The 66,598-nt window shown below is 39.2% G+C and overlaps 1 protein-coding gene and 1 long non-coding RNA gene across 39 annotated transcripts; both read right to left on the bottom strand.

The window, feature by feature from the left end:
- Positions 1-19,378: 19,378 nt before the first annotated feature.
- LOC18430414 (hypothetical protein) lies at positions 19,379-19,843 on the bottom strand. Its single transcript, XM_020664997.1, has one exon. The coding sequence runs from the start codon at positions 19,841-19,843 to the stop codon at positions 19,379-19,381; it is 465 nt and encodes a 154-aa protein (XP_020520656.1).
- Positions 19,844-24,667: 4,824 nt separating this feature from the next.
- On the bottom strand, positions 24,668-40,967 carry LOC105420343 (uncharacterized). Of its 38 annotated transcripts, none has more exons than XR_016040824.1 (10): positions 40,662-40,967; positions 39,122-39,170; positions 38,357-38,456; positions 37,845-37,929; positions 36,794-37,042; positions 35,640-35,680; positions 26,859-27,037; positions 25,557-25,687; positions 25,069-25,181; positions 24,668-24,957 (listed from the first exon to the last, which is right to left on the bottom strand). It is a non-coding gene; the product is annotated as an uncharacterized LOC105420343 (long non-coding RNA). The 38 variants fall into 38 exon arrangements; XR_016040817.1 differs by having other exon boundaries at positions 25,623-25,687; positions 26,720-27,037; XR_016040819.1 differs by having other exon boundaries at positions 26,720-27,037.
- Between the last annotated feature and the right edge of the window lie 25,631 nt (positions 40,968-66,598).

Genomic DNA, 66,598 nt, shown 5'->3' on the forward strand with positions numbered 1-66,598 from the left:
GGCACTGCATGCAACTTAATGGTGCACATGCCCTCATTGTACCTCGGTTCCCACCGTCCCCATGTCCCAGGGGGCATTAACCCTCATGTTTCTTCGGTTTCCCCAGCTATCTCCCCGCGATGATCGTCCACCTTCTCACGACCTTTCATCTCCTTAGCAACCCTTCGGGTTTAGTCGGGAACACTCCTCCGATAGCCAAAAATCCCATATGTTCTTTCCCCTTTTCTGACAGATAGGAATACCGCAAACACCACCGAAAATTCCCAGAAAGCCTCCCTGTGACCCCGCGGGTTTCCCCTCTCCCTGTTTTCCCACTTCAGCAATTCTCCATAACCTCACCAGAATTCTATTGAGTTCCCGGTGAACCCATTGTTGTTCCTCCTTCTTCTCTTCCAATGATTAGAGGACTGACTTAGCCACTTGAAGTCTTTGCAACCTCCCGTCAACCGTGGAATCATTGGAGAAACACTGAAGCCCCGGTAGAAGAACCACTGCAAAACCTGGCTAAGGCCTCAAGAAACTCTATTCCTTGCTCGAAGAGCCTCAGCACTCTCCAAAGATGTTCGGAAGCACGTCGCAAAGGCCCACAACCCACTGAAGCTCGCTAGAAAGAGCTCCCTCTCTACTGCAGATTTTGACCGGGAAGTTCTAGCCGGGAAATCTCTCGATGGAAACCCCTTGCTTTGGCTCTCTCTCTCTCTGAAAACTCTTCCACTATTTTACCCCTTTGGTAAAATAGTAAAGAGGGGTTTTCCTCCTTTTTTTAACCTAATAGTGCCGCAAACTGTGCTCGATAAATATGAAATGATGCTCCAATCCTCAGTTCTTGACGGCAATAAAACCAGGCCGGGACGGGTCAAAACCCGAGACCCGAAAGGGCCATCGCCGTGTGCCTTCGTCAAGAGCCATCGTCACGTTCCTTTGTCAAGGGCCATCACTGCACTCCTTCGTCAAGAGCCATCATCGCGCGCTACACCCAAAGGCCATCATCGCTTGCCTTCGTCAAGGGACCATCACCACGTGCTTCACCCAAATGCCATCGCCACGTGCCTTCGTCAAGGGCCATCACTGTGCGCCTTGTCAAGAGTCTTCATCGTGCACCTTTGCCCAGAGGTTATCGTCAAGCGCCCTTCATCGAGGATTTAACACCGCGCTCTTCAACAAGTATCAACTGTGCACATCATTTATGCCTAATGCTGCATGTGCCATCCAACGCTTAATGCCACGCGCATACCATTGTACTCCCATCTGGACCATTGTCCTACCGCGTCAGGAGGTTCATTCCCTGTGCAATAGTCTCACTCCTCAAGGAGGCTAGTCTCCGGTGACGGCTCTGTTCCCCATGGAGTCACATGACTTCACCACTACGGTCTGTGCTGCATGACCTTAAACTGCACCACTATGGTCCAAACTATATGACCTTTAATTGTAGTGAAGGTTTAGTTGCACGATTTTAAACTGCTTAGTCCTCATCGCATGACTCAAAACTATACGATCGGGGTCCAAACTATATGACCTTAAACTATAGCGACGGTCCATGCTGCATGACCTTAAACTGCATCACTACAGTCCAAAGTATATGACCTTAAAACTGTAACGAAGGTCTAGTTGCATGACCTTAAACTGCTTAGTCCTTGTCGCAAGACTCATAAATGTGTTTCAATGCATTTTTCAGCACCTTGGTCGTCGATGCGGAAGAAAGAGGAAGCAGGTCAAGATCTTCATCAACACTCTAAAATGCCACTTGCCAAGTTTCATCACAATCAGACATGTCTAAGGCATTGAACACAAAGAAACAATTTTGACAAAATCGGCCTCTAGCACCTTGAAATGGACTCCAAAACTAGAACTATATATTTTTGTGCATCAAACAATTGTGGGACAGCTGCCATTGAATCTGGAACGGTAGAAACCCTTATGGATCAAGTTTAGGCTTAATCGGTCACTCTAGGACAAAGTTAGGGGTAAAATACCAAAAGGGGTAGGCTGCACACTATTCCCGTATGGCCACCTTGCACCAAAAACACCATCAAAGGTAATTAGTTTTACAGTCACAGGTAGTAACTTTCGGGACCTATATCTCACTCATTCCAAGTCAGACCGCTCTCAAAGTTTGTGAGCATGTTCGTCTCATCAATACGAGCATTTAATTATGTGGTACGCCCCATGACGATGCTCGAGAAGGGAGAAAAATTAGAGATAAGTTGCTGGTCTGTGAAGAAAGTTGGGGAAAATTCAACAGCAGCGACAGCCAAATCACGATGCTCGCATATCTGATTGGCACGAAACCAATTGCATTATGTGCATGAGGTCTGTGGCTATCTCTATTCCGAACCTTGCACACGATGAACTATTGGATTTCACACACGGACGCGTCGAAGTTGCTGTAAATTTCGGCCGTCGGATTTCAAGATTCCACCAAAAACTCAAGACGGCGAAATCTCTATCCGGATACAAAATAGAGCTGAGTTTGTTGCAATGTGATCGTGACGACATGCTTAGTGTGATTCAGCCAAGAAATTGAAGAAAAACACACAATCGATCCAAAGTTTTCAAGATATAAGCAAATTTCAAGTTTCATGATTATGGATTAAACACATGATTCATGACTCGAAGTTGGTATCAAATTGATCACCATGCCGAGCCCCACAAGTAAACAATCATCTTTTGATCAAATGGGCATCAGAACAACCTTGGATCAGTCATGGAAGATCACCCATGTTCTCGAGCAGTAGCAGGAACTATTCTGGAATTTCACGCGTTATTAGGCAGGGGCAAAACAATCTTTTTGCATCCATATTTAGAATTTATTTTAATTCAATTAAATTGTAATTATCTTCAATTCTAGGTAGTTTTGGGAGTCCACCCATGTTTGGGCCCAATTCTATATAAGCATGTAAAGCCAAATTGTTAAATCCCCGGGGGGTTCATTCTTAAAGATTTAATAAAGACTTCATTTTTGCTCAAGCTCTTGGGTACGTCTTGGAGACAGAGACATGAGAGAGAAAAAAAGGGCTGGTACCCTTTGGTAAGGTAATTTTCTCTTTCCTCCTCTCTTTCTCTCTTCTCATCTCCATCTCTCTTTCTCTTTTCTTGTCATCTCTATCTCTCTTTCTTTCTCTTCTTCTCTTCTATATCTCTCTTTCTCTCTCTTCTTCTCATCTCTATCTCTCTTTCTCTCTCTTCTTATTGTCTCTATCTCTCTTTCTCTCTCTTCTTCTCATCCCTATCTCCTTTCTATTCTTCTTCTTAAAACACAGTCAATAATGCCTAGCGCCAACTTTGTCTTTCTCTCCCCACTCTTCTTAAAACATAGCTGACAGTCTAGTGTCGACTGTGTCTTTCTCTCTTCGCTCTTCTTAGAACACAGCCGGTAATGCCTAGCGTTGACTGTGTCTTTCTCTCTCTGCTCTTCTTAAAACACAACCGGTAATGTCTAGTGCAGACTGTCTGTCTCTCTCTACTCTTTTTAAAACACAACCAGCAATGTCTTGCACCGATTGTGTCTTTCTCGCTTTGCTCTTCTTAAAACATAGCCGGCAATGCCTAGCACTGACTATGTCTTTCTCTCTCCTCTCTTTTTAAAAAAACATAGCCGGCAATACTTAGTGCAGATTGTGTCCTTCTTGCCCCCTCTCTCTCTAACACAACCGATGATACTTAGCACCGATTGTGTCCTCTCTCTCTTCTTCTTCAAACACAGTCGGCGATGCCTAACGTCGACTGTGTCTTCTCTCTCTTCTTTTCTAACTCAGCTGGTGACACCTGACGCCCACTGTGTCCTTCTCCCTTCTCTCCTTCCTTCTCTCTTCTCTCACACTCTTCTCCTTCTTTCTTTCCCTTCCTCTCTTTCTTTCTATTCTCCTCTTATTCTCTTACTTCTTATTCTTTATGATTTTCATGCCTTCTATTATCCTTTCATTTGACTAAGAGGGGTTGAGATTAGCCTCTTATTGTGCCCTATCGTCTAGCCATAATGTTGTTATGCCAAAATTATTGTGCATGGTTTATTGCCACGACATACTAACCATCGCATCTAGATAGTCAGTATCGATATTGACATCTAGTAGTAACTCTGTTGAGCTTGTCTGAGTTACCAAGCCCGTTTTACTACCATGTCAGACCAATTACCTGTCAACTTAGTCACTGTGCTGATCTCCGTGCCTAGTCAAATTATTTTCTCCCCCACCTTTCTTCTCTCATCATTATTTTCTTCTTTTAATGTGTACGCCTACATGTATTCATCAAGAAGGTAAGGTGAGGTTTGTTGACCCACTTGTCTTATAACCTTTGCCATATGTGTGTGATTGCAGAAAACAACAGAATACAGGCCAAGGGAGGAGATTCCGAACTAGTTTTACAATTGTGGGGCTTTCTTTGTGATCTAAGAGGGTGCCCACGTGAGCCAGCCCGAGTAAGTCATAAACCCACCTTAAATTCCTCTCTCATCGGTTGGTAATACCTGCCATTTTCTCGAACGAAGTTCTCGAGAGAGCGATCTCAAAACATCCTGGGTCTCCTTTGAAACTCAAGACGCGTGCTGCCCAATCACCCAGATCCGAAGGGCGAGATTGAGGCACCTAACCAGCTTGGCGACTCCAATGGGGACTTACTATGCCTTAGTCGGATTGTACTTGTTTGGCTAGTTTCTCCTTTTTATTTTCTATATTCACACATTACTTATGGCTTGCAGGTTTTATAACCCATTCATCTGGATCGAGGATTTTCTCATCCTTGCATTCGCGAGTGTCCCTAGGGAACAAGTTCCTCCATTTTCTTTCCCAACCATCCTTTTGCGCAAAGACCCCTTGTCTAGTTCCCAAGTCTTAACCTGGAGCGGTGTGAGGAGGGACTTGAAGATCTCTCGCTCCCCATCTCCTCGCTCTGGTGGAACCTCCGCCAAGGCACCCTGCATTGGCAGCACATCTGTTTCCACATACAACATGCACCCAACCACCGACAAGTCACTTGTTGGTCGTACTGCACGGCAGAAGGATGCTCAGTCCCTCTCTACAGAAGGCAAGCAATTTGCCATTGCTTCTGTGGGTCGCCGCAAGGCTGCCCCCCACATTCCTACACCCCCACGAGTCCCTATTCCTAAAGGCTCGACACATAGAGGCAGAGGCCCTATGGCCTCCACCTCTCACACACACCATAAGGCTCGTGGGTGACCCATCGGAGCCACACCTCGAGGCAACTCTTATGTTACCTCGAGTCAATGTCCAAAATCAGACCTCCCAAGGCTAGGTCCTGCACACGCTGCTCATATGCATCCCACTACTCGGGGCAACGCCGTCATTGCGCCAACCTGAGTACATAGGAGACGACCTCCTCGTCCTCCTACTCAGCACAAACAAGCGCACTTGTAAGGGGAAGGTCTCCACCTATTCTCTTATAGACCTCCGCTCTTCTTAAAACACAGCCGGTAATGCCTCGCCCTCTACTCAGACCTCGTCATGAGTCAACCCTGCTCCTGTCTGCTCTTACTTCTTTGACCAAGCATCTTCAGCCTTGGTATTCGAAGACCTTCCCCAAGAGTACCATCTTGAACCAGCCCCATCATTTTGGTCGTGTCTCTAGAGCCCACAAGAGAGCTCGGGGCAATGACCTGATGGAAGATCGAGTTCTTCATCCTCCTCGGCCCAAGATGACCTTAGTCCCTGGCCCTCATCCTTTGCTGCACCTGATGGAGACAACTCTCTCTTGGCGCGAGGTCTATCAAAGCCTCAAAGCTTAGCATGATAGAGGTCTGCAAATTTTGACCAAGGAAGTGACCATGGCAGTTGGGGCAACCATTTCTGATAACCCTCTCCACCTGAATCCCTTCTACCCTCTTCAGATGACGAGGCTTGAAGAAGAAGTCCATGAGCCTTGCACTGTGGTTAGTGTCGTAGAAGATGACCAAGCCACTCAGCAGCCACGGTCCTAGCACCCTTGAGAACCGGTCCTCACACGATCAGCATAAAAGAGTCAAGTCCAGTCGGGGCACGCTGGCCCCTACTGGCCGATCTACCGTGCACGACCTGTCAAGTTCGCAAGCCCTTAGCTGCAACTGACACTGACCTCCATCGAGAAACAGTCAGCGTAATGGTTGGAAGTGAGCCTGACGATGCGCAGGAAGAGCGCATGAACAAATTCAAAGTTATGATGTGCACGATTATGGAAAAGATCGATGGTATAGATGCCACACACCAATCAGCTAACCATAAGGTCAATTCCCATCACTCAGATGGTGCACCTCCAAGGCAGCCCCCTCCCTCTGCCTCACAGGACAATTTTGTCCCTCACCCCATCTCTCAAGCAGACATTGATGCTATGGTGACCCATAGCCTAAAGAACAGACAAATCTCAGGGATACTGAGTGTGACACCTTATCAAAGGCCGTACCCTTCATACATCGACCAAGTCCAGTTTCCCTCAGATTACAATAAAGAGAAGTTTCCTCTATTCAACGGAACCACGTCCCCAACCAGCATATTGCCCACTTCTAGGCAGCACGTTGAGAAACAATGACTGACAAGAGACTTCTTCTCCGTCAGTTGGTTGAAACCCTTGATGGCTCAGCCTTTCCGTGGTATGCTCAACTTCCCCCGAACTCAGTACATACATGAGAAGAGATGGAGAAACTGTTCTATCAGTGCTTCTATGAGGTCAAGAGAGAGGTCTAAACTATTGAGCTTCTCACCTTGACTCAAGATCCCAGATGAGCCCGTGGACCAGTTCATATCAAGATGGAGAAATTTGGCTGCTCGCCATCCCAATCCTATGCCTAAGAAGGAAGCAGTCCAAACTTGTGTGCACAACAATCGACCTAAAATTGCTCTACACGTCGAGGCCTCAAATCCAAATTCCATGTCAGAGGTGATCTCTAAATCAGTCCGCATAAAAAGTTTATCACGCCACCACAGCGGGTCACGACAACAACCTGCAAGCTCTAGGAACAACCGGGGCAATGATAGCTCTCGGAACAACATACGGGGTAGCCAAAAAAATGGAGTAATCAGTGCAGCTGTCAAGGTCACTGATCCAAAGAAGGCCCACTCCCAAACTTTGGACCTCTCCAAAGGTGTGAGCAAAGCAAAGACAATGCCTCAGGCAGGCAAGCAACAATAGCCATACAATCGAGTACTCCCGTCAGCGAATCTTAATCGACATGAGTATTTCACCAGGCATAGGAGCAAAGTCTACCCCTTCGAGAAGAAATGGGTCCCTGCACTGTTCCGATTATTATTGGAACATAATATGATTCACCTTCCAGAAGCCAAGTTCCCTGAGCAAGCTGGCCTTGACACTCAAGCAAATTATTGTGCTTATCATAAAAGGATCAATCATCCCATAGATGACTGTTACATGCTAAAAGATATTATTGAGGCCCTGATCCAGAAGGGTCAAATAAAGCTTGAAGACTTAAAGAAGGCCTTCGGGGCAACAAAAGCCTCCCATGCAGCAACCATCCAGGAAGAAGACAAAGCCCTTGATATCCTTCACGAAGACATAATCACTCTGAAGCCCACAAGGCAACCCCAATGCCTTACTCAGGGGACTGAGGATCGTTGGTGCCCATATCACCAGTTAAGAGGTCATTACCTGTGGGAATGCACCAGTTTTCATGACTTATTCACAAAGAAAATGCGGGAATGTCACGAGTTTTATGACGTTCTAGTAAGTGATTCCCAAGCCATTGCTCCATCAATGCAAGAGGAGGACCTCGCAACACAAGACCTTCCTAACAATGATTCAGAATCTGCTGAACCCTTGACTTCCCATCCATGGATAGTCCACCATGGGCAAAGCAGACTCACGTCCTTGAGGCGAGGAGCAGTTCACTAGGCTAAGGCTATTCACAAGCCTAGTGAGACGAATCAAACACTGCCTCATAAAACCAGAAGGAGATGAGCATCAAGGGCTACTTGCCGGAGAAATAAGATGATTCAACCGCCAATTGAGCAGGAATTTCTAAGGACCCTTCCCCCACTGCCAACCTTACTGGATTTTATCCCTAGCATGATCCTCCTTCCTTCTCATCAAGAGGACATCCTTGTGCCATCTTCAACTTAGAGCATGTTCAATGAGGTTGATGACATTAAAAGAACTCCCCAATAGTCTAAGCAAGGGAATGACCTAAAAGATTCCCTGCACACATTCAACCTTGGTGATGATGTAAAAAGACACCTATATTGGTCCGATGAGGGGAACGACCTTGAAAGTCCCACACCTTCTGAACCATCTCCTTCTTCTTCTTCTGCTGCTCATCCTTCCTCTTCTATGTCCCCTGCAAGGTACAACCCTAATATGTCTCGACTTCGAGGCTCTTGATAGAGAATTTGAAGGAATCAACATAAGCAGGACGGAACAGAAGCGATTGAAAAAGACGTTGACCTAGAAAGCAGGATTCTTAACAGTTGCTGATGCCTTGGCAGCTCGAGCCAAAGCACAACCATCCTCCTCGAAGAAGCACAAAAAGTCAAAGACAAAGAAACCCCAGTGGCCCCCTGAGCCCAACTTTGAGCAGAGACAGGAAGAATCAAGGGGGCATAATTTTTATTCTCAGGAAGCTTACCACATGGTACAAGCCTATGAAACACCAGCCAGCACGGGCAAACACTGTAGGCACCCAAACAAATATCATCTGATTCATACAAAGACGCTTCTTGACCAACCACACTAAAGCTCAATTTCCCTCTAACTTTCAAGACAAGCTTCTGCAGCCTGATAGGTTTTTCATGTTTGAGGTTGACCTTTTCGCCCCTCTGTTCGAGAAAGGCACGGAAATCATGACCTACTTTGCGCCCCTATTGGAGGTAGAGATGTCAGGATCATGGGTCTTTGCACTTTAGGTTGATGAAAATACCCCTGAAAACAACGAGGAGGAGTTGCAAGAAGCCCTAAAAGAATGGGAAGAAGGCGGTCAAGCTACTGCTGACAAGCTTGAAGAAATAAATCTAGGAGATGAGGTCGACCTTAGGCCTACTTTTATCTCAACAATTATGAGAATAGAAAGAAGATTTCACCACTTTACAAGCAAATCGAGATGTCTTTGCTTGGCATTACCATGAGATGCCTAGTCTAGACCCTCAAATCGCCGTTCACTGTCTCGACATTGACCCGACTGCCAAACCTTAGCGTCGGCTGTGTCCACTAATGCTTAGCGCCGGTTGTGTGTGCTAACGCTTAGCACCGACTAGGTTTGCTAACGTTTAAGTGCCGGCTATGTCCACTAACGCTTAGTGCTGGTTGTGTCTGCTAACGCTTAGTGCCGACTAAGTTTGCCAAAGTTTAAGCGCCAGCTATGTCTACCAATGCTTAGCACCTGTTGTATCTGCTAAAGCTTAGCACCAACTATGTTTGCCAATGCCTAGCACCGGCTGTGTGTTCAAAGACTTCAGCATCCCCCGTGTTGATTGTGACTTCAGCGGCGGTTGTGTGCTAGAAGCCTCAACGCTGCCTGTGTCCTTAGGTACTCCAGCGCTAATTGCTTCCTCAGTAAAACCCAGTGTCGGCTACGTAGTCGAAGTGACCTAGCACCGGCTGTGTTTCAACAACCACAACATCAACTGTGTGCTTGGCAACTCAGCATCGGCTGTGTTCAAGAACGTGCTGTCCTCAGTGCGGCTCTGTTTTTAACAATCTAGCGTCGGCTGTGTTTTTAGCAATCTAGCGCCGACTGAGTGGTTAAGAAGCAGTGTTGGTCATCCTCAGAGCCTGTTATGTTTGCAAAGACTCATTGTCGACTGAGCACTCACAAGAAATAATGGTTGTTGCACCTGATGCTAATTGTATTTTAAGCAGCCTAAGCCAAAGCCGTGTGTGTCCTATCGCTATTCCCAGTAAGGTTGCACCTTGACTTTGACCTATTGAACCTAGATCGTTCAAAATCAAGCCATGACTTCTCATCCCCAGTAGGAGAGCTATACTCGGACTATAGCCTGTTATCCCTAGTGGTGACTCACACTTATTTATTCTATCCTCAAGGATATAAAAGACCGACATTTGTCTCCTAATCCCCAGTGAAGTTCGCTTCTGTTCACCATCCCTCGTTGGGCCACCTTCTCCATCTGAGCCCTTCCCTTGTGAATGGCCTTAATTATCCCCAGGGAATTGGATTGCCATCTACATACCTATTCCCCATGGAGCTCCACCTACATGGCGACCCACACAATGGTCTAGATGCATGACTCTAAACTGCATGGTCCAAGTTGAATGACTTCAAAACTGCATAACTTTGGTCTAGCAGTATGACCCTAAAACTATAGTACATGTCCTAGCTGCATGATGTTAAAAGGCTCAGCACCAGGTCTAAACTATATGACCTTAAACTGTAGCAGAGGTCTAGTTGCACAACAATAAACAGCATGGTCCTAGCTGCATGACTTTAAAACTGCATAGCTATGGTCTAGCTGTATGACCCTAAAACTATAGTACAATGGTTAGGTGCCTCGATCTCGCCCTCTAAATCTAGGTGATCAGACGACACGTGTCTCCGGTTTCTGGTGAACCCGAGATTTGAGATCGCTCTCTCGAAAATTTGCACAAGGGCAAGGGCAAGGGTAAGTATACCAACCAATAAAAGAGGAATTTTAGGTTGGTCCGGGACTTAATCGGGTAGGCTCGCGTCGGTGTCCTCTTAGATCACGAAGAATACCCCACAACTGCTTAAGCTGGTTCAAAATTGCCTCCCTTGACCTGTAGTCCTCTTATTGTTTCTGGACAATACTTCTATGGTTAATTTGTAAGACAAGTGGGTCGAAGGGACCCACCCTTATCTTAAGGAAATGCACGTTCACATGAGAAGGCGATGAAGTATAACGTTTAGTGAAAGATAGAAAAGAGAAGAGAGCTTGACGTGGGGGTGAGACTAGCATGACAACCAGAAATTACCGACTCGGAGTGGTAGCAAGAGGGGCATGGTTCTCAGGACCAGCACGACGACAATACTAATCGAAACTGAGATCGACAGGTCGGTTATAGGCTAGGTCTACCCTCAATCAAGTGAGAGGAGAAAGAGGTGAAGAGGACAGAACGAGATGGAAAAAAGAAGCGGAAGTTTGGCCATCAATAGGCATCGCGGTGGACAATGCAATGAGACGGTTCTAGCTCCTGACGAGGCACACGACGATAGCTTCTCCTGGATCACACGACGATAGGAGTGGGACATAGGGGGAACAACAACGAGCATCGGGCATGCAGAGGAGGATCACATACGTCGCTATGTGCTGTCAAAGCCTCTAGCGGGCGGCAATAAGTGTTTCAAAAGCCTCTAGCGGGCGACGATAGGTATCGTCGTCTTCGCTAGACGTGCAGTAGAGGTAGACCCTTGCAGGCGGCTACAAGCTTCACCGTCAGGGTTCTTCGTCGAGACGTCATAGCTACGTCTGTGGGCGGCGATAGGCAGCGTCGTCTATAAACTTCATTAGAAGAAATAGACAAACGAATAGAAGGGGAGGGGGACTCATGCATGGTGCTTCCATCGCCATGCACAACCTGTGGGACCAAGGGAGAGGAATGCATGACATTGCCACTACCATGCATGACCTTTGCAAGAAACGCAGATGAAGAAGAGGGAGAACAGAGGGGAGAAGAGAGAGAGAAGAAAAGAAAAGGAAGAGAGAGAAGGTTTACCTCAACCTTAGGTGTACCGATCAAAAGATTTCTCTCACCTCACTGTCTCTCTCAAACGTGACATCACAATGGTAAGAAAGAGAAACTTGTATTATGTGAAAACTCTCTCTTGTGTGCATATGCCTTTGCCTCTTCTTTTTTTACGTACAATGATGATACATATATATAGAAGTATGCCCCAAACATGGGTGGATGATCCAAATTAATAATTGCTGAAAATTAAGATTAAATTGAATTAAAAGAAATTTAGAAAATAGGTTGTAAAATGATAGATTTACCCCTTCCTAACAAGTCGTGGAACTTCAAAACAGTCCTTGTGTTGCTCTAAGACTTGCGTGATCTTGCATGGCTGATCTGGGGTTGATCTGATGCCAGGTTGATCATAAGATGATTGTTTTCTTGTAGGCCTTAGCACGACGATCGATTTGACACCAACTTCGAGCCACGGATCATGTTTTTGGTGCACGATCATATGGCTTGAAATTTGACTGGATCTTGAAACTTTGGATTGATAGTGTGTTTGTTCCTTGACGTTTTTCTATGTTTTCTTCGCTAAATCACACTTAGCATGCCACTATGATCATGGGGCACCAAACGTAGCTCGATTCCGTGGCCGAACGAAGATTTTGCGAGTTTGGAATTTTGGCCGGAATCAAGGATTTCGACGAAGGAATTTGCAGTCTGTTCATCAGCTTCGTGTGCAGAATCCGACTGTTAATCATGTACGGGGTTCGGGTCAAAGATGGCTCAAGACCTTACACCCGTAATAGAATTGGTCTCACGTCAATCGGGCTCTCGAGTGGCGTGATTTGGCCATTCGAGCGAGGCACAACGCTGTTGAATTTCTTGCACTTTTCTTCATGGATCAGTAACTTCTCTCTAGCTTTTCTTCGAACTCGGGTATCCTCAAGGGATGTGCCATATATTGAAACGCTCGTAACATTCTCACCAAATTTGAGCACAATCTGACTTAGGATAAGTGAGATATGAGCATCGAAAGTCACTAGTCGTAACTGTCCCTTCAATGGTGTAGTGTTGCAGGGTGGCCGCACGGGAATAGCCTGCGGCTTTGCATGTTTCACTCTTTCGCGTATAACTAATTCTTGGAATGTCAGTTTGAACTGAAACTTGACCCTTGAGGGTTTTCAACTGTATCAGATCCAATGGTGGTGGTCCCACAATAATTTGGGATTCTGAAGATGTAGCTCTAGTTATAGGGGTCCATTTTCAAGGTGCTAGAGGCCAATTCTGTCGGAACTGTTTGTCAGTCTACACTACTTAGACATGTCAAAATGTGACAAAATTTGACAGTAGACTCTTGAGATACCTCATGAAGATTTTGCCTAGTTTTGGGGCTGTATGAGACTATCCGAATTTTTACTACTTGCTAGACCTATATTGAGCAGGGCCCTATGTTGAAGAAAAATACCTTCCAATAGTATGCCCCACCGATTGTTATGCTTGGAGAGAATTAAGAAGTGTAATTATTTAGGAAGTTTGAGGGATCTTTGTAGAGTCCATACCATCAAGAGACTATTTGTGGTTCTGGAGCATGAGGCCTTTGTCAATACCTCCTCGTACAGAACCAGGCCCTTTTTGAAGGCTAAATGCTACAAAACTTTGATTGATGTTGTTTGTTGCTAAACTAGGTTTGCTTTTGATGCTCAAGGTATCTCTAGTAGGTCCCGTCTAGCGGGGTCCAGTTGGGGGCTTCTGACCCAACCCAAAAGTCTGGTCCCATGTAGGCTACTACCCTGAAGCCTGTGGCAGGTTAGACCCTGCCTTCGTCAGTTTCTTGCCTTCGTGATGGCTCTTAGCAAAGCCGGAGAGATCTTATGAGGTTCCAACTTCCTGATGAGCCATGAAACCTGGGAGATCTTATGAGGCTCTCACTCCCTGATGAGCCATGAAATTTGGGAGATCTTATGAGGCTCTCACTCTCTGATGAGCCATGAAACTAGGGAGATCTTATGAGGCTTTCATTCCTTGATGAGCAAAGAAATCGGGGATATCGTATGAGGCTCTCACTCTTTAATGAGCCATGAAACTGGGGAGATCTTATGTGGCTCTCACTCCCTGATGAGCCATGAATCTGAGGAGATCTTATGAGACTCTCACTGTCTGATGAGCCATGAAACTAGGGAGATCTTATGAGGCTTTCACTCCTTGATAAGCTATAAAACCAGGGAGATCTTATGAGGCTCTCAATCTGATGAGCCATGAAATCGAGGAGATCTTATGAGGCTCTCACTCCTTGATGAGCCATGAAATCGAGGAGATCTTATGAGACTCTCACTCCTTGATGAGCCATGAAATCGAGAAGATCTTATGAGGCTCTCACTCCCTGATGAGCTATGAAACTGTAGAGATCTAATGAGGTTCTCACTCCCTAATGAGCCATGAAACTAGGGAGATCTTACGAGGTTCTCACTCCTTGATGAGCCATGAAACCGGGAAGATCTTATGAGGCTCTCCCTCCTTGATGAGCCATGAAACCAGGGAGATCTTATGAGGCTCTCACTCCCTGGTGGCCCATGAAACTGGGGAGTCGGCTGAGGCTGTGGAAGTGCATTAACCTGCTTTGTTGTTCCAAGCGCCCTTTCACGTGTTTTCACTTTAACAGAAGAAGTGGTGTCGTGAAGACATTTTTCACCAACTTCTATTATTTTTGGGCTCTTTGACCCATGACCTGTGGCCATATCCACCCTTTTTATTCGTTTTTACTCACGGTGCCCTTTTGGGGTTTTTACCGTGCCTAGATTTTTCTTTCCATGGAACTCTTACTCATGGTTTCGTGATCACGCATGCCCGCCATTTTTACTCATGGTGTTCCCTTGTCCAGGTGTGTTTTAGGGTCGTGCCTTCGAGACCTGTGCAATGCCTTTTAACGTCATGTGGTCAGGATGCACACTAAAGTTTTGAGTCATACAACTGGACCGTAGCATTAAGGAATGAAAGTCTGTAAAGACCACAGAGTGAGTCTAGTGCTGACTTTGACTCACTTGGGAGGATGGCATGAAGTTGCATGTGGAGAGTTGATTGGATGGTAGGTGAAAGGTGGTGACCCACTAGCTGACGGTGAATATGGGTGCCAAGATGGCTTGCCATTTGGTGAGCATGGGTAAGACTCACTGGGGGATGATGAAAGATGATGAAGGTGGCCCATGCACATGAATGGTCCGGCTAGGGAAGACGTGCGTGGAGATGCACGTAAAGGATGTGTACGCCTAAGTAGGCTCGTTGGGGAGAAGAAGAGGGTATGCGCACACAAATGGGCCTGTTAGGGAAAGCGTGCATGAAAATACACGTGAAAGGGGTGTGCGGTTAACGGGGGCATGTTTTAAGGTCACGCCTCCTAGACCTGAGCAAAGCAGTTTAACGTCATGTGTCCCGGATGCGCACCGTGGTTTAAGGTCATAAAGCTTGGACCGTCGTTATGCAGTTTTAGGTCATGCAACCAAGACCGTGCAGTTTAGGTCGTGCAACTAGACCTCCGCTATCGTTCAAGGTCATATAGTTTGGACCATGGCTATGCAGTTTAGGGTCATGCAACATGGATCGAGTACGAATCACTATGTCAGTAGGGCTGCATGGGGGATAGGTATGTGGATAGCAATTTGACTCCCTGGTGATAAAGATAGTAAAGGCTATACACATGCGAAGAGATGTAGATGAAGGTGGTGGCCCTACAAGGAGTAGTAAATGGGAGAGGCTCCACTAGGAATTAGGAGGGCCAGTGTGACTCCACGGGATAATGAATATCGATGTGCATGGAACTCTGACAGGCCAGAGCATAGATGAACCTCACCGTGGGTTGAAGGGGTAAGAATGGCCTCAACTCTTTGAAGATGACGAGGTGAGTGCCACCCTTGCATACGTCTAACTCCACTAGGGGTCTAGTTGGAGTTATGCGTATGGACTACGGCACGTTACAGTTTTAGGGTATTGTAGCTCGAACCATGACTATGCAGTTTAAAGTCATACAACTAGAACCATATAGTTTGTGGTCGTGCAACTAAACCTCCGCTACAGTTTATGGTTAGTTTGGACCATGAATGTTAAGCCTTTCAACATCAAGCGGTCAAGACATGCACATTAGTTTAAGGTCACACATTTGGACCATGGTCATAAGTTTAAAGTCATGTGACAAGGACTTTGTAGTTTGAGGTCGTGCAACTCGACCTCTGCTGTAGTTTAAGGTCTTATAGTTTGGACCATCGTCGTACAATTTTGAGTCATGTGACAAGGACTATGGCTGTACAGTTTAGGGTCATGCAGCATGGACCGTGGTCATAAGTTTAAAGTCATGTGACATGATTTACTATAGAATATATAAAAGGGGAGTCAAACTCCATGCCTGACTTTTTGACCCGTGAGTTTTTACAAGGATACTCGAAGAAAGATAGAAGCCAATGCCTCTAGTAATAGCAGCTTTAATAGACCTTCTCCTAAAAATAAGGAGGTAAATGAAAAAACTGAAAGTTCTAAAAATAGAACACCCTATATTGAAAAAGCATTATTACCAATAATCGTTATTGAAAAAGAATATGCTCTAAACGAGCCAAATCAAGTGGCAGAAGCTTATCTTATAGATAACATGCACCCTGAAACAGGGTACAAAACTCGAGAGTATTATGAAAAATATTGACTGAAACAGAGTCAATAAGAATTTTGCATTACAATTAGAATAGTCAAATTATTGGATATTCAAATTTTCAAATCTTAACGATCATTACATTCAAATAATGGGGTCTTGATTCCCTGGGGCATAAATACCTATCAAGAGCCTTAAAAGTCAAGGCTTATAATTACTATGACCACAGAAAAGCATAGGATGCAGTCCTATTATTCCAAAATTCTATGAGGACACATAGTTAGTTTATACAATTTAGATTAAATACTAAAATAAGTGTATTTTCCCAATGGTTTAAAAGGTGGATATTGATGTGGGGTCCTACTCCAGATATCTACCCAGAAGACTTAATAGAATCATATGAGCTCTTCCAGGCCTCTAATAGAGGAATAAATGATGTGGACTTATGCATGCATTTTACAGCAATCTATGAGATCCCCTGGATCCTAAGATGGGAATATTTCATAACCCATAATAATAATGAATTGAACTATCTTCCTTATTTGGAAAGGAGAATTATGATAAAATGGTGGGATTCTTTCAATGATAATTATCTCTAACCACATAATATAACAATAGAAAAGCTTAAACAAGCTAATAGGGAAATCCCACATCCTAAGAAGATTGAAGACTACCTTAAGCTCTTAAAAGAACATAATCCAGAATTATCCAATAAGGAAATCAAAAGACAAATATTATTAGCTCTAAACGATGAAGAGCTAGACGATATGTCCATATCCTCCTCAAAAGACAAGGAGGAAGACCATACTGAAGACCATGCTGAAGACAATGGAGATGACTCATATGGAGTACTCACTCCCATCAGAAATCCTTAATGGGCTGACCCGACTCCAAAAAATCCAGGACACGAAGGCCCAATAAAATGACATACGCATGACGATACTCTCCACCGACAAGGGAAAAACTGTAGCAATTTATGTAGAAGACATGACAAGACCACTGTAGCAAGTACAATAATTAAAAGCACTAAAGTGTTGGCAAGGTTACTATAGTAAGGACAATAATTGAAGGTCACTGTAGTGTCGACAAGGTTACTATAGCAAGGACAATAATTGAAGATTGTTGAGTCACATCATCCTCCGAACTCCAAAATAAAATTTTGAAGTTCGATCTATTGTCTATAAATAGGGAGGAAAGCCTTATTCTCAAGCATCGAAAATTTTAGGAATTTTTCTTTCTGCAAGTTTGGTATTAGTCTCTAGTTCTAAGTTTCTAATTCCAGTATCTCATCTAGTAACTTTTGAGAGTCTTGTATGTGAGAAAACCCTGTAATTAAAGTATTGTACATGTGTGATTGCTTCTTGAAGGAAGTTCCAGACTACATTCTTGAACAACTGAAGCTATTTACTAGCTTTTGCATCTGTGAAATGTATGTGTTTGGTTATGCAAGTAAAGTTTGTAGTTTGTATCAGAACTATAAGAGTCTCTTATGTAATAATTTTTAACTTGTCTATTTCATTACTATTTTGTTGCATGCTTGTTGTCATATTATTGTTTTTAGGAGTAATTTTATTGAGTTATTAAACTCTAGAAATAAATTAAAACTCTGGAATTAATGGTATCGGAGCCAAATTACACTATCTAGTTTTATTCCTAAAATTTTGGCCTTTCCAAAATAAGTAAACTATTAAAGTCGTAAGTGACAGTACGCCTGATCCTGTGGAACCCTAAGTCGTGGTTGAGCATGAACGCACAAAGAGTAATTCGCCAGTGCTATTTTCCCATTGAATGTGAAACAGGAAATAAGTAACTGCCACTCGAGTTTTGTACCCTGTTTCAGGGTGCATGTTATCTATAAGATAAGCTTCTGCCACTTGATTTGGCTCTTTTAGAGCATATTCTTTTTCAATAACGATTATTGGTAATAATGATTTTCCAATATAAGGTGTTCTATTTTTAGAACTTTCAGTTTTTTCATTTACCTCCTTATTTTTAGGAGAAGGTCTAATAAAGTTGTTACTACTACAAGCATTGGCTTCCATCTTTCTTCAAGTATCATTGTAAAAACTCACGAGCCAAAAAGTCATGCAGGGAGTATGACTCCCTTTTTATATATTCTATAGTAAAATCAAAGTGAGAAAGAATGGCTTTCCATCTGGAAAATATCTACTTAGATGCTATATTTTTATCATCTTTTTCCAAAATGTCTTTGGCAGCCTTACAATCTACCCTTATCAAGTATTCTTGATTCAAAATATCGCTTTCAAATTTTGTAACACATTTTATTATTGAAAGGATTTCCTTTTTTATAGTTGAATAATTTTGTTGTGCAGGGCTTCAAATCCCTGAAGTGTACCTTACCATTTTTCTTTTTCAGTAGGTTGAAACCTTTGTTTGAGGATTCCGCGATAACCGAGTTCTGAAGCATATGTTTCAATAATTGTAAAAGCTTTTGGATGGGCAATTACTAAACAAGGTAGTTGTTTGGCTTTGGCTTTAATATATATATATATATATACATGATCTTAAGAGGAATAGTTACAAGTGGCTACAATGTTATATACTTAATCTCTTATGGGCATTTTCATAAATTTCCCAAATAATAAAGTTTGTACCTGCTCATCGTATCACGCTGTTTCCTCATCTGCAACAAAGGAAGTCCCAAATCAACAATCATGAACATAAACTTATATCAAGAAACTGATAAAAAGGAGGAATCACAATCTACAGTACAGAGAGAAAACCAAGAGGAGAAAGTTTACATGTTAGCAGAAACAATACACTTCAAAGACACATGGAAAGGAGGAGTCAAGGAAAAGAAAGGGGGGAGGATAGAGTGAATATGAAGTTCAAATTGCATTCCATCGAGAAATAGAATTAGGAAAGTCCACAATTCCACATGATGCAAACAATGGGAGAGTCCCTATGCCATCACAAAAAACCCAACATGCTAGAAACCATGAAAGAATAGTTAAGTTTGATAAACAAAAAAAAATCTACACACTAGAGAGAAACAATCCCAAGAGAGAGAAGCATCATACATCACCAGAAGAAGCTCACATCATGGGAATAATGTGTCTATCAGAGAGAGAGAAAAAGAGAGAGATTACACTCCACTGTGGCACTGAGCAGGCGGTTGCCGATATAGGCCCAGCCCAGGTACATTCAGAGAGCCGCAAGGTTTGCGACGACAAGCCCAACGCAAGCTGATCCCACCAAAGAACTCATCACCTCTCTCTCTGAATCCAAAGAATTCAAACCCAGATTATTGTGGTGAAGCATTGCCCCGAAGCAAGCCGTAGGCCACCCGAGGAGTACTGCAAACCCTGGGCCAACTGCTGCCAACCTTTGCCCTTTGTGCCCAACATTGCCAGCCGCCCACGAGAAGAGGGCAGAGCTAGCCAAAGCCTTGTACTCCCTCACTCGTTGCTGTTCTAAAGGAACAAGACAATCCCAAATTCTCACTCTTCTTTTGATTTTGGTTTGGCCTCCATTAGAGCTGAGGTATTGGTCTCCATTGGAGGCCTTTGGGCTTGTTACTGAGAGGTGGAGTGGTGGTGGTGTTGTGGTTGAGAAGAGCGGTGGGTGATTGCGAACGGTGGGAAAAGGAGGAGAGAAGCCATTTTCCATCTCCTCTGTTTAACTTGAAGCACACACAAAACGTGCATGTATAAAAGGACTAGTTTAAATCTTTTGAAATCCATATTTTTCTCATGGCCATGTATATTGATGTCGAGATAATGAAGATATTTCAGCATCAAAACATTCGAAATTTTTGAGGTGGGTTCTGATGGTTTAGAACCTCAACTCTATAAACTTTTTATATAGGCGGTTTGTATAGTGCCTAGACTCTAAACAATCAAATTAGAGCCTACCTTCAAATAGTATCAAGAAATGCAGTTTCAATACTGAAAATTATTGTGACAGCCTTAAAATATATTTTCATCTGTATTTATAACGTTTAAAGCTTCAAAAATAGTGTAGATTGATAGATCTATGAAACTTTGAAAATCTTGAAAATTGACAGTCCAAAAATACGTTACAAAATACGCTATTTAACTTGAAATCCATTTTTTTCTCATGTCCATGCATCTTGATGTTGAGATGATCAATATGAGGATATTTGGACATCAAAACAACCTCTTCTAGTGAAATTTTTGAGGTAGGCTCTAATTTGATTGTTTAGAGCCTCGGCTCTATGTAGTTTGTATAAGGCTGAGGTCCTAAGCAATCAAAGTAAGGCACTCATTCGAATAATGTCTAGAGATATTATTTCAATACTGAAAATCTTTGTGTTAGCCTGAAAATATGTTTTCGTCTCTAACTATAAAATTTAAAGCTTCAAAAACAGTGTGGATCGAGCAAATCTATGAATACTTGAAAATCATGAAAAGCAACGGTCCAGAAAATGCATTATAAGATGCACTATTTCCAAGACTTGAAATTCATTTTTTCTCATGTCCATACATCGTGAGATTAAGATGATCTATTTGAGGATTTTTGGCATCAAAACAACCTCTTATAGTGAATTTTTGAGGTGCATCTTTGATTGTTTAGGACATCACCCTTGTATAAACCTTTTCCTTTATACATTGAATTTCTACAAAAATGATTAACAATCAACCACAGTCAATTCTTGATCATCTAACGGTCCTCCCTCCTACATGCGGGTAGGCGTAAAAGAGGGAGTTTTACGTATCTATCTCGAGTAGCATTCAACAGATTTTTGTTATCAAATGAGAGAAATAAAATTTAACAGAATTTGACCATCAACTGCTCTTAAAGGTCTAGATGTTTTACCAACATGCACCTCATAACCTTTTTTAAATTTGTTGGGATTGTATAAATAAGACCATTTACCTCTGATACGAGGCCAAAATAAATAAATAAACATCTTATGTGAAATTTGATAGCTTGGGTATGTCACGAAGTCTGAAAAAGTTTATTTTGAAGTTTGAGCTTGGTCAATGGAATAAATGCATCCATCTAATTTCACATCCAATGGTCATGATTAATTGTAACCACCTTATACCAAAGATAAATGGCCTCATTATATATTATTCCAAATTTTTTGTCACTTAGAGAACTTAAATTTGAAAAGTTATAACTAGATTAGAGCCCTTCTAAAATATTGATTTTAAAACCCTATTTGTAGTTCTGGTTATTTAATTCGTATGGTAAAGGTAAAACTCTCGAAAGAAATATAATTAACTCCACCAAGCACCTGTTTGGAGTTAGGGGTTTATAGAGCAAACTTGATCCTTCAGCAGACAAGTCTATCTTTCTTAATAAGAAAAGGGATTGTCTACAAAGAGACCATTTTCCTTTTGTTCAAGATAAATGGTGGTATTTAAATACAGTCCTTTCCCAAATATCTATCTTAGAGATGGATTTAGGATCTAAAACACATACTAAGCCACTCTAGAGGTATTTCTGCTTAGAACTATGAATTCTAAATAGTGCAGATTTGGTAATATGAGACGATTTAAAATGAATGGTCCAAAAACAAAATTAAGCCTTATAATACAATTTATACTATTCATGATCTTGGTGGTTGAATCTTGTAAAATCTAAGTCTGGAATCTATATCTAAGATGGATTATTGAAGAAGACCTCAAATGTACGTGAACCCTATATTTGAATTGATATCTACTTGAACAAGCATGATGGGGTGCAATCTTCACTATTATTCTTGGAGACAATATCAAAATTTTTCCAAGAAGCAGGGGTTGAAATTCGGCAACTCTTAGTCAAAGATGAGCTTGAACTTGGTGTTTTCAGAACCCAAATTTTGCATATGCAATCTGTCATCCTAGTTAGGGGTGGCAATGGACCCGGGTATAACCCGAAAATTTTCGGGTATGGGTCTGGGTAATATTGGACCCACCCAATTTGGATTCGGGACCCGAAGTCGTTATGCTAAATATAGTATACCCAAAGTTATTAAGTATAATACCCCAAGTTATAATACATGTCTCATACCTGAAGTTATTATACAAAGTTATCATCTTAAGTATTATTACGTTAAAAATAGAGAAATTATCGCTAATATACCCATATTTTAAAAAAATTTGAAAAAAAAAAAAAACCCAACTTTCCAAAAACTCACCCACACCATTTTTCACGAATTTTAACTTTTTTTAGAAGAAATTTCCCTTTACGGTAGTTTTTGTACCGTAAAAAGCATTTTGGTATTAAACGTACCGTAATGAGCATTACGATATTGTTCGTACCGTAATGCTCTTTAAATGTTTTACGGTCATAAGAAAATCGGAGTGGAGTTGAATATCATTACGGTACTAAGAGTACCGTAATGCTCAGGTGGAGATGTTCCATGGCATCGTTGCTTGAAAGAAGTGCTCATGCGAGAGGTGTCTTCATGGAGGCCTCTTAAAGAGAGAGTAGGGGTGGGTCCTTTTACTCCAACAATTATACATATGCTTCGTTGCCCCAAGGTGCTGATTTCATCACTTGTCCGCAGCTAAATGTGATGGGAAGTGCAAGGAATCCCAAGAGATCGATGCTTGCAGAGCTCGCATTGACAGCAATGGATGAGTTTGTGAAAATGGCCCAAGCTTCTGAACCTTTGTGGAATCCAAGCTTTGAAGGTGGGAGCGAGACCGTCAATTATGAGTATTTGCAAGTCTTCCCCAGGTGCATTGGGCTTAGAGCTCTTGGTTATGTGTCTGAGGTGACAAGGGAGATGGGCAATGTCATCATCAATAGCCTCGCTCTCGTTGAAACTCTCATAGATGTGGTGAGCCAGTTGAATTTGATTTTTACCCTCTTGAACAGTCCTATAATGCTTCATCTGAAAACTTATTTTGTTGGTTGATGTTTCTACATTGGTTTGCAACTGATTCTTCATATTAGTGCACGAGTGGGCAATGATTCCGAGAATCTGAAGAGAAAAGGTAGAATTGTACAGTGTTGGTAGAGAAAATGTAGAATTGTTGGTGCAAAAGGACTAATCGCTACTCTCTCTACGATGCCTCCATGAAGATACCCCTAAGATGAACACTTCTTTCAAGCAACGATGTCATGAAACATCTCCACACCAAAAAGAACATTACAATACTCTTAGTACCGTAACGATATTCAACTCCATTACAGTTTTTTTATGACCGTAAAACATTTAAAATACATTATGGTACTAACAATTCGTAATGCTCATTACGGTACTCTTAATATCATAATGCTCATTACAGTACTCTTAATACCGTAATGCTTTTTACGGTACAAAGACTGTAAAAGATAGTTTCGTCCAAAAAAAACCAAAATTCGTGAAAAAAAAATGTGGACGAGGTTTTGAAAAGTTCGGATTTTTTTTTCAATTTTCTTAAAATATGAGTATATTAACGATAATTTCCCTTAAAAATATAAAGCACTTTTTAAGTTTTTTTTACCCAAATCCTAATTCCTAAAATCCCCAAATCACCATTACGGCTCCTCTCATCCTCTGCTGATCTGCAACAGCATCCTCTCTCATTCTTTGAGCTCTCTCCCTTTCTCTATTCGAAGCTTTGACTGCGCTGTCTCCCTCTCTCTGTTTGAAGTCCAGCCACTGCCAGGCAGCCGCATCTCCCTGAGGTCTCTGAGTAGGCATTCAGAGAGAAAGGAGACAGGGAAGTATCTCTGATTTCTAGGGTTTGTGCTATAGTTCCCTGCACCTGTGGTTCTTGGAAACCCCAATTTGTACAATTCCTCTCCTAAACACGTAAATTATTGTCTGATCCATCTTCCCCTTGTTATCTCATCTTTAATAGTGCCAATTTTAAGCCAATCTGTGCATGTTTTTTTGCTGTTAGAATTTTGATTTTGGTTTTTTCTCCAATATTTTGGCTTATTTGTTTTTTTTTCTAATATTTTTTATATGGGGATGCTTAGTGTATGGAAGAATTCACCTTTTTTTTTACCTGAAATGTTTCAAGCTCCGTCAGAAGTTGACCGAATTTTGCTCAGAATTGGATGCTTGTTTGGGTAAAATTTTGTAGGGGTTTTGTTGAGCAGAACTACTGTTTGACTCTTCTAAAACACAACAAAATTTACTTAATCAAATACTAATGCAGTCAATTATTTCAGTATAAAAAAAAACAAAATCAAACCTCCACGATCGGGTATGGGTACAGGTCCCAGGTCCACGGGTACCCTCATTTTGGACCCATCGGGTCCAGGTCCGGGTACACGTACTATTTATGGTCCGGGTCCAGCAGGACCCAACCCATACCCGACCATTGTCAGCCCTAATCCCAGCGAACAACCTAAATATATTGCCTTAAAAAAACTTACACAACAGAACACAAGCCATTTTTTAGATCGCTATTTTTATTTGAACGCTAATCCCTAGATGATTCTTAAAATTTTGGATCCTCCCAAGTGGGTGTTTTACCCAAAAAAGCAAGATTACACTTTCCCATGATTCATAGCCCTTTCAAGTTTAATGACATTAAGATGGGTTTCTAAGTCACTTTAATCATATTTTGTGTTGTTCATATGAAAAAAGTCCTGCATCAGGTACCCATGGATGAAATGAATTTTCATCAATCCGTCAATGTACAAGTTCTTTGGCAATTTTGCAGGTAATGTAAAATTTCTTAGGAGATCAGCAAAAGAATGACAGGTCTACATGAAGCCCTAAGATTTTTGGGGTGAGAGCACCCTTTAAAAAATTATTCCTTGTTCAAGGCTTTGGGAACTTGATAAATGGCTCGCTGTAGCTTGGAACTGCTGCTATCATGGCCTCTCTGTACCATGTTAAAATTTGCATCAGTTTATCAAGTAGAGCTTTCAGCAAAAAGATTAATTCTAGTTAACCACCATCTTTTTTCACAGCAAAAAAGGAGTGAAAAGCTTACCTGTTTCCAAAAATTTCAGGTTCATCTGCTCGTGTATTCTCACTTCCTCCGGTAATAGATATCGAGTTTAGCATCCCTCTCTCTGTCCCTCCCTCCTTGTGTCAAATTTATTTCTAGAAAGAAAATAGGGTTAAAGATTACCCATGCACATAACCCTCGGGTTTACAGAACTGCAATATTATATATTAGCCAGTGCTATTTGATTTCACTTGGGCAAATAGGATTCTGAATCATTTAGTCACACACTTGATGCCAACCAACCGAAAGACTGAACCATGTAACAGAATGACCCTACAACCCCACATGACCAATCATTCACTAGGCCTTTAACTGGTATTAAGAAACTACTGAATTAGCAAACTATGCAACTCTCACGTTGTTGAAAACAGAACTGGATGTTAAACAAGCGACTAACATGATAATCTCAAAAGCAGGGAGCCTCATAGTGCAAAATCTATCTCAACATTTGGAAATGGCAGGACGCATACTCTTAAAAGCAGGGAGCCTCATAGCGCAAAATCTATCTCAAAATTTGGAAATGGCAGGAAGCATACTCTCAAAAGCAGGGAGCCTCATAGAGCAGAATTCGCCTCAACATTTGGAAATGGCAGGAGGCATACTACAAGATACAAGGGAAGCCCAAAGACACAATCAAGCCTACATCAGCATTGCTACAACTATAACAAACTACGATCACCAAGTTAGGTATAAGGCAGATAACAATCAGATAAGGCCTTCTCAAAGCATAGATTTAATAAGTTTAAGATCTGTGCAACATGAGATGCCAGGTTAGGTCGCACACAAGTGCATAAAGGTTTCAACAAGTTATCCATAATGAGGAAAATGAAAGTAACTGCGCCTCATATGCAAAATAGTGTTCATTTAAGTCAAACCAAATATCCACTTCTATGTGCACCTATCTGTGGCAATAATATATTAATATCTACGAATACTTCAACCAAAACAGATCATATAGTCTTGAATAACATGTAGCATCTACAACAATGCATGGGACAAAGAGATAGTGGACCACATGCTGAAATCATTATGGCAATCTAAGTTTCGAACAACTAGGAGTTATCAGGCTCCATATGTGAGATGGAGGCAAAGCTCCATATGTGGGATAGAGACAAAATATACTGTCTAAACAGATGTTCCAATTGAGTCCAGAAAACAAATTTCACTCATACAAAGGCATAAAACCCAATCTTAATCAGGCATCAAAGAGATTGTTGATGTCCAAAATGCATCAGGAGTTTGATCATGCCCAAGAATTACCACTCCACTCAAACATCCAAAAACTTTGTGTACTTTTAATTAAGTGTCTTAACACTTCCAAGGACATGTCAGTTGCAGATTTCAACACGAAATGCGCATCTTACACCTACCAAACCAAAGTCATGGCTTTCTTCTTACCATACTTATTACTTGCGATGCTGGGAGACATGTACATGTTTAATATGCAGGTTTCGTATCATGTTATCATCAATACTGATACAGGATTCTGCTAGGACACGAGTAAATATAAAATGAGATATTTCTAAAAAAATATTATGACCAAATGCAAAGTATGCACTAATATATGGTATGTGTATTGATGTGCTGGATGCATATCTTTATGTAATACACAAGATTATATTTATAGACGTACATGACAGGACACTAGTATCAGTGTCCCTGATTTTGACAAATACAAACTCATATCCCCATGCTTCATATCCAGAACCATATCTGGTATCTTCAATTATTACTAGATGCTGCTTCCAGTATGAAAAGATTAGATTCCATACTTGTCTGCATGTAAAAACAAGGGAATTTTATAGGAACAGCTGAACTCCATGCTCTGAATTTGATCGACATAATTTTCTTTTAAATGCATCAGTATCAAATTCATTCAAAAGTTAGGACAGAACTGGCTCGAAGTGCAGGTTCAATGCTTTCAAGATTAACAGCTTGAAGTTGTCCAAACCTGCTCAACCATAACAAAAGATAAAGGAGTTTATAAAACAACTAGAAAAGAGGCCAAACATCATTTATATGCAAAACTCGATGAAAGCAAAAGCAAAGAATGCAAGGGGAATAGATTCCATTCCATAAATTAACAAATGTGTCCATTTCATTGGTGTCCAAAAACATTTCAAACAAGAACATGCCCAAATTCTAGAAAGAACTTAAGCAGTAAATCCATTAAAAAATATACATAAAGTTAAAAAAAAATGGATTGTGGGTGGTGTAAGAATGATAAAAAAGAAAGTACCCAAAGGGTCATGAATGCAAGACAATTGTTTGATATGACTTGGTTAAATAAAAAGCTAGGTTCGTGTTGGCTTTTTCTGGACAAACTTCAAGGGTTCTATCCTAGACCTCCCTTCACCCTAATCAATATTACTACCAATTAGCCGAAGCTTAAGTGACTAGATATTACATAATGAACAACTTTAAACACATTATTATAAGTAAAGAATACATGTCCTCCATCAAATAATCAAACCATAATAGCGCCACAAGCCGCAGTTTAGAACTCAGTGAGCCAGCTTAGGACTCACCTCAAGATCCCACCTCAACTTGTTGTATAGCCATGAAACTCGCACAACATTATTGTTGTATTTTATATTCTGCAAAACTCCTACCCACTTGACATAGATCAAGAGACTACCAAGGCCCAACATGAGTCCATATTTGAAAACTATGCGACATACGATCACCAAACTGCAGTTCCCCAATACTACATCAGAACTCAAGAAATGAATTTTAGTTGGGGTATGAAAAGGGTTGGTTCGACCCCCGGACCCAATGGATCAACCTACTTAGTCTGGGTCTGGACCCAGATAGTGGGCCCTATGGGTTCGATCTGGGTCCCCTCAACCTCGACCTGACCCCGATCAGGTCAGGGTCTGGGTCCAGCCTGGACCCTATCAAGTATGGTCAACTAAAATATTAAAAATATACTTAGAAATATGTCTTAACTGTATTATTATAATATATAAAATAAACTTCCATATTTTTTATTTATTGGATCTGAACCGTACCTGTTTTTACATCCCTGAATTTTGGAGGATTTGTGGGGGTGGGGGGAAGGGGGGTTAGAGAAAATTGTTAGTCAAACCTTCATGATTTGGAAAAATGGTAGCTACAAATTGTATAACTTTGTTTTATCTATCCAAGAGAGTATTTCATGGATCAAAATCCAATCAAATGAGTAGTTTGCCTTTTTTTTCTTTATGGTTGATCAGCATGGGATTCAGACATGGGATGTAGTGTTGCGTGCCCCAACACCATAAACAATCACGCCAGTGCCCCAATCCTATAAAATGAATATTACCCACCAATTTAACACAAGTAGTGACTACAGGTTTTACAAAGAATGAAATAGCTACAAGAACCTTCAGACATGACAAACATGAGAACAATTCCATTTTTCATGGTAAGTGGCAGTATAAATCAAGTTGGAAGCAAATGGAGGGAGCCTTTGAGAGTTATCATTTTTGTACTCAGAATATCAATCAGGTTTAATAAATTAAAGAAATCTTCAAGTTGAGATCATTTAAGGAAGTGCATCTTTGAGTGCACAATGCGCATAAATTCGATTTTACGAATCTAGAAATGATAGCAAGTTTCTTTTCTAACCAACTAGCCATCGAGGGCAACAATTTCTTAAATCTTACGTATCAAATATTGCACCAATAGCATCTTTTAGTCAAGCATAAATGGCCATTATCAGGAGCCCAACTAATCAAAAGCAGTGATAAACCAAATACATAAAAAGGTCATCCATTTGATCATAGTTGTTGGAAACGCCTAGGAACCCAAATCGTTTTAGGAACCAGAATCACAACCAGCTAGAAGATTCTTGTCCTAGGAATCGTTGCCCGTACAATAGGAATCACTGGGAACGAGGTTCCTAGTTTTTGAGAATCGTGTTTCGACCGAAAGAGATCCAAGTTCTATTCACCTATGGAATCGAGATTCCATCCTCCTTGGAATCGGGATTCCCATCCCCCTGGAATCGACACTCCGGGAGTCAAGATTCTTTAATATGCAGAATCGAGTTTTCGACATCTATGGAATTGAGTTTCTGACATATGTGGAACATAGATATGTTGTTGTTTCGAATCGGGATTCTAACATATTTGGAATCAAGTTTTTAAAGTATATAAATCAGAGATCCATGCCAGATTGCAGTAATATGGACTATGGAATGCGTTTGACGACCCTTACTAGGAATCAAGATTTCATTTTTATGGAGAAGGAAGCCACAAGCACATCTTGAGCCTCATCAACTTTAGAACCTATATTGGATGTCTCTTATTAAAAGGTTTGTCGATTTTTAAAGTGATTGTGTTGACTATTGAACTTATGGTCATTATATAGAAAAGACAAGTATTCCTAAATTGTGATTTTGACTTCATTATTATAAAGACAAAATAGGATTATGTCTACACCATGGTTTTACTTTTAATTGTATATGTTGTATTTACCAATTATATTTTAAAGTAAAGGCCATCCAGGGTGGCACAAGTAAAATAATGAAACCCTGCAACCACTAGAAGCATTTGAAAGAAGATTTCTACTCCAATTGACATGAAATCAAGATTTAATCCTAGCTAGTATCTAGATTCAATATATTTGATAATGTCTACCCACAGTTAATGGATTCAAGTTTTCAAAGATATGTTGGGTCGAGATTCCGAAATTAAGGAATCAAGTTTCCTTGGTTCTGATAAATGGAATCTAAAGATGTGTTGAATCGAGATTCCGACATTAAGGAATTGAGTTTCCTTTGTTCCGAAAAAAGTTTTCTAAAGTTGTGTCGAATCGAGATTTCGAAATTAAGGAATCGAGTTTCCTTGGTTCCGAAAAACGGTTTCCGTGGAGATTCCTTAACGGAAACGCGGAATCGGGTTTAGGAATCGGGTTTAGGAACCGGAAACGCGAGGTTGGTGGATAGATTCCGGTAACTATGCATTTGATCCTCATACTGATCCTGCTGTGACCCATCACTCCATGAAGATGCTCAACAATTTAAGCAATCCCCTCACGTATGGTCTCCAACTCCATTGTTCAACTTATTGGTTTTACAAATGCTGATCAACCAAACTTTTGATGCAGATTGGTTTTTATGAGCATAAATTTTCACTTGGGAGGTTTGTTTGAGGTGATTCAAATCTCAAATCAAAAATCTCTATGAGACCTATGACTACCATCTCTAAGCTTTTTCTCACTTCGAATGTTTCTGTCTCAAATCTTGGTCAAAACTCAGATGAAATTTTTTATCACAAATTTTATATTTAAATAGGAACTTCTGGAACATTGACTTTGTCAGAGTAAATTGAAGTTACTTTCCTTTTTCCCTTTGTTACAATTATTCTAAAACATGTTAAAACGGTTAGTTTTCTAGAACTATAGAGGATCTAATTCATAATTACTTGGAGCAGGAGCAGGGGTGGGCGCATTAAGGGGAATGATGGATCAACACAGTAGGAAGCTCCCTAGGTCGGAAGCACATTTCGTACAATTTCTAAATTAATAAATAATTTCTTAAATCAAAAATTTAAAAAATTAATAATTCCAAAAAATGCAATAAAAATGGGCACACAAAATAAAAAAGTTATTATTTATTAATTAATCTTTATTTAATTAACAAAATTATCATATTCATTTGAGGTGTAGTTTATGTAACAATTATCTCATAAAATACAATAAAACATCATGACAATGCATGACAGGATAACCAATAACATTACAGTGATCTGATTTTATTGATAAAAATATGTTTTATTTACAATTTAACACTAACACAAAATCCAAAAGCAACAAGTTGCTCCATTTGCAGTTTTACACTTTACAACATTCAAAAGCAACAAGTTGCTCCATTTGCAGTTTTACACTTTACAACATCCAAAAGCATGTGTGTGTGTGAGAGAGAGCAACTACAACCCAAATGAATCATCTTTTTGGCCTCTTGTTGCCCCTTCGAGTAGCTAGGAGCGATCCCTAAAAAGTGGGATCAAGATCCCTATCTAGAGGCGCTAGAACAAAAATCTAGGAGTGGGACGAACATCTAAGTTGGGAAATTCTAGTAACTAGGATCTAGTTCCCTAATATTAGAAGAGATAGATCTAGGAAAGATTTAGGGTTGCCTTAGCATCAAGTTAAGGAAGACAAGATGTTCAGAACTACATATATAAAGGTGTAGGCTCAAGGCCAGTCATAGCAGAGATTGAATTTGAAATAGAATATTTCCCTTCCAAACCACCCTTCTTGAACCATAATAAGCTAACCAATGCCTCCTAAAACCCATCACACACCCCCCTACAACCTCAAAACATAGGTTTGCCTTAATTCAACCACAGAACCCTTCTTATTACCATCATTCCTTACTGAACTGTGAAATTCCAGCAAACTTTGATCCCTTTAGATAGCATAAAACCTGTAGTAAACCTTGCCCTAACCCAACCAAACTCTTCCCATAACGCTGACTTATTTCTACTTCATTTAGACCCCGTATTATCTAATTCTACCAGAATTAGGAAACCTTCATAAGGCACAAACCCTGAAGTCCCAATCTCCGAAGGGACCTAAAACCCTTTATAAATCCTAAATTCTAACCTATTTAGAACTCCCAATCATTACCCAAACCCTTTCATTCTATGCCCACCTCACGTGTCACACTCATGTAGCAGCCAAGCCCCTTTGGTCCTACACAGGTATTGTTTTCTAGATTTTGAATTTAGGGATTGTGTTACTAAATGTATATCTAGCCATAGTTAAGCAGAGCGACTTTCCTCGGGGGTTTGGTGTTACCAAGGCTGAAACTCCTTGGGAGCTTGCCCTTGGACAATATGGGACCATGATCCCATTTAGCATGGGATCTCAATCCCGTTTCACATGGGATCGTGATCCATAGTCCTTAGATATATGATGGGATTCTTTTTTTGAATATTGATATATAAGATTAATTTCGATTATAAAGAGTTGCCATAGTCACTAACTCAATATACTATAGTAGAGTGTGTGTGCGTGCATGTGTGTCTACTTGATTAGACGCCTTATATTAATAGCAATTAGAAGATTGATCTCAACATTTCATGGACATCATCGAAAGACAATGGTGGTTGAAGAATAAATTTTAGTTCCCATTCACGTCAGTCACACGCGCACACACACACACACACAGAGGAATATATATTAGGAAAACACATGCACACATGCACACACACACACATGTGGGAAACACTTAAAAAACACTCATGAGTCACGTCCATAACACGGTTGTCTGACAGTGTTTGAATTTTATTTTGTTTTTTAAGAAATCAGATTAACTGCAAATTTTGTGGGTGTGTGCCTCAGTGAGGTGCACCTAAAATACCCCTGAAAAATGATGGCGTAATTTGGTTATTTTAAATTATTGAAAGTAATTGTTTTATATTTTTATATGGTGTACAATAGTGTTAGGTATATACACCCAAAATTTTATCTTAATCTAATTTATAGAAAAAGAATTAAAATTAAAATAGTGATATGAATTTTGAACCACTCAATAAAGATCTGATGCCTGGGAGCTAGTAGATGATGCAGATAAAAATTTGAAAAAATTCCAAATTCAATTTTATTATTTTTTTAAATTTATATTTTTAGGAATGGGTAGTGTGAGTTTTTAGAAAAGGTAAATCTTGGTGTGAGTTAGTTTTTTTTAAGCTTATCTTAGATTTAATGAGAGATTTAAGGGAAATTTAAGTATGAAAAAGATATGGGAAGGAAATGGGGAGTACGTGAAGATGGGGAAGTTTCCTTGATTCAAGGGACTCCACACGTGGGTATAGAAACACTTGAGGAAAGAGAGAAAATAGGAAGGGAGAGGAAAAACGTGGAAGAGAAAGAGAGTTAATTTTTGTGGTTCTTTTATTTCTTTTCTTCAAAGTCTATTTAAAGGGAGATGTCATTTCATTGTAAAAAAATCAGAGAATGATCAGAGAATGAGAATTGAGATATGTTGATCTTGTGAAAAGATCCAAATTGAGTAAAGTTGATCTCGTGAAAAGATTGATTTGGGGTGCATTCTCTTGCAGACCTTGAGAGAGGATAAATTCTCTAACCTTTGTTATTGTTTTTACTTTAATTATTTTATCCCTGTATCAATTGGTATTAGAGCCCTAAGATCTGTGCTGATATGGAGAGCCTTGAGTTCTTAGAAGATGTTCGAAACAAAGTTCGTGACATGAATCAATGGTTGCAGCGATTGGATCAAAGATTTGAGAGACCCAAAGAAGACCTCGCAGAGCGCATTAGCAAAGTAGTAGAACAAATTCTACGAGATTTCTTTCATAGATTACAATCGAAACAAGAGGAAGAAGAATATGAAGAAGTATGTCTCGATACAAAAGGCGATGCCAATGTGCTAGAAATTTTGAATATCAAATCTAAAGAAAAAGAAGAAATTTTGAAAATAAATTATGAAGAACATACGTGTGATGCAGTATTTGAAATCCAAACAAGTGAGTTTGAAGGAGAAATCAAGATTGAATCTAAATTCACTGTGTTCTACTTCAAGATAAGTATGAAGCATTTGTTGAAACGGCTTAATAAAAAATTAAAGAAAAGGTGCTGAAGCGCATGGTGGGATTACATCGCCAATTATTAGAGCATGATTGGCTTCAAGCTCGAGGTTGAGCTTCTCCCAACCGGGGAGAATGATGCAGATAGAAATTAGGAAAACTTTAGAACTGAATTTTATTATTTTTAAAATTTATCTTTTTAGGAATGGGTAGCGTGAGTTTTTAGGAAAGATAAATCTTGGTGTGAGTTAGGTTTTTTTAAGCTTATCTTAGATCTAGTGAGAGATTTAAGGGCGATTTACGTATGAGAAAGATAGGGATTTAGATATGGGAAGAATATGGGGAGTATATGAAGATGGGGGAGTTTCCTTGATTCAGGGGACTCCACGTGATGGGTATAGAGACAGTGAGGAAAGAGAGAAAATATGGTGATGGAGAGAGAAAATAGGGAGGGAGAGGTAAAACGTGGAAGAGAGAGAGTTCATTTTTGTGGTTTTTTTATTTATTTAATTATTTATTTTCTTCAAAGTCTATTTAAAGGGAGATGTCTCTTCATTGTAAACAGATCAGAGAATGATCAAAGAATGAGAATTGAAAAAAAGTTGATCTTGTGAAAAGATCTAAATTCAATAAGTTGATCTTGTGAAGCGATCGTTTTGGGGTGGATTCGCTTGCAGACCTTGAGAAAGTGTAAATTCTCTCACATTTGTTATTAGTTTTAGTTTTTTCTCCCTGCATCAGTAGCTTATACTATTCATTATAGCTAGTAGCTAAGGCAATCTTTTTCCATATATACTAGCTATAATGACATCTTTTTCCACATATATATATATATATATAGGGAAAAGGCTAAAATGATAATGATGATGATGATGATGATGATAGGGAGTTTAATTTCAAGTTATATTAAGTCAGACTTTTTGGTTAAAAATTTAATTTTATGGACAAATATTGTCCAAAATATTAAATAGGCAATATTTAAGTGGGCTGTGGATGGCTGGAGGGAGATCACATACTTTTTTTTAAAGAAAAACAGACTTCTATTGAAGAAAGAAAAGAAGGCTAGGGCGGGAACTCTAGGGTTTCCTCAAAATTGCATGCGTTTTGGTTGAGATTTCTTGCTGATTTTTATTATTTTCTCAAGTTCTCTACATCAGTTATTCTATGAAAGAATTGGAAAATGTTAATCTCGAATACATTCTCTGTCATCTTTACATGAAAACAAGAAAAATGCTTGCCAAAGATGATGCATGAACAAGTGCACACAAATATAGAATTCTCCAACCCATGGGACAGTACTTGCTTTTACTTGCTTTCTTTTAATACATATAGCTGTCCATAGCTTCAAATACATGGGGGACAAATTCCATTGCAAAGGCATATTATCTTATTGGTCAAGTTGTCACAGAGGTACTAATTTCAAATGAGTTTCTCAAAATTTTTGATGTTTCAGTAGCCAACATAGTGGTATGTAAATCATCATGCACATGTGCACATATAGATATTGGAGGGGCATTACATAGGATGCACACATAAAACAATTAGGGGAAAATATACATTCATAACTAGAAAAATACAGATGTAGTTTCCAACACATACCAATGTGCACGTGTGGGTCTATATGTAGATGCATGAGTATATACACTCATACAATATCATATGTATAGGTCATGTTGGACTGTACTGGTCATGTCGTACTTTAATAATGACTTAAATACTGAATCAGAACATCATAGGATCATAACAATTATAACATGATCCTCTGAATTCTAATGGAGAGAAGTAGACTTCATTATTCTTAAATTAAGATTTTTAAATAAAATTGAGAAGCTACTCATTGATTTTCAGCTCAACAAACTAATTGAGTGGAATAGCAACAAATTTTGGATAATAAATAGGAATGACAAATTAAAGGCAACTCCAAAGTACTTTTCCTATAGAATGATGTATGATGAATTTATGGCTGACGAGAAGGAGAAAATTTTATCATTTATGATTAAAGACAGTCGTACATACCAGTCTATGACTTGTTTGATTTTGGGACCAAACTCTTCAATCTGAAATGTAAAAACATTTCATAAGAAAATGTACTAAAAATCACAAATTTCAACTATAAAGATTGATTTTTTTTTATTTCGACGGTCAAGTAGATTTTCCATTGCCATTTCTGAGATATTATCGTGAGTCAAAAATGATTTACAAAATTTGAGATCCATAAGGGAAAGTGATGTTCTCACTCCCTTCAGCAAAATAGAAACATTGAAATAGGAGCCACAAAATATCCAATAGAAAGTGAATTGTCCGAAAGATAACAAGAAAATAAAGTACGAAGTTATGTCACAATCATGTCAATGTCAATATAGGTCTTTAATATCATAATTAGCATGAGCCAAGAGCATGTCAAGTATAGCTATTCTCATTCAGCCAAGATCGAATGGAGGTATATCCTCTTTACTACCAAAAGAAAAATAATGGAGCTAGAATCTAGATTAAATAAGCCTTAAAACCTGAGAAAATGCCGGCCTGCCAATTAGCAGAAGAAAAACATGGAAACATAAATTGAAGTGATCGCTGCCACTAATTTGAAATATTAATTATATAACAAAGAACAGTAATGTTCAAATTTCTTCTACAGTTTAGTTGCAAAAGAGGGCCAAGCACCCTTATCAAGAAACAAGGGCTGGGGTAGAAAGCAAAAGTATTACATTCATGCCAAACTCATGCATCACATGGAGCTTTCCGAATTAGCACTCGTTTCATCACATTTATGACCATTACAATCATTGTTCAAAATACCAGTTCATAGTCAAGGAGTGTTCTCTCCCATTTGCTTTAAAGCAAATACCCATTCACAGAACCCAACAACCAGAAGTATCATAGAATGATCAAATCATCATTATCATATGGAGAGGAAAACAATTCAGGATTCCTGTAAATGAACCCATACATCAACAAACAATGAAAAACAGAGACAATGTTTCTCCAAAACGATGAGGCCAGTTTACCAATTTGTGACATCAAGTGAGCAGCCAGTGAACTTCTTCCGTTAATAAAAGATGCATTTAACAACCTTCGAAACACAATTAAATATGTACTTTAAGTTTGGTTTTCTTCATAAAACCCCAGTGAAGAGTAAAACCAAAAGAGAATACCGGGGAGGAGGGATTTACCTCATTTGCGGTAAGTGAAATTCGAGCACTCTCTGCTAACTAAGCCACATCAGGAGGTTGGACGAAAGGAGAGCAACGAGAAGAGAGAGAACGCCTTTTTAGGGTAGTGCGAGAAAGACAGGCTGGAATTCGAGAGAAAGAGAAGAAGGATGATGATGCCATGGCTGCAACTGCTGGGAAGATGGGTTTCACACCACTAGAGGTGACACCGATAGCTTCTTTGTGTACTATTGATTTATTTGGTGCCCTCTGCAGGTCAAAGAGAAAACATTAAGGGCCTGTTTGATAACTGGAAGCAAGCTCATGAACTGTAAATTGGAAGTTTCTGAAGAACTATCCATTAGTAGTTCCTGAAGAAGTTCCTAGTTTCTGTGTTTGACAACATCCCTGGGAAGTTAAGAAGTTCCTGGTTTCTGTGTTTGATAACCTCCTGGAAACTTAAGAAGTTCCTGGTTTCTATGTTTGACAACCTCCTGGAAAGTTAAAGAAGAACTGGGTATTTGTATTGGATTAGCTTTAAGTAATAGGCAAGATGTAAATGTCAAAATTGAGACCTAGATATTATTTATTTTTTATTAATTTGTAGAATATTATTTTTGGAAATACAATATCAATTGAAAGTAAAGTAGAATATTAGTTTTCTGTAATAACTTGAGCACTACTTACATTCACCACTGATACATCCATATCCCAACCTAAAAAATATACGTCATTCACAACTCAAAAAATACGTCATTCACAAGTCATGCACATCACATTTGTGTGTTCTCTCTCTCTCTCTCTCTCTCTCTCTCTCTCTCTCTCTCTCTCTCTCTCTCTCTTATCTCTCTCTCTCTCTCATATTATAATGGCACACAACATTTATATGTTATCTATTAACTGTGATGCACGTCAAGCAACACTCACAATTCATGCATCCATATATAACCATGTACAAAACCAGCCCATTCAACAATAACCTGTAATAGTTTAAACATACATAATTCAAAATGCAAGTAGTAAGAAATCTGCCCCTTCAACAATAACCTGTAATAACTTCACCACTACTTACATTCACCAGTGAAAATCTGCTATCTTATTCAAATATGAAATTTGAATAAGTACTTGTGAATTGCCTCAATACCTTGGCAAGTGCCCTGTAATATCACAAGAATCAACTGAGTGAAGCCTCTTTTTATTGGTTAATTAATAGATTCAACCAAATCGATCCTGTATGACTCAGCTCAGGAACCTACCAAGCCAAGCTGAGTCACTAATCAGAGGTAAAAGATCAAGTCTTTGGAAGTTTTAAAGCCTTGTTGATAAATACAAGTAAAAAGGAAATGTGATGTAACTGGTACATCAAAATCAAGAACAGGTCATGGAATAACTCTAATAATAACATGTCAATAATATTGTGAGACAAGTGAGATAAAAATGGAGTTCTGTGTGCTGATAATTTGATATAAGGAAAGGACTTACAAGATTATATACTCAAAAATAATAATAATAAGTACAAAGTTAGAAAATAAAACAAAGTGAAAAGTATCTAACAACCAAATTCAAAGTGGTCCAAGTTCTTACATTCCATTTTCATCATGAATAATTTTCCAATCAATAAGCTCTTTTATCAATTCGTTTGCTGTCACTGCATCTTGACTGGAGAATGTTGGTTTTGCAGAACCTGTGAGTATGATGCTTCATTTAGATTTAAAATACTACAAGAAAGTATCATACAAAGAGAGTGGTAAATCACAATGCACATGAAAGAGCATCTAGAAATCGATAAATATAAGTAGGAACTATGCAATTATCAAAAGCCTTGTGCATATTCAAAAGTCTTGCGCATATTGAAAGAGCGAAAGACAAAATGTCTCAAGGATCAATACAAAACTTGTCTCAAAGAGTTCCAACAAAACAAAATCCATAACCTTAGGAGAGAAAATTGTGGACGAAGATTTTCAGTACACTTTAGAAAATAAAGAATAGAAAAAGGGCAACTGATATGCTTCAATTGTTTATTTTACCATCAATTTCAAATCACCCAATTAAGTCATAGACACTTTTTAGGGGTACCATTTCATTCATAAAAAAAAATATAAGGACCTTGTAGGTTAATGCTAAACATGAACTCGTCCAAGTTTAACTACATGTCAACAACACATGCCAGATGTAAGACCTTCTAGTACTAATTTCAACACGAAAATAAAAGACAACCTAAGACCATGAACCAAATTACTGCTAGAATGCAAGCAATCCATCTTATTTAGCATCAAGGGTTTGCCACAAAACAAAATAGAGGCCCTCAAAAAAGACGATAGTATAGAAGATAATATTCCAAATTATTACCTTCATCTAACCTACACCTTGAGCAACAATGAGAAACCATGTGCATATGCTGCTGTAAAATAACAATCAAAGAACAAAGATAAATGGACTTTTTTCATGTAGATAGATAGAGAGGTGGATGTCATATGGAAAAAACTCTTACATATTTGATCATTTAATGACATGACAAACCTTAAAAGTAATACAAAAGAAAATAACATCATATTGATTAGAGGAATGATAACCCCAAAAAAGCAGTCCAAGCACTAAGTTACCATCTTTTTTCAATTCTTTTTTTCCCTTTAGTCATACAAGACATTATTCTAGATTATGAGGGATATGGCTTAATACATGGGCATATGATTGCCAAATCATTGGTTTTTGTGAATAGCAAGATCAACCATAGAACACAATACACTTTGTTCTACAAATCAAGAAGCCCCTAACTCCTACTTGATATGGCCATGTATCACTAGGATTGATGCAACAGAATATTTAGCGGAAAACTGAAGAGATCATGTTTCTTACAATGAACAAAAACAGGAAAAACAGAATCCCCAAGAGCTCAAATGAATAGTTAATAGGATTCCCCTTCCCTAAAGTGTGCTAAAGATCAATTTGATGGAAGCTCCAAGGAGCCCTAGACCAGCAAGATTTGGGGGCATCATTTCTGATGCTAAGCCAAAATCATCAAGCCAAGTTTTATTGGTTTGAGTCACACTTTTATACGAAATACTTCGAGTCCCAGACTATCAAAAGTGATATTTTAAAATCCATTCAGTGGCACAACAGTCAGTGCTATGGAGAGTCCATTAGCTTATCAAAAAAGGTTAGAGGTCACTGCTGCGTAAAATGCTACCCATTAAAAATTATATAATCATTATATAATTACTCCCATATAATTACTATTTTGTTTTACTATTAATCATAATTATATAAAATTACATTTCATGCCGCAGAGTTCAAAAGATGAATGCTATTTCACATTCTAAAATCAGCATTTACACCCTTTAACAAGAGATTTATGAATTGGGTAGCTATAATCACAGAAACATAGTTATGTGATACATGCGAAGTTTTATCGTTTAGTTGCAAATATCAGCATTTTAGGTCAAATTGAAGTGTTAAAACCAAGCAAATCCAAATACCTCTCTTGCAATAACTATATTGAGATCATGCAACCCCACTCTTCACTCCACAAGAATAGAGCAATAAATTACTGAGCACACAGATTAATCCAACACAATACTGTGTTCTTCAATGAGGAAGACATCACAGATATCACAAATCATCAGAAAATAAATCTCCAAGAAGAATGTCATAAAGATACTTATAAAGCTATAATAACAAAAAATCCCCAAAAAAATATTAACTAAAATGCCACAACTCTCATGACATCTCCAAAACCAGCCCAAAATCACATAAATTGGCAAAAATACATCCATTAATAAACATATCTTGAAAATCAGGGGAAAAAATACAGAGATTCAAGAACCAACAAAACCCTAGCAAGAGAAATAGGTTTACAGAAAAAAAATAAAAAATAAAAAAAGAACCATACCTGGAGCTCTGATGTCAATGACGGATGGGAGGTTGGTGACAGAGAGAGAAAGAGATTTAGGGCTACACAGCTAGATGGAGAGAGAATGAAGTAGTTCTGCAGAGAGAGATGAGAAAGAAAGCCATTTTCTAGAAATGGAAAGAGAGAGAAAGAGAGGAGAAGCAAGTGAGGAGGCTCTGTGAAGAGGGATGCTGGAAGGGTAACGAGGACGGAAGAAGAGGAGGCTGAGTGCAGCGAACAACAGAGGAGAGGGATGGCTCAGCGAGAGGGCTCTGGTTGATGGCGGCCTGCTGCGAAGAGAGGCTCAGGGCAAACTTTCGTGGGTGAAGTTTTATAAAAACTTCCCACTTCACGTTCCGACCAAAAGGTCGGAACTTTTTTTAACACAAAGTCAACAAGAGAGGGAACTTGAACAGTAAAGTAAAGTGAAGTTCTTCATTCAACTTTCATTTTTTTATCAAACGCCAAACATGAAACGTAAATAGAAAGTTTCCAAGTTCATAGAAGACATTTCCTGTTAGCAAACTCGCTCTAAGGGTATGTTTGACAAAACTGAATTTAATAATTAAATTTTAAAAAATTTATAAAAAGTTACATACGTAAAAAAAAAAAAATATTATGTTTGACTTTTTGACAAGTTACGTAGCTCAAAGAGAAAACATGCCGGGTATGTTTTACAAAACTGAATTTAATAATCAAAATTTCAAAAATTTGTATGAAGTTTTTTTTTTTTTTTTGACAAGGTTATATAGGAATGCAGCTTGAAGCATTAGCAATGTTTAAAAAAACGAACCGCCCAACGCCTAGGCACCCGCCTGGGCGCCCAAAAAAAAATTTCCGCACCCGATCCTGGGTGCCCCAACACAGGCGGTTGTCCCTGGGCGGGTGCCTAGCATAGTTTACGATTTTTTTTTTTTTTTTAACTTCCCCAAAAGGTCGAAGGGGTCATTTTGACCTCAAAGTTTGTGCAAAATAAGTTTAAGGGTTTATTTTTTAGCCCCAAACTGAAAAAAAAAAACGAGAATCCCTCAATCTTAAACTTATTTATGAGAATCTAAAACAATTGCTGAGAATCGAAAATACTTCTTGTGAATTGAAAAAGTTTGTTTTGCTTACTGAAATTATTTTTAGGGTGTTATTGGTGGTATTAGAAGATTTTTAAGTCGATTTGTAGCTCGACTGAGATAGTCAACATTGAAGATCAGAGATTGGGTAGAAAAGGTCAGTCTGTCTTCTGTGGGGTCTACTAGGGGTGGAGATCAAGGAAGGAAATATTTTGTTAACACGGATAAGAATGACAAAAATAAAATTATGTGCAATTTATGTGGATATGTTTCTAATGTCAGTATAAATAGATTTAAGAAACATCTTGCCGGTATTAGAAGTGATGTCGCCGCATGTAAGGAAGTCCCAGATCTTGTAAAGAAAGAAATTTGGAGCACATTGGAGCTTAAAAGAGTAAAACAGTTGCAAAAAAAAAGGATATAATAGAATTAAAGTCAGTGGTTCATATTTTTTATGATATTATTGAAACTGAAAAAGAGGATGATGAAGAGGGAGAAGAAGAGGTAGCCATGGTTGGTACTCAGAGCTCTAAGACCAGAGGGCTTTTGGGTCTAAGAAGGCCGTATGAGAGGGCCTATAGATAGTTTCTTTACACCTAGCCTTGATACAGTAATTGAAAAAGGCAAGGGAAAGGAGAAACAACAGGTGACAATTGAAAATAGGTTTAAAAAGGAAGATAAAGCCAGGGTGATTCAATATATTGCTCAGTGGTTTTACCATGCGGGCATTTTTCTTTTAATACTGTTAGTTTGAATAGCTTCCATACAATGTTGGAAGCAATTGGGTAATTTGGACCAAGTTTGAAAGCTCCAACTCCTTATGAGATTGGAGAGCCACTACTGAAGAAAGAAGTCGAGTACACTAATGAATATCTCAAGACTCATAAGGATGGATGGACTAAATTTGGGGTTTCTTTGATAACGGATATGTAGAGTGATAAAAGGAGGAGGAATAACATGAATTTATTAGTAAATTGTCCCATGGGTATATTTCTTTATGCTCAATCGATGCTTCCAATGATGTTCATGATGTGCATTATATATTTTCTTTCATTAATAATTGAGGAAGTTGGGGAGGAACAGGTAATTCAAATGGTCACAGATAATGCTGCTCCCAATCTAGTTGCTGGTCATTTGCTTCGACAAAAGAGGCCTCGCATATTTTGGACTCCTTGCACTGCACATTGCGTAGATTTTATGCTTGAGGCAATTGGTGAATTGCCTCCTATTAAAGGAATTATTTTTAAGGCTAAGGAGGTTACAATCTTTATATACAGTCACATACTTACCCTTAGCATGATGCGCAAGTTTACAAAAAAGAGAGAGCCAGTGAGGCCTAGGGTCACTAGATTTGCCATTGCCTACCTTAGTTTACAGAACATGTATAAGAGGATGATCGCATTAAAGTCTATGTTTGCTTCAGAGGAGTGGAGTAGGTGTAAGTGGTCTAGAGATGCCAAGGCAAAGAAGACATGAGATATTATTCTTTTGAAATATTTTTGGCGTGGGGTGAAGCATGAGATATTAGTATTTCTTTCCTTGGTCAACTTCTTGTGCTTGGTTGATGCTGATAAGCCCTCCATGGGCTTTATATATGATGCAATGGAAAGGACTAAGAATGAGATTGCAGAGAATTTGGGAGATGATGCAGCGAAGTATGCCCCAATTTAGGAAATTATAGATGATAAATGGGATAGGCAGCTCCATAGACAATTGCATACCGCGGGGTACTACTTGAACCCCAAATTCTTTTATGCAGATATAGATATTGAGTCAAAAGGGGTAATTATTGATGGCTTTAATGAGTACCTTGAGAAATTAGTTCATGATCCAAATATCCAAGATAAGATATCAATTGAAGAGCTAATTTTGTACAAGTGTTCTTTAGTGTCATTTAGGAAAGATATGACATTAAGGCAGAGAAACAAAGACGAACCAGGTAATATTCTTTTGCCTTATGTACTTTTGTTTTATAAAATATAAATTTATAATTTTCTTTCAAGTTCTGATAATGTTAAAAACGTAAATTAATTATAAACGTTGCCCACATATTGTAACCCAATGGTGGAGACAACATGGGAGAAGCGCACCAAACCTCCAAAAGATGGCTATGCGGATCTTGAGTTTGACAACTACATCGTCTGATTGTGAGCGCAATTAGAGTTCGCTTGAAATGATATTTTACTATTTTACTATTTTAAAGGAATAAAATTTTGTATGCTTTTTTTGTTTATAAGTTCATATTCATTTTGTAATATAGATTCATAAAAGGTCAGAAGATCATAAACCTATAGTAGTTACTTCTGCATTATTTTTCCTTATAGGTGCATACAAAGAGAAGAAATAGGCTTGAGCAAATGAAGCTCAATGACTTAGTTTTTGTTAGAGAGAATCAAAGGCTCAAGGAGAAGAAAAACCAGCCAAAGAAGGACCCTATCTCTTCGAAAGACATGGAGAATGCTTTAGATTAGCTAGTTAGTGACCCTGGTACTTAGGAGGTCTTCACTGGGGAGGGTTTGACATGGGAAATGGTTGCGGAGGCTTCAGGGCAAGCTTCTGATCCTCAAAGGGCCACTCGAGCAACTTCTTTTGCTCGTACTTCACAGAGGGAGATAGAGGAAGAGGATGCAAATTCAGAAGAATATCTGGAAGAAGAGGAATATATCGAAGAGGGTGACGATTCTGATGATGGCGGCCTCAATTCTGATGCTGATGAAAGCAATGAAGATGATGAATCTGATTCTTATTGATGTCTTGATTGTCTTCTCTCTTCTTTTGAAGTAACTTTAATACTTTATTTCACCATCTTGGTTTGGGCTTTAGACATTTGGAGTTTGAACGATTTTTATTTAGTTATGTGGTTTGTAATTTTTTTACCTTTTTGGACTATTTCGTTGTGTGGTTTGTAATTTTTTTGCCTTTTTGGACTATTTCGTTATATGGTTTACCGGTTTTTCTATAGTTTTGGAAGTCAATTTGTTGATCACTTGGAGACTTGGATGTTATTATGGTTTATTTTATGGATATGGAATATGCCAATATGGAGAATTTCTGAATTTGAGAGTTGGAGACCTTACAGTAGCCTATTAGACTTTTAAATGTTTTGTATGGTTCACATTTTGGAATAAATTACAAATTTTGACACAAATATATGCATATATGTGCGTTTGGATAACAAATATATGTAAAAAAAAAACTAAGAATTTGCACCGTAGGGCACCCAAGGTTCTGGGCACCCGCTTAGGTGCCCGCCTAAGTGCTGGGCGCCAGGCAGACCGCCTAGGGGCCGCCCAGCGTTTTTTGAAACCTTGGGCGTTGGGCTATGAGAACCTAGCCTCTACCGTCTTGACCCAAGCACGTTTCCTAAAAGTTCAAATAAAGCTGTTGCACACATTTTATTCTATGGACTATATGTCTAACAGAATAAAAATTGGAAAAAGTTTAAATAGAGCCGAGGCTCTAAACAATCAAATTAGAGCCCATCTCAAAATTCCACTAGAAGAGGTGGTTTTGGTGCTCAAATATTTTCAAATTGATGATATTGACATCATGATGCATGGATATGAGAAAAAAATGGATTTCAAGTTTTGGAAATAATGCATCTTGTAATGCAGTTTTGGACCACGAATTTTCAAGTTTTCATAGATCTGCTCGATCTACACTATTTTTGAAGCTTTAAATTTTATAATTTAAGAAAAAAATATATTTTAAAGCTATTACAAAGATTTCCAATATTGAAACCACATTTCTCGACACTATTTAAAGGTGTGCTTTATTTTGATTGTTTAGAGCCTCGGCTCTATACAAACCGCACCCATAAAAATTTGGCTAACAGAATAAAAATTTGGCCAACAAAATCTTGAAAATTGATGATCTAGATAATACATTACAAGATGCACTATTTTCAAGACTTGAAGCTTATTTTTTTCCACATCCATGTATCTCAAGGTTGAGATGATTGGATTTGAGGGTTTTTCGGCATTGACTAGTATATTTTGAGGTGAGCCTTTTATTGTTTAGGGCCTCAACCTTATATGAGCTTTTTCAATTTATTAATAAGATATTCAGACAAAAAATACCGATAAATCATAAAGAAAAAGTTTATTTAAGGTTGCAACTTTATATTATAAAAGTAAGGTGCACCTCAAAAATCCAGTAGAAATGAGTATTCAGAAGTTGGAAGACAAGTACATCAAAAACAACTTTTTCTAATCTATTTTTGAATGTTTAGAGCCTCAACTTTATATGAGCTTTTTCCATTTATTAAGCAGATATTCAGACAAAAAATGCCAATAAATCATAAAGAAAAAGTTTATTTAAGGTTGCAACTTTATATTATAAAAGTAAGGTGCATATCAAAAATCCAGTGGAAATGAGTATTCAGAAATTTGAAAACTAATACATCAAAAATTACTTTTTCTAGTATAATTTTTAGGTGCGCCTTTGTTTGATTGTTTAGGGCCTCAACATTATATGAGCATTTTCCATTTATTAATCAAATATTCAGACAACAAATGCCAATAAATCATAAAGGAAAAGTTTATTTAAGGTTGCAACTTTATATTATAAAAGTAAGGTGCACCTTAAACATCTAGTAGAATTGAGCATTCATAAGTTGGAAAATCTTCCAATTCGTAATTCCAACCTCGAGGTGAATGGATATAAAGAAAAAAAAAAAAAGAATTTCAATTCCTAGAAATAGTGCATCTTGTAACAAGCTATATGGACGGTCTATCCTCAAGATTTGCAAGCATTTATAGATCTGCTCCATCTGCATCATTTTTGGAATTTTAAATTTCATAAATCGGGTAGAACAGTGATTCTCAAGCCATTGTAAGATTTCAGATACCAAAACCACAGCTTCCGACAAAATTTAGAGGTGCGTCTTACTTGTGTAGAATAAGGTGGGCACCCTATACCCAATCATAAGACAATTCTCTATGAGACTTTAAAAAGAACAAATTCAACAAGGAAACCCAACCTCAAAAGGGGTGAGGGGTGGGGGGCAAAGAGGACCCCATGTGAGACCTAAGATACCCGGTTGAGGGGGAGGGGAGAAACAGGCAGGGCCCCATGTGAGATCTGAGATAACCAGTTGGGGTGGGTGGTGACGTAGACCCTCAAATTAGTTTCGACGGAGAAATCGTATCCTTCAAAATTCAAGTCCTCTTTGAATTTCTGGAAATGTAGATTTTAGGATTCAATTTTGGGTTATCAAATATAGTTTTCTTCTTGTAGAATTGTTCAAAATACTCAAATATTCATATATTTGAGTGCAATCAAACAAAGCCTCAAGTCGTCTCAAGATTATATGCTCCACTTATGAAATATGGACTTCTGTGTCTGAGGTTCTGATTGCATGTCGATCCTTTGGTGACACGGACATATATGTCAATCTACTAGAAACAAATACGACACCTCTATTATAGGTCCACATAAGTGTCTTTTTTTGACACACCTTATTTTTGGAAAGTGTCATTCCTTTGCGTAAAAAATCATTCTTCACTGAAGAATATTTTATTTAAAATATTTTATAATAAAAAATAGTTAAAATAAAAAATAAAAAAAGAATTATTTTCCTACCTAGGGTTTCCATAAGTCACTATTCCAAAAAATAAAGAGAAGCTCTTATTTTGAGTACCATTAAAACTTCTAGAAACAACTTCTAGGGCGTGTTTGATACTAGGAAATGGCTTCTAAAAGTTGAGAACTTCTCAACTATTTGTGTTTGATAAAAATGAGAACCCCAAATTAAAAGTTTTCATCTTCCCACACCCCTCCTCCCCATTCGATAACCTAGAGCACCCCTCCCCTTTAATAATCTCTGAGCACACCCCCCCACCAAGCACCCACCCCACTGAGCACTCCTCTTTGCATCGCTGAGCACCCACCCCGTTGAGCGCTCCTCTTTTCGCAACTTCTCATCTTGCCGTTGAGCCAGCCCAGCACGCCATTATCTCAGGCAAACCTGTGATCCTTGCCATTGATCTTGAGGTATGCACTTTATTCTCTCTGTTATTGATCATTGTGTTTGTTCTTGAGCTCTTGAAGTAAATGACTCTTATTATTGATCTCTGTGTTTATTCTTGAGCTCTTGAAGCTTAGAGCTCTTAACCCCATGATTTTAGGGCACAAGTTTTTTTGTGGGGTTTTCCCTCTCTGTTGACTCCCAATTTGGGTCTTTTTAGTGTTTTTTTCCTCTCTCTTTCTCTCTGTTATTTTCTCACTGTTTGAAAATGGCCAATGGATGTTACTTGCTTATGAAATGCCCTGTGTGCCTAAGGTTATACAAACATTGTTGAAAGTGAGTGAGTGATTTAGAGAGAGTGTGTGTGTTTGAAAGTGAGTGCTTTAGAGAGAGAAAGAGAGAGAGTGTGTGTGTTTTCATGACGAATCTCTGATCTTTCTCTCTACCAAATTTTAGCAAGTACCGCCTGTTCTTAGTTCTAGGGTTTTTCTTATCTGTGCATCTTCTAGTTTCTCATTTTCCATATGCTTGGCCCTTAGTTTTTGCAATTGCAGAGCTTGATTGAGAAGAATTATTTTCATGGATTCATTTACTTCTTTTTTGTTCTTTATTTTGAGGGTTATCGTTATTATTATTTAGTCTAGGTTCTTCTCAATTTCATTTGCAACTCCTAGGAACTTTTGACAATGCAAAGCTTAATTTAAAAACAAAAAAAAAAGCTTTTTGTGGGTTCATATATCTTGCAATTCACTATTGGTTTCAGTTTTTTCTATTTTTTTATGTAGCTTCTACTTCTAATTCTACAAGTGTAGGGGCATTAAATTGCAGAGCTTGTATGAAAAAGTGTTTCTTGTGGACTTTTCTCTTGCATTTGGTTCTTTTTTGTGAGAAAGTTAGCATTTTCTTGAATTTGGTTCTTGTTATTCTTTTCTTTCTTTTTTCTTTTGGTTCCATAATATTATGCCTTTTGCATATGCAATTCTTGGGACCTTAGTTTTTGTAAAGAGCTTGATTAAGAAGAATTCTATTTATGACTTTGTTTCTTCCATTTTGTTGGATTGGGGTTTCTCATTTCACCAAGATATGATTTTCTGATTCTGCAACTACTAAGCCATACCTTCTGTAGTAAAAGATCTTGGTTGGAAAACATGCTTTTTGTTTGCTTCTATTTCACTGTGATTAGGTTAGAAACTTAGAGAACTTGAGTCATAGAGAGTTGATTGTGCCTATCGGATATATTTCAGATGAGAAACATAGAAAAAAAATGTATTTTCAGCAATTTTTTCCATTAATTTTATTGGGTTTTAAGGCTTATTTCCAAAATGTTTTAGGGTTTTTAAGACTTCTTTCCAAATATTATCTTAAAAAGAAAAAAATTTGAATTTAATATCTTGAGTTCCAGATAGCCAGTCATATATGAACATTGTCTCTTTAGATCCATCAACAAGCAAGGCAAGTGAGAAGACTTAGTATCCATCAAAAGACCCTCTGTCTTGCTCAACCAAATACTTGCCAACCCATTTGATAGAATCTGAGCACCAATATCTATGCTACTGACCAATTCCCCAACGTACCGACTTCAAATTGAGAGAGTCCTTACTAAGGCTCATATCCCCATAGACTACCCTGGAGCAGTTGAAAGGGATGATTAATCAACTCACCGCACCAACTCCCATCACTTTTACTGATGAGGGCCTACCTTTAGGATATGACCCTCCATGTCACCATTTATCTTAAAGGTTTTGAAATATATCAGGTTCTAGTAAACAATGGGGCATCTCTTAACGTATGTCCTTGACTATGGAAAGAGTGCGCATAAAACTAGAAGTTCTCTAACCTTCTTAACTCAATATCACCCCTTACGACAGAACCAAATGCCAAGCCAAAGGTATTCTTGCTCTGACACTCCAGATAGGACCATCAACCATGGTGGTGAGTTTCTATGTGGTCAACATTGATGCATCATTCTACATGCTTATGAGAAGACATGGGCTACACGAGAACCTGGTGATCAGATCAACTCTTCACCAATGCTTGAAGTTTCTAACAACATCTGGCATAGAAAAGGTATTTGTTGAACACCCTTATCATTGTGTTAACACTTTAAAAAGTAAGGCCACCGTAGGAACAGATACACGAAAATGCCACTCATTTCCTTCGACCAAGTCGAGGGCACCATGTTACGCCTTGGTGTACCGACCCCTTCCTTAGATGCTTTCAAAACTCCACATTGTTTGGTGCTCTCTTATAGTACTTCCAACAATATGGATTCAAATCGCCCCGAGCTTGGCTCAAGCTTCTTGCTTAAGGATTCCATCATGGAAAAGGCTTGAGCGCAAAAGCACAAGGCATGACTGAGGTAGTTTGCGAACCATTAGAGACGAAGACTGAGGGACTAGGTTATTCACTCGCCATGCATCAATATACGACGCAACTCCTAAGCCAGTCTTGCTTTTTATTTGGAGGTATTCAAAGACTTGATCCCCTGTTGGGTGTACTTTTATCACAAACAAGGCCATATCCATTGATCAAATTATACTTTGTCTTTGGAAAGAGTATGAATACTTAGTCCCAATAAAAGACTCATAATAGACCACTTGAAGAACATGAAGCGAACTGACAGAGGATAGGTATGATTCTCATCATGTAAGTGTGCCCTCTGATCATACGAGTTCTACATTCAACTGTTAGAGACACCCAGATACAGGGGGTTAGACGTTCCTATGGAGCTGACTCACTCAACTCTCGTATCGCTCATCGGTCGACAGTTAGGAATCTTCGCGATGTTAATCTACCCAGGTCGCTGCTTGTAACCCAGATGCAGGGGGTTAGGCGTTCCTATGGAGCTCACTCCCCTGACTCTCGTATCCCTCATTGACTGGCAGTTAGGAATCATCGCGATGCTAACCTACTTAGATTGTCGTATGCAACCCAGATAATGGTCCTTAGATGTCCTATAGAGCTGACTCGCCTGACTCTCGTATCCCTCATCGGTCAGTGGTTAGGAATCCTCGCGATCCTAACTTGCTTAGATCAATGTATGCAACCCAGATGCAGCCAGTTAGATAGGCTTATGGAGCTGACGCGTCCGACTCGTGATACTCGTCATCTAACGGCTAGAAGTTCCTATGAGGATAGGTTACCCAAGTCATCCCATATTGATCATTCGCAGATTACCGCAACAAGATATGATTTGAGGCAAGGCAATTACAAGTCTCTTCATGTCCCCAAGGCAGAATCCAAAAAGAAGTCGTTCGAGCAGATCGATGTTGTTCACAACTATGATAAGGTCGCCGATTGGGATTAACTTGGAAGGAGACCTCACATGACTTAGGAAACAAGATTCTTGAAATTTGGTCATGTAACATGATCAAGCAACCACCCAAAAGCTCAAAGAAGATGAAAAAACCCCAAGAGGCAAGATCGCCCTGGGTTTTGATGATGTCTCATACCTCTCGTCTAATGAGGAGCTCCCACCTGCTTGGCCTCTTACGAAGAAGGCAAGGCGTCATCTAGCAATTGAAAATCCGCACATAACACTAAGTGTTTCTAAGGAGCGGAAGGATCCCCTTGTGCCTCCGTTGTCCTTCCCTTTCAAATTCCTTGAATTCGCTACACCAGTCTCGGATAATGAATCCACTGGGCCTATTAAACAAGGCCCTATTGTAAATGTGCTGATGATGGGAGCGACGAATGACCCGCCTGAAACTGCAGAAATTGAGTGCCTTAGGGTGATGTTGGCCCAAAAAGACGCAAAGTTACGAGCGTCGACAGCCGAACTTGAGGCGTTGAGAGCTAGTAAAGAGAATCCTAATCCCAGGGGGCCTTCGGGACAACAGTCCTCCAATCCAACGATGGAGAACCAATCAGCCCCCGCACCTACGCTGCTTCAATTGCCAACTAACACTGCCTTAACAGAGGAGACATGGTGAAACTTGGTGATGGAGAAGCTGTGATCACTCCATATTCCAGGGGTATAAACCCTTGAAACCTATCGAAATCCATATCCCGCATATGTTGATGCAGTGCTGTATCCCCCGGGATACCAGTCCAAATTACTAGTTTGATGGGGAAGGCTCCCATCAACACTTGGCCCACTTCATTTCTGTGTGCACAGACTGGGCTAGTAATGCGAATCTCTTGATGCGATAATTTGTGCAGTCGCTGTCAGGACTAGCCTTCGCTTGATACTCAGAACTACCTTCTGAGACCATATTTACATGGAAGCAAATGCAAGAAGCATTCCTGGCGAGGTTTCACAACACAGAAAAGGTGGTCCACTTGACTGAACTCCTTATTGTGAAGCAAAAGGATCATGAACCTGTGTAAGATTATATCACTCAATGGCAGAATACCAGCATAGGGCAAGCAACCCTGCTCCCTGAGGACTAAGAGGTGCTCATGTGCATTTAAAACATGAGATCTGACATTGCAGTACATCTGCATGCCTCCAAATCTCAGAACTTCAATGACTTGGTAACTAATGTAATTAACTTGAAAAGTCTTATGGAAGGTTTTGGCTTAGGCCCGAAGCCAGTAACCATTAGGAGGGACACGGATAGAGGCAAAGCCAAAGCCGCTCAATCCAAAACTTCCATGACTGCTTCAGTAGTAACCCAAATCGGGAGAGGAAATAATTATCCACTACCCAGAAGTTATGACTCTCCACAACCCAAGGGACATGGACGAGGAAGAGGAGGCAGAGGTGGATACTGTAGATGCAACGACAAGGAGTATTCCTTTGATAAGGACCAGGTTCTCGAGAGCTTCGTAAATCTTCTAGCAGCTGTGATCATTACGCTTCCCGTGGAAAGATACCTGAACAAGTCAGTTAAACAGATCGAACCGACTATTGCCCATACCATCGGATGAGAGGACATGTGATAAAATATTTCTATCCTTTAGAGGATATCATCGAAGGCCTCATCAAGGATGGAAAGCTCAAGTGTACTGAGCAAGAAACGCTAGAGGCTGAAACTCCAACGACCAACATGGTCTTTTTTGTGATGAGCGAGCTCAAACCCCAACATTAGCTGAGAACCTCCTATACTAGGGGCCCTATGACTTTGGTAAAGCCATGGCACTAACCATATATGAGAATCTCCTCAATATGGGACTTATACCCCCCTGCAAAAAAGTAGAAAGCATAAAAAAGATGGCCTCCCTTGAAAGGAGCCCCTTACTGCCAATACCATTGTCCTCGTACCCACATGCTGGAATATTGTTGATGTAACAATCCTAAACTTTCAAAAAAAAAAAAAAAAAAACACTTTTTATAATATGATGGTTCATATAGGCATTATGGTCCTTAGGGACCATCACTACTTTTATATCTTTTTACCCTTCACATTTCTTATCATCTACCACGTCCTTTAGTGGACGTGGGTTGTAAACATTAGAAGCTTATTATTAATGCTACACGTCATGTATGAGTTGGAGGTATTTTAAAGAATTTAAATAGGACAAAAGGTAAGACGTCGCCTAACAACTCCTTTCTCGCTCTCCCTCTTACAAACGCAGTGAGCTCCCCTCTTTATTTTTTTTATCGAAAGCTGCCTCTCAAATATTATGCGTAAGTGACTTCATTGTCTTGAAGAATAATTCGTTTTTTTTTAAAATGAAATAATTATTTATGTCTATTATCACGAATTTTAGGCATGGTAAATTTTATGCGTAAGTGACGTCATTGTCTCTAAAAATAATCTTTTTAATAAAATTTTGATATTTTATCTAAGTTAGAAATTTTAAATGCTGTAAATTCTTAAAAATAAATTTATTTATTTTTCTTGTCTATTGTTAAAAAATTTTAGATACTGTAAAATTATTAGAAATAAATGTGATATTTATGCTTTTAGTAAAATTGTGAGATTTCTTTCTACTGTTTTTTAATATTTAGACATTGTAAAATTCATGTGCAAATGACCGCCTTATTATTTGAAAATTGAAATTTTTGTATTTGATTATAGCTTTGTCTGTGAAATGTTTATTTGCAAATTGACATCCCATAAATTGTGATAATCCCGTATTCTTAGATTTCTATAAGAGTTTTTCTATACATACTAGATTGGCAATTATGCTAGAATGTCTTTACGAACTGCTACCTTTCTGAAATTGAGCCCAAAATATTTGACTGGTTATTTTTGAAATGTTATTGAAAGTGATTGTTTTTAATGGTTTCAGTGAAATTGATATCAATAATTTCAGTGATATGTTGAGTACATGATATTGCTGCCTTCGAATGGCTAAAGAGATTTAGAAATACTTTAAGTATGCAAGTGGACTCATCCGGTTCGCCGGTGAGGTATAAGTGGACCTATCCGGTACGCCGGTAGGGATTAAGTGGACTCATCCGGTACGCCGGGGACCTGCAGGGATTAAGTGGACCTATCTGAAACGTCGATAGGGATTAAGTGGACCCATCAGGACGCTGATGGGGTATATAGCCAACCTACTTGGGATGCTAGTAGGGTATTTTGTGAAATCCTTTTAATTTTGCACTGCTATTAAAATGTTATATGCATTTCAATTATTCGGATTATACTTAATTATGCATTTTTTAAAGTGAAACTGTTGATGCATTTCTGTTAATAGATCTCCTTTTTGAAAATATTGATATCTTTCAACCATGATTATTTTTAAGATTATGATGATCGCTTACTGAGTAGCCAAACTCATCAAACTATGGTAAACATTTTTTTCAGGATAACTGCGGCTTCATAGTGATTGCTCGTCAGGATTAACTTTGGAAGATATTGTAGTTGTGCTTAAACTTTTTTTTGTTACTTGTAAGAATTCGCCATTATAAATTTGTCCTGTCAAGAGATGTATATATGTTTTGACTGTCACATCTCAAGAATATTAATATTGTAAATTCTTGGGGTGTGACAATTATGGTATCAGAGCGATAGGTTGAAGATTCTTAGGAAATTTGAAAAGAATATACTTAAAATCATATTTATTGTGTGTACAAATCGGGACGAAGTCAAGATCCAGAATAGTTGAAGCTAATATGGAAGGAATTCACAAAGCATTGGAAAATATGGTTGCTCTAATGCAACATCAGTTGGAAAACAATAATCCACCCAGGCAGTCAGTTACGAAACATGGTGGGAGTAATATCGAACAATTTAAGAAGTTAAACCCATCTTCTTTTAAGGGTGTTGTAAACCCACTGGAAGCTGAGAGATGAATTATGCAATTGGAGAAAATATTCGAGGTAATGGAATGTCCTGATGATAGGAAGGTGGCCTTAGCAGTTTTTATGTTAGAAGGTGAAACACAACATTGGTGGTGAATGGCAAAAGGAGTATTGGTCAAAGAAAATAAACATTTGACGTGGGAAGTATTTCTAGAGCCATTTAATGAACAGTATTTCCCAGATTTTATTCGAGACCAAAACAAAATGGAATTCTGGAATTAATCTAAGGAAACCGGATAGTAGCACAGTACGAGGCCAAGTTTACTGAATTGGTTAGGTTTGCACCACATATGATTAACAATGAGGCAAGAAAGGTGAAAATTTTTGAAAGGGGTCTCAGACCAGCTATTAGAAGCAGAATATCAGTCTTAAAATTGAGAACTTATGCTGAAATAGTGGATCGAGCCCAAATTGTCGAAAAAGATTGCGAAGATTACCAAAAGATAAAAAATCAGAAAAGTCAGGTTAGACCCAAACCATCTAATCGACAATAGTTTGAAACGGCAAACAAGAAGGCAAGGCCCTTACCACTTCAAAGCCCAATAGAACCATGTAAAAAATGTGGAAAAAAGCATGGATCGAACCCTTGTTATTGGAATACTAGAGCTTGTTTTAAATGTGGAAAATTGGGGCACCAGATTAGAGAATGTTCTAGCTTGCAGATGCAACAGCTTCCAAAGCAGGGAGTGATAGCTCAAAAGCCTCAGGTGAAGGGAAGAGTATTTGCGATCATCCAGCAAGACGCTCAGGCCTCAAAATCAGTAATCCACAGTACTCTTATTATCTTCCAAAATGTAGCTCATGTTTTGATTAATCCTGGATCTACTCATTCATTTGTGTCACCACACTTTGCATTCCACTTAAAGGTAAAACCAAAACAATTATAATACATTCTAGAGGTAGCCACACCGATGGGAAATTCAATTGACACCAATATAGAGTACAAATCCTGTATAATAAAGATAGAAGAAAAGGAACTGTTGGTTGATTTAATACTCCTAGAAATTCAAGATTTTGATGTAATCTTAGGCATGGATTGACTTTCTGCATACCATGCAAGTATTGATTGTTACAAGAAAACGGTTACCTTTAGTATTCTGAATCAACCAGTATTTTACTTCAATGGTATCAAAGAAGACTCCCCATCATATTTAATCTTTTTTATTCGAGCTAATCTCCTCATTCGAAAAGGGTGTCAAGGCTTACTTGCATATATCAAAGAAGATAGGAAGGAAGAGATAAATTTGGATACCACTCAGGTTATCTGAGAATTTCCCGACATTTTCCTTAAAGAATTGCCAGGATTACCGCCTGACAGGGAACTTGAATTCTCTATTGAATTATTGCCAGGGGTAACCCCAATTTTTAAGACACCTTACAGAATGGCACCTACAGAACTTAAGAAACTTAAACAACAATTGGAAGAATTATTAGATAAAGGTTTTATCAAGCTCAGTGTGTTACCATGGGGTGCTTCGTTATTGTTTGTTAAAAAGAAAGATGGGACCATGAGATTGTGTATCGATTATAGACAGTTGAACCAAGTGACAGTGAAAAATAAGTATCCATTACCTAGAATTGATGATTTATTTGATCAATTACAAGGATCACAAGTGTTTTAAAAAATTGATCTTAGATCTGGATACCATCAGCTTAAGATTAAAAGTGAAGATGTTCCCAAGACAGCTTTCAGAACAAGGTATGACCATTATGAATTTTTAGTCATGCCTTTTGGATTAACCAATGCACTGGCTGCATTTATGGATTTGATGAATCGGGTCTTGAAGCCCTTTTTGGATAAATTTATTGTGGTATTCATAGATGATATTTTAATTTATTCCAAGCATCAGAAGGAACATGAGTAGCATGTAAGAATGGTATTGCAAATATTAAGAGAAAAGAAATTGTATGCCAAACTTAGGAAGTGTGAATTTTGGCTTGAACAAGTGACATTTTTAGGACATGTCATGACAAAGGAAGGTCTATCAGTTGATCCTTCAAAGGTTAAAATCGTTATTAATTGGAAACAACCAAGTAATTTGACTGAAGTTCGAAGCTTTTTGGGATTGGCTGGATATTACAGAAAATTTGTAGAATGATTTTCTCGAATCGCAACCCCATTGACTCGATTGACACAGAAAAATGTCAAATTTGAGTGGACAGGTGAATGTGAGAAGAGTTTTCAAGAATTAAAAGTTTGATTAACTTCAACACCTATTTTTACTATTCTTGAGGGAAGTGGGGGATTTGTGATTTATAGTGATGCTTCACATAAAGGCTTGGGCTGTGTATTAATGCAATATGAGAAAGTAGTGGCATATGCATCCAGACAGTTGAAAGAATATGAGAAAAAATATCCAATTCATGACTTGGAATTGGCTGCAATTGTATTCGCTTTGAAAATGTGGAGGCATTATCTATATGGTGAGCAATTCGAAATATACACGGATCATAAGAGCTTGAAATACCTCTTCTCTCAGAAGGATTTAAATATGTGACAGATAAGATGGATAGATTTCTTAAAAGATTATGATTGTACAATCTATTATCATTCAAGAAAAGCTAACGTTGTGGCCGACGATCTAAGTAGAAAATCTACGGAGTCTTAGCTCATCTAATGATTCAAGAAATGAGATTGTTAGAGGAAATAGTGAATTGGCATCCAGCTCCATCTATTAATGGTGTGGTAAGTATGATTGCCTACATTAAGGTAAAACCCCAATTAATCCAACAGATTCGATCAGCACAAAAGAAAGACCCTCAGCTTATAACAATTATAGAAGAGGTGAATCTGGGAAAGAGAGACGAATTCTCTATATGTAGTGAGGATTTGTTAAGATGCAAAGGTTAGGTTTGTGTCCCGAATTATGAGAGTGTGAAGAAAGCTATCTTGAAATAAATACATCACTCTCGTTATACGATACATCCCGAAAGTATTAAAATGTATCATGACCTGAAGAAAACCTTTTGGTGGAATAATATGAAAAAAGAGGTAGCACTATTTATGTCTAAGTGCCTAACATGCCAGCAAGTAAAAGCTGAGCATCAAAGGCCCGATGGGTTGTTGCAGCTTTTACCCATGCCAGAGTGGAAGTGGGAGCACATCTATGGATTTTGTCTCTGGCTTGTCTAGAACAAATTCAAGACATTATAGCATTTGGGTCATTGTGGACCTGCTGACCAAAGCTGCCCACTTTCTGCTGATTTGCACGACTTACACTTTGGATCGACTGACCCAGTTGTACATTAAGGAAATAGTGCAGTTGCATGGAGTTTCGGTTAGTATTGTATCAGACATGGATACTCGGTTTACTTCTAAATTTTGGGCCAGTCAGCCATGGGGACGAGACTCACCTACTACCTTTCACCCCCAAACTGATGGACAATCGGAGAGGACTATCCATGCCCAAAATAACATCAAAGTCTTGGATATATAACAAGATCAAAACTATATGCAGTTCACACCCTTCAAGCAAAACCCCACAATGTTTATAAACAGTATCAGTTTTTATAGACTCCCTCCATTGGTGTGCATACTACCAATGTCCAGTCATGCAAGGAAGGTCTAACATTTATGTGGCATGCAAAATGAGGTGCAACAAAAGAGTGTGCAGATCCATGATCAACTAAAAGTTTTGCTTCAATGCCACAAACGGAGAGCGTACCTCGGATAACAGAAGTTGATGCCTTAGCATCCTGCCCGGTTAGGGCAAACACCTGACCTTGAGTTTTTGGTCGGTTCTCCGGTCCCCTTACTCGGCAATCTCTAATCTGGTGGCCCGGCTTGCCACATCTGAAGCACACCCCCGTCTTCCTTCGATACTCAGCTGCTGAATGATTGTCCTTCCCACAATGTGGGCACGTCGGGCTCCAATTCTCCCTTACATCGTCCGGTAATGTCCTCTGAATCTTCTTGCCCCTCTGATTTTCTCTTCCGCTAAAGTTCCTCCTTGGGGGTGGTCAAGCTTTTCTTCCCAAACTTCCAAACGGGGCTAGGCCCATCCTCCAGTTTCCTCCAGCATGGGACTCTTCATAGTCCCTCGCAATTTTCATGGCCAAGTCTACCAATGGGGAGAAGGTTTTAAGATTTGTTGATATCACCCTCTCCCTCATGTCTGGCCTAAGACCTCTCTCAAACTTGTTCGCTTTCTGTGCCTCAGTATTAATGATATAGGGCACATACCTCAACAACTCAGCAAACTTGGCTACATATTGCTCCACTGATAGATTCCCCTACTGTAGCTCAACGAATTCTACTTCTTTTCTTTCCCGCATAGAATCAGGAAAGTACTTCTCATTAAAAGCTTTTAGAAAATTTCCCCAGCTTGTTTTTGTTCCTGACTCCTCCCATGCCTGCTTCATTGAGCCCCACCAGTGCTCAATGTCTCCTTCAAGCATCAAAGTGCTTAGCCTTACTTTCTGCTCATCAGTACAGTTCAAAGCTTCGAAGATCTTCTCCACCTGTCTTCTCCATCTCTCAGCTTTCTCTACTCCCCCAAGCCCCATGAAGGTCGAAGTAGCCAGCCTCCTAAACTTCTCTATCAAGCTAATATCGTTCGAGTCAAGGGCGGGGGTAGACGGGGGCGGCATTGCTTCCTTCATCATCTGTGTCATGGCCTTCAAGGTCCTAACAAACTCACTAAGGGCCTCGGTGTTTTTGTTACTGAAGCTTGCATTATTGGCCCGCGTCCTCGACATCTTCAACCTAAGACACAAGCACTTAGTTACTAATCTACCCAAAACTATTCTAAAGACACTTCTAAACTTCCTAGGCCAAGAATCCTATCCTGGCTGCTCTGATACCATAATTGTCACGACGTCACCCCTTGACCGCTGCCATCCCATACCGGAGAGCGACAGAGTACGGGATTGCGACCGGAAGTTGCGTATGTCACTCAGGTGGGAGTGGCATCAACACGTGATATAAATGCGAAATCAAAGCAAACCACGAGAAATAAATAAAACTCAGCGAACGAGCACAAAAGACTAAATAATTTAAAACCATTAAATCTTTCATTCAACTCCAAAGTCCTTACAATAAAGTTTAAGGCTTATAAGCCTGACATTCATCTCATTACATCAAAACATCGTGGCCTTGCCACAAACACCTACTATGGGGCAAGGAAAACTTGAACAGATCTAGACTCCAAGAGCTTGCTATCACCGATCTGCTGCTTGCCACACCAGCTAGGCACTATTACTTTACACAGAAAAAAAGATGAAATGAGGTATAAGCCCAGCAAGTAAATCAATACTCTTGCATTCTCGTCTATATGTAAGTGCATAATAACATGGCCTATGGTTCATCATGAGTCACACTGGCCTCACAGAGTAAAGTCATGCATCAGAGTACATATAAATATTGTATAGAGAGTAAGATTCAGTTAACAGTGCATTACTTGTTCTCAAGATGGCTTTTACATTTATTCATATGATAGATACAGTTAGATGTTTATACATAATAATTAATTTAGATAAACAGAGCAGATTATTTACTTCCGAAGTAGAAGTGATACCGATCAGGCTAAGCTAATCTTGTAACTTGGGACTTCTACCCTCATTCAGGAGGGAGGATAATGATAAGTGGAGATCCCACTTCGTAATATCCTCACTCATGCACATATCCCCAGCGCACTTTGAGGTTTTCGATAAGTTGTGGCCTTGTAAGACAAGACCCTCTCCTTACGCCCTCAGGAGAGAGGGTGTTACACTACCATTGGAGGACCCAATGCGTAGTGCCCATGACAACTTGAAGGGCGCGACCCTCCCTATTACTTACAGTCACCTCTCGACTCCACTCTTATCATAGGAGTCGAGGTATAGTGTACCCTACTACCAATGGAGGACCCATTACATAATGGTCATATCATAGATATCTGTGTTCAGAAAACAGAATCAGAATATTCACTACCAATGGTGGACCCATTGCGAAGCGTTCATTATACATATCACAGATATTCATATAACATAATAAAATAGTACACTACCAATGGAGCACCCATTGTGTAGTGTTCATTGCACATATGGCAGTATTCTTATAACATAATCTGATAGTGTACTACAAATGGAGGACCCATTGCGTAGTGTTTATTACATATATCACAGTATTCATTGTTCATTAACAGAATCCTAGCATCATATTCACAGGGTGACAGTATCAGTATCACATGATAACATTATCAACATCACAGAATGTCGGTATCAGTATCCCAAAATAATAGTATCAGTGTCACCTCATAACATTATCAGTATCACAGAATGTCAGTAGCAGTATCCCAAACTAACAGTATCAGTATCACTTGATAACATTATTAGTATCACATAATGTCGGTATCAGTATCCCAAAATAATAGTATCAGTATCACTTGATAACATTATCAATATCACAAAATGTCAGTATTAGTATCCTAAAATAATAGTATCAGTATCACGGGATGACAGTGTCAATGTCACATTTCCTACAATTTCAAGCAGTGATGTCAGATCATAAATAGGGTCATAACTTTAAATTCGTTTGCAATTTAAAGACGGTTTCAAAACCAATTTTATACTAGACACACCTAAATGGGGGTAGTTTGAATGCAAATGAACCTTGTTTATCCCCTCAAAGGTGGAGGCATTCCATCAGAAATATGTTATACAGTAAAAGCAGTGACATGTCTTTAAAATTAATTCCATATCTTCCAATCAAGAGGGAATTTCGAAATGTGGTTAGCATGTTATTTCAAGCTTACTCATAAATATTTCAAATGGCTGTAGTTTGGAAGAAAACGAACCTCATTTGGTCAGTCAAAACCCTTGACATCAGAGACATTGGTTCTGTGTTTTACTAAAACTGTCCATAGAGACCTACTAGCCTTTTTTGAAGCATAACTCTATATTCATAAAGAATTTGAGCAAGATTTGAACATACACATTGTAATAGACTCAGATATATTTCCAATGGTGGTGATTTGAGGTCAAATAGACCTCGTTTGATAGGCCAAAAGGGGATTAAAAGAACATGAAACCTTCTTGGAAATTTACAGCACAGTCACATTACTACTTCATATGATACCCAATTGTCCTCTAATTGTGCTAATTCTTAACATAAACCTTCCACTTCCAAATAGATACTTAAGAACACCAAATTATAGACTTTTCATGAAGAACAAGGAAGATTTGATGCTCATTTTAATCATACAAATGCCAGTTATATTGCTAGAAATAACAGTGGGCATAAACTTCCATCACTTATGCTACTATCCATACCATTGACATGCTAATTCATGATCAATTCACACTTAAGAACCTACAAGGTAGTAATCCATTTACCTTAAGTGTACAGTGCCTCCAAAACCTTCTTCCACGACCTTCTTCAAATCCTACAATGACAGTTCTAATAGTGAGTTAAAGGGAGCTTCTTCCAAATTCTCCAGATTGTCTTAGAGAGAGAGAGATGAAGAGGAAGTAAAGTGACGCGAGAGTGATAGGAGAGGGCTTAAGCACCCTGGCTGGGTGGCAGTCCAAGTGGCGTCAGTTGGCATGCAATTGGAGAAGTGGCATGCATGGCAGCAAGCACTCAGCAGATGGCATTCACTGTTCATGCACGACAATGACAGTCACGGCGTTGCATAGCGGGTGCTACACACACGGCGTTACTCCATCTCTCTCTCCATAGACGGTGATGCCTCTCACTACACAGACGGCGATGTTCTTTCTCAACTTCATGCGCGACACTGACTTTTCACTTGTGGCATTACACTCGCGGCGCTGCCCTTCTCTCTCTTCACAGCTGGCGATGCTCCTCATTCACAAATGGCGTTCCTCCCTTTGTAAAACACTTCACACACGACGTTAACCTTTCTCAATAGACTTCTATGCCGTGTGTTACCATGGTCGGGAAAACTTTGGTCCTTACATGCGACCCTCTGGTCCCACTCATCCCAATCAAGGTTCAAGATTTTCAAACCTACCCCTGATGACTTTATGGTTTAGGATGAGGTCTGAACCCATGAACTCAGAAGGCAACGGATGCTCATACTAGACCAACATTCAAAGGTAACCAAGAAACATTACAGGCATAGATCTAACGCCTGATGCGATGAAAACAATTGGCCTTAGTGCCAAAGTCTATCAAATGGACTCAATGAAATTTTTTTGCTTCTTTGACTCTCAAAGCAAAACCTTAAGGAAAGGTTCAACCCGACTCCGAAAGAAACACCGAAAGGAGTTGAACAGAGTCCGATGAAATCTACCTAAGAGGTATTGAAAACTAGGGGATAGCTCCCTAAGACCAGAAGATTAAGGTCGAATCATGCTTTCGGAAAGCATCCAACCCAAATAAAAAGAAAAAGAATGGATCTTGAAGAAATTGAACCCTGGTTTTGAATCTGCTTAGAAAAAAAGGGGATTGCAAGCTGGATAAAGTAAAAAGAAATAGGAATGGAAAAGAAAGGAAGGACTTACCCCGAGTTATTTAAAGATCAGATGATTGAGGTCGGGAAAAGAATCATAGAACAAAGCCTCAAGAACTCTCCGAGAGTTGAAGAGGACGAAGAAAGCTCATCTTAAAGAAGATGCAGAGGGTTCATACTGAGGAAGGTCCTTCTCTATAAAAACATTACAAAAGATCTACTGGAGAAGAAAAGAGGAAAGATGCTAAGAACGGTTGCTTGAAGAAGAATATTTGCAAAGCAGAAGAATGGAGATCAAATGATAAGAAGGGATGGCGATTTAAAGGGCGATTTGACGCTTGGCCTCCTCATCTCGGAAATCGATGAGCCCCGATGGTGGGATAATGATGACTCGTGGATGATTTATCGAAATACCCCTCATGGAAAGCAAAAAGTTGTTTTCATTTTATTTTATTTCCTAGTTTCCCTTGTCATTGTTTGAAAAGAAAGGGTGAAAATTACAAATTTTGAAATCAAGCTTATCTTGCATGAAATATCCAAGAAAGTAGGATGGTAAATCGACGGCATACGAAACAATATGCACATCCAGAAGATGCAAGATGATGATGCAGAATGTAGGAAGATGATGAAGAATGCGAAATTATGCAATATGACCATGAATTCACCAAAAGAAGCTTCATTGACAGTAAAAAAAGGGGGAACTTAGCCCTTACATTCTAAAAACAAAAGAACCAAAAAAATAAAAAAGGAAAAAAAAAGACAAAAGCGAGAAGAGGAAGGAGAAACTTCGCCTGCTTGCACCTTGGTGGTTGGACCTAGTTCTCGAGGGTCAGAAGAGAACCCTCTCTCGGACAACCGTGGGGTCTCTCGCGCTCGGACGTGGGTGGTGTGCATCGGTGTAGGGTGTGCGTGGGCAGGGGTGCTCCTTTGTGCAAATAGGTACCAACAATGAGAGATATTTTTTACAGCGGGGGTGCTTTGGGACCCTAGCCTCACCGCTTGGGGTTCGGGGGACATGTCCGGGCGGTCAGCCCTCTTTAAACAATCATGAAGCCCTCCAGCTGTGTGCCAGCGCGGTTTGGACAAGGACTCTCTTCAAGCAGCAACCTCTCTACTCTCTTTCTCTGTCGCTTAGGACCAGTATGAGATCCGGTTGTCCCTCCTTGTGACTATCCCCTCGCGGGGGGAGGGGCTGGCTGGCCGATGGAGGGGTGTGAGAGAACCCGAGGGTTGGGGCCCATGGGTTCGCTCGTGTCTGCACGCCTGTTATAGGTGTGGGTTGCTGCGTGAGGCAGACAGTGTGATGCGTAAGGGGGAGAGAGAGGCTGCAACATGACTCGGTTTAGGAGAGAGGGAGGATGGGTCCACGCACTCGAAGGTGTTTGCAAACCCATGCACTCATGGGTATTTTCTCTCCTTAAAATTTTCTTTCTCCTCTCGACGAAAATAAAGACTCTGAAGAAAATGACAAGAGGGACAAATGTAATGCCTCTGTCTTATAATGGGTAAATACTTCGCCCAAATGGTTAAGGGTCATAAAAAAGAGGTGTTCTGTTACAAGTGAGCTAAGCTTGCTTATATAGAGGATTCACAAAACATGGGTGAACGCTTAAAAACAAAGCTTAATTACAATTTAAGAAATTATGAATAAATCACGAAATTAGGCTCAATGACTAAAATGTCCCTGCACTTGGTCGGTGCCATACATGGCCAACCCACCTAAGTCTACTCTCTCTCATCTTATCGCCTATTGGTGCCACACCTAAATTCTCCCAAATGGATCCTTCTTATATATCTTATGATGATATATAAGTATATAATTTCCAGATTTGTATATACAATTGGATTATATGTCTCCGTGTATATATGTATACACACACATGTATATGTATGTATGTGTGTGTTTTGTGTGTATTTGTATATGTTTTTTTATATTTATGTTTGTGTTTATATGCATATATATGTATGCATATATGCAATTTTGTATTCATGTGCATGCTTACATCTATGTGTGGAATATATTAGCTCATGTCCCCTGAAATATTTGTTATTGTAGAAGTCCCTCCAATTTTTTGTATTTGACATTTATATCCCTCCCCCCCCACCCCCCTTTTTTCTTATTTTTTTTTTCCATAATGCCCCATTTTGGACATTCAAGGTCCAAAGTGATTCGCCCTTCACGCCTTCAAGGTCTCAAGTAAACTCTCTAGTGTTGACATCGGACCTTAAAGGGTGATTGTACATAAGTCCTTCAAGGGCCGAAGTGACCTTGGAATTTCCACTTTGCTAATGTTTCAAAGCTAACAACAAAACAAATCACCTAACTATCTCAAATTTCGACCCATAACTCTGGTGATTCCATCCCCAAATATTTATAGTCCAACCCCAACTTCATTGGAGAACTGCAACCCAGCCATGCTAATCAGATATCCTCACCTCGAATACTCAATATCCAGCTTTTATCATCTATTCCTGATGAAAATCACAAAGGTTACCATATTAACAACACAATCCCACTACTGATCACTAAATCTACGTGATAAACCTAGAAATTCCAGAACCAAATTTTCCCTAAACTAACCCCCAATATTGAATTTCAGGCTTAAACCTTAGATATTTCCACCCCAACAAGAAAAAAATCAGCTCGTCCTTTCCAAATTTGTTAAAAAACTAGAGATAAGAACCAAAGAATATAGCAATTAGATGCCCATCTTCAATTTCAAGACCTATTTCCTCTCTCTAGGGCTGAAGCAGGATCTATCAAGAGCCACTTCTCCTCTAGAACCAGATCAAGTCATATTCTCTCTGTTATCTCTCCATACAACAACATTTACGAGTTGACAGTCGGACATTATTCTAACTACAGTTCTCGGCCTTCTTGGAAGGCATTATTGACATCAAATCGAAACCCTAGACAGTTTTGTTTTTGTCGGGGGGAGGGGAGAAGCGGGTAGCGGGTGGCGGGTGGCAGGGTGCGGGTGAGGGGGGAAGCATGAAGAGCAAGCTTGAAAGAGACCCTAGAATCAAAACTTGTAGAAGCAAATAGGACCTCAGTCCTTCAGGTCTGAAGTCATAGTAAAGGTTTGGCCTTGAAGGTCCCGAGGTCTGAAGTGGGGGCATTTGGTAAAAAATTAGAAAGGGGGAAAAAGGGTATGAACATGAAAACAAAACTTTGAAGATAGGGGACATGCATGTGAATTTCCCTATATTCTACAAACTCATATATATTGTAGTGACATAGGCAGAGATATATTTGTACAACCAACTTCAAGGTGTACTAAGACTGCCATGGAGCATTCACCTCTCCATAG

This window comes from Amborella trichopoda, chromosome 9, assembly GCF_054954075.1.
Source record: "Amborella trichopoda isolate Santa Cruz 75 chromosome 9, AtrichopodaSantaCruz75HAP2 v2.0, whole genome shotgun sequence".
In the NCBI taxonomy this organism is placed as follows: domain Eukaryota; kingdom Viridiplantae; phylum Streptophyta; class Magnoliopsida; order Amborellales; family Amborellaceae; genus Amborella; species Amborella trichopoda.

What these genes read in the sequence shown, in the direction of transcription:
- LOC18430414 (XM_020664997.1), bottom strand. Translation starts at nt 19,843, where the DNA reads ATGGAAAATGGCTTCTCTCCTCCTTTTCCCACCGTTCGCAATCACCCA.